The 72089-nt window shown below is 37.0% G+C and overlaps 1 protein-coding gene across 2 annotated transcripts; it reads right to left on the minus strand.

Annotated features, from left to right (window-relative positions):
* Positions 1–6905: 6905 nt before the first annotated feature.
* Positions 6906–56077, minus strand: JADE3 (jade family PHD finger 3; the record flags this gene model as incomplete). 2 transcript variants are annotated; one of them, XM_080910796.1, is made up of 11 exons in its annotated part: positions 6906–7816; positions 13459–13573; positions 14560–15030; positions 22270–22386; positions 25116–25283; positions 30299–30510; positions 34697–34887; positions 37440–37517; positions 42797–42954; positions 55128–55207; positions 56029–56077. In XM_080910796.1, 11 exons carry the CDS (start codon positions 56075–56077, stop codon positions 6906–6908), a joined length of 2550 nt encoding a protein of 849 aa, XP_080766922.1. The 2 variants fall into 2 exon arrangements, with proteins under 2 accessions (XP_080766922.1, XP_080766923.1); XM_080910797.1 differs by lacking the exon at positions 37440–37517.
* Positions 56078–72089: the final 16012 nt, after the last annotated feature.

Genomic DNA, 72089 nt, shown 5'->3' on the forward strand with positions numbered 1-72089 from the left:
AGACAGAAACAATTCTGTGTCAGAGTTTTGACTGTGGGATGGCAACCCCATCCCTCACTTGATGCCCTGTCTTTATGCTGGAGGTTTGCTCTACCAAGTTATCTCTCTGCCCACTTTAGGGCATTTCATTTTTTGATTCCTGAAAGTCTCTCAGCTTCCAGGTCTCCGGTACATTCTGGAGGGTCTTTCCACCTTTGACCTCCTGAGCTTGCTTGTTTCCATTCTTTCGGCTGGCCCTCATGGCTTCAGTCTTGTTCTCCCACCCAATAACAGATCATGTTCCCCTTCCCCCTCCCTGTCCCCTTTCCCATCCAGGTCCCTTCTTTCTCCCTCCTGTTATTAGGTATATAAACTTTTGGGATTGTTTATTCTCTTGATGAATCTGTCTTTGTAGAATATTAATATAGTGATTCCAGTCTTCTTTTGGTATATCCTTTTCTAGCCTTTTGTTCTTTTTGAAAAGCTGGGGTTTCAACCACACATCTTAGGCCAGCTTCCAATCTGGTATCCTGTGTTAGTTGTTACACTGGAGTGCCACTAGACTCAACCTCAAACCGTCTAACCCTCTGTTTTCTTGGATTTGTTTGTTTGTTGGGTTGGTTGGTTTTTTGAGACAGGGTTTCTCTGTGTAGCCCTGGCTGTCCTGGAACTTGCTTTGTAGACCATACTGGCCTCAAACTCAGAGATCTGCCTCTTAAGTGCTGGGATTAAAGGCAACTGCCACTACCATGTGGGTTATTCTTTTGTTTTTTAACTTGTTTTTGTCCTTACATTTTAAGATTTATAATAGGCATCATAGAGTCGTGTAAATTAATTCACTAGTTCTGCTCAAGTACCTGACCTTTCCAAGAACCCCCTCTCAGGGCACTCATTTTTTTGTAGGTTTTGCTGACTAGAGAATCATTTCTCTCTATGAGCTAGTCCTCTCTTCTCTCCTCTCACATCTGGATGAAGACTCATGGATTTATTTTTACTTTCCAAGGACACTGTTTCAGACAGTAGGAATATACAAACTTATGCCAACCTGACAAGCAGTGCCAGACTTGTAGGGTACTGGAGAAGTACTGAGTGCTACACTGGAAAAAGTTTGGAAGTCAGAAAAAACTATATTTCTATAGGGGAAGATCTTACTGGTGGAAAGAAAAACAGTCATGCTTTCCACTTCAAGAGAGCACTTTAGTTAAGAGCAAAAGAAGGGCTGATGTGTGGCTCAGTGGCACAGAGTACTTTTCTAGCATGCACAAGGCCCCTAAATCCAGTCCTTAGCACTTTAAAACCAAAGTAAAAGTACAGTACCAACTTCAGAGTATTCCATTCCAGACATGTCTATGGGGGATGAAGAGCACTTCTCTGAGAGGCTGGGGAATAAATGCCCAATGCATTGGTTTCCTACTTCTGATGCAACAATTTGTCACACATTTAGTGGGTATTTTTATTCTTCAGAAGTCTAAAATCATAGTGTAGGGGAAGGCTGGAAACTTCTAAGGAAAATGTGTTACCTGGCCTCTTTGTACTTTCTGAAGACTATTGGGTCAGGGCTCTTTCATTGTCACATATCCTGCTAGGAGCTTTCATCTTTTACCTTCCTACTTTGTATAAAGTACCTTGTGGTGGTATTGGATGGACCTGCCTAACAATACAAAATACTCTCCCTAGTTCAAGGATCTTAACTTTAATTCATTTTGAAGGCCACTTTAACCAATACAAGTATCACAGTAGGTTCAGAAAATTAGGGTGTGAGTGTACCAATAGTACTAATAGTTACTCAGCTATTAGAAACAATGACTTCATGAAAGTCATAGGCAAATGGATAGAACCAGAAAATATCCTGAGTTACCCAATCACAAAGACACACATGGTATGGACTCACTGATAAGTGGATATTAGCCGCAAAGCCCACAAACCATATTGAGCATAGGAAGGAAGACCAGGTTGTGGCTGCTTCAGTCCTGCATTGAGTGGGGAACAGGAGGTAGATGGAGGGAATGAGGGACCGGGGAGGGAGAAAGAAGGGGGAGGAAATAAGGGTGGCACATCAGGATCTGGAGACATGAGAGAGATAGAGGGTCAGGAAATTGAACAAAAATATGTAGTGGGGGGGATGAGGAACTGGGGATAGCCATGGGAGGGTTCCAGATACCAGGGAAACACGAGGCTCTCAGGGCCCAATGAAAATGACTTTAGCTGAAATGCACTGAGAAGGGGGAGATAGATCCTGTAGAGACCTCCTCTAGAAAATAGGCATGATCCCTGGTCGAGGGATGGGAATAGCCACCCATCTTAAAGTTTTTAACCCAGAAATGTTTCTATTCAAAGGAAGAACAGGGACAAAAAATGGAAGAGACTCAACACGGGTCCTGGGGAAGTCCGGCCAGCAACTGACCAATGCAGATGTGAGTCCTTGGAGCCAAACATCAGATGGAGCTCAGGGAACGTGGTGAGGGAGTTGGCGGAAGGACTGGAGGAGAGGAATTGCAACCCCATTGGAAGAACAACAGGCTGGCCTGACCACCCAGTTCTCCTAGAGTCTAGACCACTAAAGTGGCTATTCCTGGTTGTTAACTTGACTCTGTCAGGAATGAACCACAATCCAGAATTGGAAGGCTCAGATGTGATCCTGATCTTGAGGCTGGAAGATACAAGTTTCTGACCTGGATCTTGTCATGGAAATCTTGAGGCACTGTGGCTATTAATCCCAGGAGATCTGAGTTCAAGGTCATCCAGGACAAAGCAAGTCACAGATCCTGGTGTGGTGGTATACACCTTTTATCTGGGCCACACCTGCTGCTGGAGACCTACATAAGGACATTGGAAGAAGAATCTCTTGTCTGCCTACCTTGTGGGATTGAGCAACTGCTAGATCCTTGGACTTCCATTCACAACTGCTGCTGACCATTGTTGGGGAGTTGGACTACAGACTGTAAGTCACCAACAAATTTCCTTACTATGTAGAGACTACCCATACGTTCTGTGATTCTAGAGAACCTAATACAACCACCGACCAAGGAGTGTACCTGGAGGGATCCATGGCTCAACATACTTATGAAGCAGAGTATGGCCTTGCCTGACATCAACAGGAGGGGAGGACCCTGGTTCTGGGCTTGATACCCCAGCGTAAGGGGATGCTGGAGTGGTGGGGTGGGAGACTGTGGGTGGGTGAACACTCTCATACAAAGGGTAGGGGGGAGGGCAGATGTGGGATGGGGCTGGTGGAAAGGTTAACCAGGAAGAGGGACACCATAGGATGGGGGCATGGTGAAGGGGATAACCAGGAAGAGGGATATCATAATAAAGAACAGTTTAAGATGAGAAATTTCCACATGTGCTTTGGGAAAGTAGCTCCATTGCAGCTCACCCCTTCCCAAAATAACTCAGCAAAAGGCAATTCTGCAGATGTTCTCTGAGCTCCAACTTCTGGCTGTGATGAGCACAGTTTGAACTGTTCAAGGTTCATCTTTCCAGACTGTTTCTAAGCCACTTGCCACTTACTTATCCTAACTGAAATGGAAGGGAACTGTAGTAGTGAAGGGAGGGGAAGGATATTTGAAACTTGAAAAATGCTCACACCCCAATCAACCTCAACATGCTGATGTTATTCAGAAGCATATGACAAAGGCACTCACCTGTGACTATACACAAGGGGTTGTGTAATTCCCTGCCTGTCTCATTTCAAAGACAAAGTCTTTAGATCATTGGATCTCTTCGATTCTGACGGAAAGTCAAGTGAACCCCCAGAAGCCTCCTTCAATAGTGTTAAATCAAGTGTTACAAAGTGCTGCAGAGATAAGATGGCCCCAGGGTAGGATTTACCAACTGTTCTTTTAAAATCACCACACAATTGCTGCTTTCCACAGAACAGTCACAATAAGAATAATCAAATGTCATACAATAAATTGTCTTTGAAATAACAACACATCAAAATTAATGGGTGCTTGAATATGCTTTTGCTGTTGGGTACTTTTCTTCAGTTCTAAAGTCAGTAAGGGGCTTTGTAGCTCAGTGGGAGGGTGCTTATCTAGCATGATCAAAGTCCTGGTTTCTATCCTCAGTATGGCAAAATAGAAAAAAAAAAACCTGCAAGCATACTGAGTATTTTGATCCTTGGGGGGGGGGGGCGCACTTGAGACTGTACATCAGCTGGCTTGTTCTGTACATTTAAACATTTCTTTAACGCAGACAAAAGTTCACCTCCTACTGGAAACGTACACCAATAGCCTTTGCTGGCTCTAACAGGATATATTTGTAGTTTAAAGTCTTCAAAATCAATTACAAAAACAGTTACTTATTAACAAGCAAGTGAGGTGGGCACAGGCAGAAACAATCATTTTATCTATCTTTCACTACTGATTTACTTAATGACCTTTGACAACTGGAAAATGTTTACCACACACAAAGTCCTACCATGAGACCATGTACCTAATTACAAGATAGACTCCCAGAACTCTGTGTAGAATGAGTATTATAAACAATATCCTGGTGCATCCTGTTACTTTACATAGGATCCATGTCCCTGGCTATTTTAAATAATGATTCTAAAGTCTTTTCTTACTTGCCTGATGAAATAATAGAATTGACCTGAATTGTGAATGTGTGCTTTTTTTTGAGACGTCTTATTATGTAGCTCAGGCTGTCCTAGAAATTATTTTTCTGCTTTAGCTTCCTACTGGGTTACTAGACATGTGTTATCATACTCAGATGATCTGTGCTTCTAAACATTCAATTCTTCCAGAACCCCTCTTATTTTGCTTCATTTGTATGATTTTTTAACATACAGTAAATTCATCAATGTAAAAAAAATCACTATGCCAGAATAGAAAATTATCACACTGACAACGGTTAACAGTTTTCATAATTTAATGAAAAAGTTTTGATAAAAAGGTGACATTTGAAAAAAGGTTGAGTTCATCTTCAAAACTTGTATAAGACAAAAACATTAACAAAGATTAAGAGGTAATACTTCAAAGAACAAAATGTAGCAGATGCTTGGGGCATTTGGAATGTATACAACAGAAGGCTGGCTCATTTGTTTACCCAGGAAAGTTCTGTAAAAAAGAAAATTACTATTTTATCTCCCTGACTTGAATATTTTAGGCAATACTCTTCCAGTGGTCTTACATATGGAATTTGGCTAAAGTACTGTTTCCATGTTTGCTTCCCCCCACCCCCCAGAATTCAAAAGCATGAAAGGACACAGGCAACCTGCTGGCCTTTAAGGAATTTACAACTCAGCTCCAATATACTGTCATTACCCCGAAAGTCAAATTTTATATACTCTATGAGTATTCAAATAAGCACAGAAGCTGAAGGGATGAAGAAAGGAACTTCTCTTCCTCACTTTTTCAACTAAAACAAAATACGGGACACCTACTATTCATGTTATGGTGTGTTCACACATGTTCATAGGCACAAAAGGAATATTTTGAAGATGCAGCCAAAGGAGAGGCAAAATACACAAGTTTTCATAACAGGAGAAAACAAAACCCCAAAGAAGCCTTTAATGAAGCTCTAAGAATGAAAGTGAAGGAGAGGCAAACTGCAGAGTTTTCTAGCTCCATAGCATTGGCTAGAGGGCTACTGCCCTCTCACTGGCACCTACTGCAGCTGGCTTCTTTCACCAGCATAAAACTTCAGAAATTGAAAGTGGCCTCTTGTTTGAAAATTTTCTCTATATGTTCCCAAACTAGAAGAAAAGAGAATATTATTTTAAGGCTAAGAAGAAAAGGGAGCTGAGAATTACAGTCTGCCTCATATTTTTACAAACTGTTACTTTCTCCTTTTTCTTAAATGGGAAGCAGACTTGTTTTAACCTCTGCTTCAAAATTCTCTTTATCTAGAAGTGAATCAAGGCTGATTATTTGGTAATGTGGTATAAGCAAGTTCTGAAAAATGGCTCCCACTTTTATGCTTGGGAAATTGCCTTGGATTTAAAATTCATACAAAGCTAAATTATATCCATGTGTTAAACACATGCTTTCAAATTTCTGACAATAAAAATCTGTTTCAAAATTAAAGCAGGTAAGAATACTTTAGCCTCTGTGCATTACACTATATCTTAATTATTATTCCTCAATAAAAATTTTATAAACATTAAAGCAGGTATACAAAAACTGTCAGCCAAACTTTAGTCAAACTCATTTGAAAACAACACAAAAAACCCTGACCTGGTACAAATATACCAGAAAAGGTCACACTTTGGGAAATGTTCTGGACGTCTTCACAAATGCCTTGAGAAGCAGAGCATTTTCCTTGGAAGTAGTACTTCGGTACTTTTGTAAACACTATCCACAAGTTAGCTAGTTAGCTGGATAAGAGAGTTATGAGTGTGTCCCCAAGAAGCAGGTCTAGGAACAGGCACTGGACACTTAGAAGAACTGACTTTGTAAGATATGATACTGTGAAAGAAACTCAACCTTGCATGAAGCAAGGAAAACAGCAGTAAGTGTCAGTATCTGAGAATGTTGCTCTCCTGGTCTCTCTTGAAGAGGTTTTACAGATACCAGTGAAATTAGAAATTTTCTACAGATTTGAGCTTCAAGGAGTCACATATTATAGTTTCAAAAGATAAGTAGTTTTAGTGTCCTATCCTCTTGCAAATCCATTGACAGTGCAAGGATTTTTAATATGTAGATTAATCAGTGTGTTAATGTAATGGGAAAGCTGCCCCAAAGTACTCACTGAACACCCTGGGCCCAACTGTTCCCAGCAGCCTAAGACAAAGAAACCCCAGACAATCTGCAACTCTTGTAATGTGCTTATAAAAACTAGACCTGAAACACTTTCAAAAACTTTAAACCATCATTTTCCCTGCAATTCCCCCTAATATATACTAGAATCCTTTTGGTGTTTATATTCCCCCCAATATACGGGGCAAAGGCAAAGGCTGGGTTACCCTTAGGCGTTTCTGATCACCTTTGCATTGAGCTGTGTGAATGAGGGTGTGCCTTGGTTTTCCCATGGCACTCCCGAGCAGAATCTTGGGAAGGATTTTCCCCATCAGAATTCTCTCTCTTTACCCTTGATGTTTCTTTCTCCCCCTCCCCTTCTGCCTCTGAATCACTGGGCTCCAAGTCAGGGCAATAGCCATCAGTTTCCTGATAAGAAGCTCTTCCTGTCGACCGCCTGAGAAGCTGCCTACCCCACAACTGCTCCTTAGAACTCACATTCTTAGTTGGCTTAACACAGTATTGGAGGTCCTCCGTAGGCTTCACCCATGTATTGGTGGCCTCCTTAAAGGACCTGCTGAAGTGTTCCATGCTAGATTTTCTAACATTTCCCTGACTGGGCAAGTGGGAGCTGAGCATGGATTCCTGGTCATAGGACATCTCACCTGAATTAACTTTCTGGGTGATGTTACCAGACCAGTTGCCCTCCAGGCCATTGGAACCAGAAAGCCTGGAGTTAGGCTGACTCTTCCCATTACCAACAGAAGCCTGTTCATGGAGGGCAGCCTGAAGGGCCAGAGGCTTCCCTAATGATTGCCCTTGATAGAATTCTGCAGATGGAGCTCTCTGAGTAGGACTGGAACTCCTGGTTTCACTTCGAGAATGGCTTCGGCTAGCCAGCGAACAGTTACTTTTGCTTTCCAGCGGATATCTTGGATATATTTTCACATTCATATCCAGTGGCTCCTCGGGCATCTGGGGGCTCCTTTTACTGTGACCAGGGGAGCTGCTGCCAGGAGATGAGGGTTGGTGTTCAGTTTCTGTGGAGCTGTCTTGGCAATCTTCTGAGGTTGATTTAGGCATTTTTAACTTTAAGGTAATTCGTGGTGGTGGGTAAAACAGTGAGTTTTCTAGTGCAGTTGCCAAAGAAAAGTCTGAGGTAAAAAAAGAAAGATTTAGTTTAACAACTGAATTAATTATTAGCATATATGTGTATCACAAAGTGAGTTCACAAAGCTATTGTTCCAAATGTCTAGTGAGCACCTGTCTTTGATGAGCATGTATACCATGGTAAGCAGCTGAAATGAGCTGCAGTAGAAGATGAAGCCAGAGACCCACAGAAACACTACCCATGGCTCCCATCCTTTTCACCTTTGCTTTCCTAACCTACAAAACAAGATCAATAACCAGCGTGCTCTGCCATACATCCCTATCTTCATATCTTTCATTTTTTGTGTATGCGTGGGTGCAACTATACATGTGAAGGTTGATGCTACTTGTTTTCTTTAGTTGTTCTCTACCTTATTATTTTATTAAATGATTTTAAATATTTACATTCCAAATGTTGCTCCCGTCCTAGTCCCCTCTCCCAGAGTTCTTTTTTTCCAGATTATTAAAAGCATTTTAGTGAAATATATATGAATATATTTTTTCACAGTACTTGATTCTTTTAAAGGTTTGATAGTATGCATTGAAATCTTACTATTTACAAAGACCATGAAGTACATGTAAAACAAAACATAACATGTAAATAGTCAAAGTTTTTCTGGTGTGTATAGATTAAACATAATTATTTTTAAATTAAAAAAAATTGCCACAAGGCTATCTTCTTAGCTCTTGAGTTATTAATGATTTAAGGTCTAGGTGTGCTCCACTCTGAGTGGGTGCTATACACTTATTATTGTTTTTTTCTCTAAGAAGGACTGAGGCTTCTACTTTTTGGCCTTTTTTTTTTTTTCTCCCTGAGTTCTTGACCTCATCCCTCTCCACCTTATTTTTTTCTACCTTATTTTTTTTTGAGACAGGGCTTTTTACTGAACCCTGAGCTCAGTAATTGGTGAGACTAGCATACTTCTGGGATCCTCCTTTTTCAACCTAACCAGTTCTAGAATCACATAACAAGGGTGAGCTCCACACAGGCTTCTGAGTGCTGGGGATTGAACTCACTAACAGAGCTCTTCCCCTATACTTTTCCTTGCATTTCATTTCTGTAAAAAATGTTCACTCACAGTAATTTGAAATGAGTTCTTTGTGTGTTTGTGATTGGGCATATGCATAATGAGCAGGACTGAAGATGTGCCTTATCGATGTTTCTGATCTTATTCTATCATAGCTGGGTATTCCCAAACAATTCAAACAGAAGACCCAGGAACACAGTACAGGATTTTGTGGGGCAAAGGTAAATAGGTATTTTAACCTGGTATTAGAAGCAGTAAGTGGCTCCTTAATATTTTATGCCCTTAATCTCTAGCTTCGTGATTACAAATGATTATGGGGTGTAGGATAATTTTAATACTATTTCTGGACCAATGTATGGGCACAATAGTATGTGCGACGAGGTAGATAACAACTTTATGGAGTCATTTTTTTCCTTACATCTTATATAAATGGGACTTAAGAATCGAAGTCAGGCCATCTGGCTTTCAAAGCAAGTGCTGTTACCTGCTGAGTCATCTTGTTGGCCCTGGGCAAAGTTTGATAGTGGTAAGTGCCATCAGGAAAGAATCACAACATATAGGATTATCCAGGGAAGTATTGGTTATCTGAATGTCACCTTACAACTGGCCTTTGCCCATTATCATCTTATAACATATAACTTTTAAAAAATGAGATATAGAGAGGATGGCTTGCAGGTATCCTAAAAGGCAGCATGTATTCATTCCCTAAGGCTCCATTTTGAACAACTACAGTTCCCATGTCTGACAGGGCTTGCCATTTGTTGATGTTGTAAATTCTTATAATCAGAAGCTACTTGGCGAAGCCCAATCTCATTGGCACAAAGGGGCTTTTCCCTGTCACCCTTTGCTTCTTATTGCCTTGGTAGTCATGTTATAGGATAACCTTGTGGCTGAGTAGCTCTGTTACTTCTTACTATACCAGTCTACTGTGATGTAGTCAAAAAGCTTTTGACATCTATCTTATTATTTTATGGTTGGCTTTTAGCAGGTGCTTATTTTATACATTAAGAGCAACTCACCAGTTTCTCAGGTTCTCTCACTTATCTTTATATTAAAAGAAACACAGGAAGATGCCACTATATATGGCTGTCATAATTCTAGTCAAGCTTCCACTTTGGGTACTATAATTATCATCATCCATCTCCCTTACTGTGGTGGTATGAATATGCCTGTCCCATGGGGAGTGGTACTATATTAGGAGGAGTAGGTGTGGCTTTATTGGAGGAAGGGTGTCACTGTGGGAATGAGTTTTGATAGCTCCTAGTGCTCAAACTCTGCCCAGTGTGGAATCAGTCTCCTTCTAGCTGCCTGCAAAAGATGGTCTCCTCCTGGCTGCCTATGGACCAAGATGTAGAACTCTCAGCTCCTTCTCCAGCACCATGTCTGCCTGCACACTGCCATACCTCTAGCCATAATAATGGACTAAACCTCTGAAAGTATAAGCCACTCTCTAATTAAATGTTTTCCTTTGTAAGAGTTTCCTTGGTCATGATGTCTGTTTATAGCAGCAATACTCCAACTAAGACAGAAGTTGGTACCAGGAACTGGATATTGCTGAGATAGCCCTGACCATGCTTTTGCTTGGAGGAATGTGGATTTTTGGGACTTTGGATTTGGAAAGCAATGTAATGCTCTAAGTGGGACTTAACAAGCCATCCTAGTAGGAATATGGAAGACATTGGTGCCGAGGGTGATTTGAACTATTGGGGAATGGTTCAAGGGGTTTCAGAAGAGAATAATGTTAGTATGTGGCCTAGAGACTGTTTTATTATACTTTGGTAAAGAATATGGCTGCTTTTGTTCCCTTATCTGAAGAGTATGCATGCCTGAGGCTAAAATGAAGAGATTAGAATAATTGTATTAGCCAAGGAAATCTCAAAACATCATTTTGATGAAAAAGAGAAAGCTGAGAAAGAAAAAATACAAAATGTATGGTTAAAGTATTAAAGGGACACCAGGAAGTGGAATGGAACTGAATCCTGTATTCAAGGAAATAATCAGATTAAGGGAGTGGTGACCTCAGGGCAAGAGCCCACCTAAGCTTACTGTTTATGTTTGCAGACGAACAAGGGATAGTTATTTCTATGCATTATTATACCGAATTCCTGTTTTCATTTGAACACATTCAAATGTGTCAAATACTGTGGATGGACTGTGATGGCTATTCTCAGTTGTCATCTTGACTATATATGGAATGAACTCCAATCCAGATCTTATAAAGATCTTGTGAAAAGGTTTCTAAAAGAAGGCTTAGGCCCAGGTATAGTGGTACATACCTTTAATCCCAACATTCAGGATACAGAGCCATGCAGATCTCTTGAGTTTAAGATCAGTTTATAAGCAAGTTCTAGGATAGCCACACACACAGGCAGTAAAGGATGTAATAGAACAAGTGGGCAATGTTCTAGTTCTAGCAAGCATCAGGACTCATCAGCTTTGGCCATGTGGCTCTAGCTTTAGAGTCTAGAATAGAAGGGACTACTGGGACAATTGATGCTGGTCAGGTGGAGCTAAGAAATTAGTGGTAACTAAGAAGAGACCAGCATCACTGAAGTGAAAGCTCCTGAGAAGTGTTTTCTGAGAGCACAAAGAAGTTGTGTTCCAGAGAGAGCCAAGGTTGTACCTAGTGCTGCAGCTGGACTTGGTAATGTGTAAGAGTCACCCAGATGAAAAACTGGTTTGAAAGGGTCATGGAGAACAGCTGAGGCTTGGCTGTGAGAGGCCATGCAAAGCCATTGATAAAGGTACAGATATAGTTGTAATTGACAGTCCAGGACTGAAGGAGTCATGCTAAAAAGCTGAGGCTTGGCACCTTGAAGAGAAGCTATTGCTGAAGCCTAGCTGCAGCAGAAGACCCCAGCATATTGGAGATGCCAGTACCATGGGATGGCTACCATGAACTGCAGCAGCAGTACAGTAGAGTCAACCAGAGCCTAGAGTGCTATAAAGGGCAGAGCTGGAGAAATTACCCAAGCCTGTCGGAGGAGCCCAGAAGATCATGTGTGGTTCCTAGGTACTGTAACAAGAAGCTGTGAAGCTGAAGTTGCTTTGGAGATCCCAAAATGTTAGACATGCCAAAGCCATGGGATTCCTGCCTAGGAGAGCTGCTAACAGGGAGTAGAACCAGCCCAAGAGAATTGTGTTGCAGTCAACAAAGGTAAAAGAAGTTGGACATCGGACATGGAGATGCAGTTTAGAGTTTGTCCAGCTGATTTTTGGTCTTGCTTTGGTCCTCATAGTATTTCCTCACTACGTGACCTGCTTTTTGATATTGATCTTATAGGGGATCACTGTTAAGAGATTATATGAATCCCAGAAGAGACTCTGAACTCTGGACTTTTAAACATTGTTGAGACTGTGAGGACTTTTGTGTTTTTCATTATGCTATGGCTAGGTATGTCCTCATAGACTCATGTGTTTGAATGAACCTATGGGGGCCAAGGAGTGAAATGTGGTAGTTTGAATATGCTTGGCCAGTTGGAAGTGGTACTGTTAGGAGGTGTGGCCTTGTTGGAGGAAGGGCGTCACTGTAAGGGTGGGCTTTGAGATCTTTATGCTCAAGTTTCAGCCAGTGTGGAACTAGAGCTTCCTCCTGTCTGCCTGCAAAAGACAATCTCCTGCTACTGCCTTTGGATCAAGATGTAGAACTCTTGTCTCCTCCAGCACCATGTCTGTCTGGGCAATGCCTTGCTTTCCATCATGATGACAATAGACTGAACCTCTGAAACTGTTAAGCCTGCCCTAATTAAATATTTTCCCTTATAAGAGTTGTCTTGGTAATGGTGTTTCTTCATAGCAAAACAACCCAAACTAAGACTCACACCAAGTGGGTAGTATAGACTCTTATTGACTATTCTATCTTCTAGTTTATTTCTTAGTCCCTAGTACAGTGGTTCTCAATCTTCCTAATGCTGCACTCTTTAATAGAGTTCCTCATGTTGTAGTAATCCACACCATAACATTATTTTCATTGCTTTTTATAACTGTAATGTAGCTACTCTTATTAATCCTAATGTAAATATCTGTGTTTTCCGATGGTCTTAGGCAACCCCTGTGGAAGGGTCATTTGACCTTCTCCATGGGGTTACGGCCCACAGGTAGAGAACCACTGCCCTAGTAGCCTCTCAATAAAAGTGAATAAAGAAAAATATTATGAATATATCTCATTTAACTTCTGGCTGAGGAGTGTTTTAACAGATGACTTTTAAGAGTACCTGTTAGGAGTTAACCTTGGAATTAAATGGTTTCTGGAAACTGGGATTTGGTGCTAGCTTCTTGATTTTAACTAAATTTGATAATCACAAAATACTTCATGGCTGCACTCAATGGCATTAAATGTTTGTCTGGGATCTAGATTATCTGCCTCAAATTTACAACTCCTCTAATCCAATCCTGGAATTTCTTTTCCTTTCAAATTTGTTTTGGAGGGGGGCATGTTTTTTCCCTGGAATTTCTTACCTTTCCAGTTGACAGTAAAATAGGCTACACTGATTATCAGGATTAGATAGAAAATAATGAAACAATTTTTAAATGGTACAAGAGATATGATACTAAATTGTAAAAGCAGGATATAACCAGATTCTCTGTATTTTCTCAGACAACATTAAGTAACAGTTTACCTTCTGGTTCTTCATTAATAAGCTGGACTTGCAAACCAAAGATTTGTTCCTGCACTTTGGTATGTGATAATTTCAGCTTCTCTCGTCTGCTTATCATGTAGCACAGATTTCGGACCTGTAAAAAATACCCAGCAAATAAAGATTTTTGTCCTATTAAGCAATTTTACATTTTAAATTGTTCAGTCACACTGAAGACCACTGAATTCTGGTGGCTGTGGGAATGATGAGTGAAGACAAGACCCAAGGGCCACAAACCATGACCAAACCTCTGAAACCTACTCTCTAGTCTACATTGTAGTAGGATTAATATTAATGTACACAATCCAGGTGAGGATAATGGTATCATACTTTAGCTTTCCATTTCTATCCCTGAATATGAATGATAGCACTTGGCATCTGTACCATCAGGCCTGGCTCATTTCTGTAATTATACAATTACAAAACTCCCTAGGGTAAACATAGCACCAATCTTTTCTTTGAATTATTGTGGCACTTAATTTATCTGGTAAATATAACATGAGTTAAATTACCTTGTGAAGTGGTTATCAACCAGAGATGATTTTAACCCTTAGGAGGTTAAAATCTGGTAAACTTGGAAAACAACTCTGATTGTGAGAACTAAGTATGTAAGGGATGATACTGGCATCTAGTGGGTAGAGATCACTGATGTTGCTAAATATCCTATTTTGCCACTTACAATAAAGGGCAGTACTGCACAATAAATAACTATGCAGCTCAAGATATCAATAGTGCTAAGTTTGAGAAAGCCCCGAGACAGTACCTTTCTGGACAAAGTTCATTTTTTTTTGGCTTTAGTATCAGGAATATGTTAGTAAAATATAGCTAGGCCATTTTAGACTTGACAGTGAATAAAAAAGTTAATCAACTGAGAATAATAAACTCAAAGTTCAAAGCATGAATGTGTCAAAATCTAAGCAAAAAAAAAAAAAAATCTAAGCAAAATTCAACATCTGGGGCCACAGTGAACTCAAACAATAAGGAAGGACACAGAAGTTCACACTATAAATGGGTTGTCATTTTAAAACTGAAAGTGGTATCTCCTAGCTCTATACAGACATTGGTCAGAGCCAGTCGCCTTACCCTCTCTAGGTCCTGCCGCAGATGCATAAACATTCTCATCCGAGTGTGAATGCTTTCTTCTTTTGGCTGAACCAAGCCATTTCCTTCATCCTCTTTTGGGGGGATTAATGGCTTATTGAAGTTGCTTTTGCGCTTTAGTTTCCAGTAGTTATAGATAAAGTCGACAGTGAATGTAGATAGCTCCATCTCTTTGGCAACATCTTCTACCTTGACTAAGGTATAGAATTCTTCTTCTAGTTCACGAAGCTTCTGTGCCCGCAGGCTGGTTTTCTCGCTTTTTGCCTGGCTCTGCTCAGCAACTCTGTGGTGGTGGTACTCGGCATCCCCGAGTTTTGGCTTGTTTTGGCTATGCTTGAGGCAAAATGACTTGAACTTTACTTCATCTCCTTCATCTAGGATGGTCTTCATTTCCAAGCCGTGCTCAAAGGCACAGGTGACATGAAAGGCAGTGATACAGCTTTTCACAGAGCACTGAAGGAGAAAGAATGTGTCAATGCAGCAGACAGGAAGAAGATAGAGAGCTCTATATCCCTATATCCCAGATGTGAGCTTTAGCAAGCAAAGAAACAAAAGGGCGGCTTGACTATGAAAAAAAAATTTTTAAAAATGAAGCAAAAAGAAAAGGAGAAAAAATATTTTACAAGTAAGAAAACTTTTATAAGTTACCCAGGAAACTTGTTCATATAGAAAATAACAAAAACTGAAACAAACATATAAAATTCTCATTTTAAGGTTTCAATTCAAGCAGTAAGCATTCAGTTGCCTTTGTTTTGGAGAAGTCTCTGATTTATGTAAAATTATATGGTTTTTTCTCTGTGTCTTCCATGTCATCAATATATGCTTTTATTGTAGTACCTTTCACATACCACCTACTAACAACTGAACAATCCCTGGCCATCAAGCTTAAGACAGAAGCTATGTCAACTACCTATGTACCAGTATATCATCAATTCAGGCAACACTACTCAAAAAGCAGTTGCTTAGAACAAATGAAAGAAAAGGCATAGTTTAAACTGTTGCCATGTCACTCATGATTCTAAAAGCCACAGGAACTCTAATATCTAAACAACGTAAATTCCTGAAATTGTTCTTATACAGCCGAGCCACCCGTCAGATTAGACAACTAGTCATGGTTGTCTATTTAAATTAATTTAAATGTGGCCAAAATGCTGTTCCCCATTAGAACACTTGTGTTGCATGTGTGAGGCTCTAGGTTTCATTTCCTAAACAGCAAAAAGTTAATTAAAATTACATATAATGGGGACAAATGACTCAGCATGTAAGTGGGCCTGTCATCAAAATTGATGACAAATTTAATCATAGGACCTACATAGTAGAGTAGGAATAATTTAATCCATGACAGATATAATCTTGTGTTTAAGCTAAGTTATCATTTGTTATAGTTAAAATGTTACAGCTCTCCTTTTTAAAACGCAGGTGTACACATACATGTTAACACAAGAGATTTTATTTCTAAGAAATTAGGATGATACCAGATGTACTATAAAAAACCTAGATTTAGTTAAATATCTTTAATTATCTGAATTAAAAATTAAGAGTAAATTTTTTTTAAAGTGAAAAGGAAAATGGTGGGATTTTTTTATAGTTAAAGCAAGTACTAATTCTTTTGAAAGCCTGCCATTTGGAGGTTACTGTGCTTAGTATACACATGTTGGAGTCTTGACAATTAAACAGAGAATAAGCTTGGAAATGAATAAATGAACACAATATATATAGTAGGTCTTAGAAATTCAAGATACTCAATAGAAATGAAAACAAAACTTTTGTATGAGTTTCCATACCAGCATTTATTTTGTATGGTTGGCTTTTCTTACCACCAAAATGTATAAACCTCCAATTATAATACCACATTATTTAAAAAATATTTTATGTGAATGTGTCTACATGCTTACTATGTGTATGCATTACCCATAGTAGTCAAAAGAGATGTCAGATTACCTAGAGCTGGAGTTACAGAATTGTGAGCAGCCCTATGTGGTACTGGGAACTGAATCTGGGGCCTCTGCAAGAAACACATTTCCCCAGTTCCTAGAATAATCTTTTCTAAAACTAGATAGTTTTGTGGCAGTTTGTTAGGCATTACTAATCATCATCTATGCACTGATTTTTACTTTGTGCAGTTTATATTTCTGTACTCTGTAAGTTTGATCTGAGAGACACAGTTTTTAACACCCTACTGATTGTTGCTGGAGAGTGTCTTTTATTATCAGTTGTGTAATTATTTCATTTCTCTTGAATGTTTAAATTCTTTTCCCAAGAGAATTTTGTTAACCATTAAAGCAATAGGGGAGATTACATTTTTTTGAGACAAGTCTTTCTACATAACCTGGCTGTCCTGGAACTCAACATTTAGACCAGGCTGGCCTTAAACTTACAGGGAGACCTGCTTCCCTCTTCCTGAGTGCTAGGATCAAGCGGTGTGCCACCATTCCTTGTAGGAGAATTACACTTAACAAATTCAACAGGATAAAAGAATTTCAGAAATGGGCCACAATTCCAAGATTATGTAACACAACTTCACATTTATTTTTTTTTAAAGATTTATTACATATAAGTACACTGTAGCTGTCCTCAGACACACCAGAAGAGGGCATCAGATCTCATTACAGATGGTTGTGAGCCACCATGTGGCTGCTGGGAATTGAACTCAGGACCTCTGGAAAAGCAGAGCCATCTTAACTGCTGAGCCATCTCTCTACCACCTGACATTTATTATTAATTAAATTTCTAAAGTACCTGATTTAGACATATCCTACTTGCAATGAACTGGTTATCTACTCACATACAGGATAAAAGCTGACAATCTCATAAAACAAAACAAAACAAGCTCTCTTTAGCTTTAGGTTGTTCTTTTGGAAACCTTGATTATATTACATGGAAATATGTATCCTTAAAATTTCTACATATTTCATAAACCTTATGAAAATGAGGATGATGCTAAGCTCAAGATGCATTTCTGAGTATTTTTATTATCACTTGGCTAAAAAATTAGACAGATACTTAAAAACTAAAGAGTTAAAGGTATTTTTAGTAACCACTAATAAAATGTCAAAAACATATGTCAGGACAAAATCATAGAATGTAGAGAAATAAATTACCCAAAAAGACAAATATATGGATGGTAATTAGGGATGTCTCTTAGCAAACTTTGCCATAAAACCATCTAAGTTTTAGAAAAGGTTATTCTGTGGTATTTACAATTAGAGATCTGTACACTTTGGGGCTAAAAGGGAAAAGGTGAACCAGGTTTTGGAGCCAAACATTTATTTATTGCTATTATAAAATAAAGCTGTTATGAAAATTCATGTAGAAATTTTAATTTAGATTTATGTTTTCATTTTGTTTGAGTACTGTGTAACAAAGAATTAGCCTGGTCCAAAGAAAGGTTTGGCCCTTTGTCTCTAGTACCTGAGAAATGACAAGCAAGCCTTTGGACTGTTGTGCCTGATAAAAGTTGTCTTTATTTAGATAGTCTATGCTAACTATGTGACTATGGTAGAGGCTTTGGGTTACATAGTATCGCTGACTTCCAGAGGGACCCAAGAATAAGGTCAAGCAAATGGATAGTTAGCCATTTCTATGTGGCGAATCCCCAATATTACCTCTTGCCTCTAAGGCTCTGGTGAGTGGAAAGAGAAATACTAAATGCATGGCTCTAGGGGTAGTGTGGTGGGGGGCATAAGCTGTACATTTCCTTGGATAAGCTGTGGTGCTTAAGAAGGGAGTGGAGGACATGGTGGTCACTGGCCCTGTTCACTGTTATGACACACAAACCCAGTTTTTTTGCAGATTACTATGGAGACTGAAAGCAGAGTAGCCAGGGGAGTGCTTGGCTTTTGGGGCTGATACTTTGTGACTGGTACTTATCCATTAGGTAGGCCCAATCTAGGGGTATCAACTTATTTCTGCAGCTCCCTTCAAGTTATTATTAACTCCTAGGTGGGGTCTGGCAAGCAGAATGATGTGGACAACATATGCTGGATAGGGCCAGTCCTAAAGGAGCAGCAGCATATAGCACCAACTTGTACTGTGAAAAGAAAGGGATTAAGGTAGACCCAGTTACCCCTCTTTTCCAGAACTGGGGCATTCTAATATTAAGACTGGGAAAGAAAGCTGCATCAGTTATATGTCTGGTTTTTAAAAAACAAAACAACTAATTTGTCTTTTTAGTATAGTTTTCAGCTTTTCACAATATTTTTATTTTTATTCATATTCTCACCTTTATCTGATTTTATTTATATATTTATATCTGTATTTTAAAACTGCTTGCTCTTTTCCTTTCCCCAGCTTCATTCTTTCAATTATTTAACTTTATAGCTGCTTCCTTTTTTCCTTTCCCCTGTTCCTCCTTTATTTCATTTATTACTTTTATTCACTTTTTAGTTTAGGTTGGTCTTGATCTTCCAATTTTCCTGCCTCCCCCTCCCATGTGCTAGATTACAGGTGTATACTACTTTTATTAATTTTCTTTTGAGACAGGGTCTTACGATGCAAGAGCTTGTTGGTCTCTAACTTACTAGAACAGATTACATTTTAATTTTTAATTATGTATATATGTATGTCTATATGAGGCTATCTATATACATAGGAGTACAGTATCTGTGGAAGTCAGAAGGTGGCTCTGGATCTCCTGGAACTACAGCTGTGAGCAACCCAATATTCATATGGTGAACCTCTAGTCTTCTGGAAGAGCATTAACTACTATTAACTGCTGATCCATCTCTCTAGGCCTACCATTTTCTTTTCTACAGCTACTGGTGGTAGAGTAGTTTGATTTTTATTATATGTTTATATTTATTTGTTTTGATGTTATGATGATTAATCACCAATGTCAACTAACAGGATTTAGAATCGCTGTGAAAACATTTCTATTCTATGATTCTATGAGATTATTTCTAGAAAGATCTTTAAAAATATTTGTTATATTATATATAATATATAAATTATATATGTATGCACATTATCTGCCTTCACACATACTCAGAAGATGAAATCAGATTCCATTACCATGTGGTTGTTAGAAATTGAACTCTGGAACAGCAGCCAGTGCTCTTAACTGTGGAGCCATCTGTCCAGCCCCTCTAGAAAGATTTAACTGAGCAAGGAAGGCTGACTAAATTTGGGTAGCCTCATCCTCACTGGTTAGGGCCTCAGAATGAATTAAAAAGGAGAAATATAGGTGGGCACTCATCTTACTTTCTGTTTTCTGATTGAAGATACAATATAGCCTGCTGCCTTATTCTCCTAACATGCTTTCCCTACTAACAGGTAGACTGTATCTTTAAATTTTGAACTCAATTAAACTTTTACTTCCTCAAGTTGCTTTTTTTCAGGTATTTTGTTACAGGAATGCATAAAAAGTAACTAACGTATGTGTTGCTATTATAGCATTGTCTTCTTCTGATTGGTATTGTGGTTAGGCTCTCAGAAGACTGCTCACTAAAAAGACCTCAATACAAACCGAGAATCTACCCTAACAGACATACCAGGAAATATAAAAATCGGAAAGAAGCAAGGCAACATGAACAGACAGTATCTACCTGGGAAACCCAGGGCCTTATAAATGTGTCCTTAGCAACTGTGTGAATATATCCATTTGGTTGTCTCTAATCCTTAACAAATTTTTAACAAACAGATGGTGTCCAGTTTGGTTAAAATTTGGTCAGAGAATATGAACTGGTGGTACAATTGCCTCAGTCTTTCAACTTGTTAGAGCTTACAGATGCATGATATCATGCCCAGATTTGCAGCCATTCTTTTTCTAGATAGGGTTTCACTATGTAGACTTGGCCAAACCTCAAGATTTAGGTAGAATTCCTACATACATGCAAGCGCACACACACATTTATACACAAATCATATGTGTTCAAAATGAAATTTGTTGTTTACTCATCCAAATCTATTCTGTGTATAGGTTTTCCATTGGCATTCATCTAGAATCCCACCTCTTTGCTACTTTCTCAAGGCCACATTTAATGGATTACCATAATAAACTTTTAATTGCTTTTCTTATTTCTAACATTGCATCCTTAGTATATTCTGAATTAAGGCGTCACAGTGGGTTCTTCTTTGGTGATAGGATCTTACTATATAGTCTAAGCTGGCTCAGAACATATGATCTTCTTGCCTTTACCTCATGTGTGGTGGGGTTACAGACCTGTGCCATTTGGGTTTATTAGTTAACCAATTGCTACAGAAATTTAAAAACTTGTTGCTACAGAAATTTAAAAACTTGTATAATAGATTGCAATAATAAGTTTTCATATACTTATCTTCCAACTTCAATGAGTACATGGTGGATCTTGTTTACCTTTAACCCCTACAGTGCCCTGTCTTCTGTATTATTTTTTTCCATAGGGTGATTTCTAAAGTAATGTATTAGCCCACTCCTCCGATTTAAAAAAAAAAAAAAAAAAGAAAACAACTACCAATGGCTCCATTCGTGTGAGTGTGTGGTGTATGGACAGACACAATGGCTCTTTCCTAAACTTAGTGAAAAAAATAAAAGATATTATAATGGCTCTGGAAGGCTTTATGAGGAGATGACAAACTATGTGGCACTAACCAAATGTAGACACTCAACTGTTTCTACATTTTTTGATGGCTAGAAAACCAAAACTGGGGCCTTTAATATGTTAGTAAAAATTACATGAAATTCAAATTTTAAAGTGTATAAGCACTGGTATACAGGTGATTAGAACACAGCCACATTTAGTTGTTTAAATATTGTCTATGGTTGCCTTTGCAATGCAAAGCTAGTGTTGAGCACATGTGACAAAAAACTACATGGTCCACAAAGCCTAACAAACATATTTATCATCTTGTTATTTATAGAACAAATTTACCAGCCCTTGCCCTCCATTCTTTCTTGTTGACCAGGAACACTCCTACCTCATGGCCTTTTCAATGGCTGTTCCCTCTGTATGAAATACTTTTATTCTAAATATCTATATAGCTTTTGCTCTTGCACTGGAGTCTTTGTTCAAATGTCTCCTTCCACTTAAATGTTAGCTCATACTCCCTGCCTCACACTTCTCAACTTTCTACTGTCCTCTACATTTTTCTTTGCCACAGCACTTATCTTCTAACATTTTAGTTAACATATATTGTGTATTGTTTACTTTCACAAACTAAGAAATAAGCTCCATGGTTCAAAGTTCTTTGTTATTTCATTGGTAGACCCAAACCTTAGTATACAATTAAGCACGCACACCCTTGTTGAATAAATTAAATCCCTTATACTCAAGCTTGGGATAGAGATATATGTTCTACTATCTATGTAGTAGAACATATGCTTAGCATACTTGAGATCTTCAAATTATGCCCTAGCACCACAAAAAAACACAAAAGGCACAATGGTCTTAATAGTAAGATTTGTTGGTTTAACTGGCAGTCAGCATGCAAATTGATCCATTCTTGTGTTCTTGTACAAAGCTCTAGTGCAAGTGGATCAAGGACCTCCACATAAAACCAGGTACATTGAAACTATTAAAAGAGAAAGTGGAGAAGAGCTTAGAACACACAGGCAGAGGGGGAAATTTCCTGAACATGCTCTGTGGAGTGGCAGCATCCTGCACATGAATGGGGTAGCCTCTTAAGTGATTTCTGAGTTAACAGGACACTCTTACTAGGAGCATGAGTCAGGTTGGCTTGGTTTTAGTTCACTCCACCACTTCTCAGGGTACTTACCTGGATACAAGCCCCTGTCTTCAACTTGCACAGGTTACAAACTAAGGCCCATCGGCTAGGTGGAATGTGGGAGATTTTTGTGACAGGCTCCATTCTCTCGGGACAAGCGATACTGACCTACAAATAAAACATCATCATAAGGCAGAAGCACCATGGCATGTCGAAAGCACTTTTCACAAACTATAAAGGATGTTATATGAAACTGAGAACATTAAAATGATGAGGCAAGCCATATCTTCCAAGGTTAGTACAGAACTAAGAATAAACAAAAGATATTTCTTTCCACTGCTCAGTCCTTCATTTCTAGTAATGTAAGCAATTCATATCTATGATGAAAGTGCAGGAGTGTAGACTAGGTAGGTATGGTTACCTAAAAGAATCAAGATATATTCATCTTTACTTAGAAGAAAGCTATTTAGGAAAGGAAATAAAGTTCAGAAATTCTAGAATCTGTTAGAGATAGTATCATATGTCTTGCTATTTCAACTAAAGATAAAGAAAGGCAGTGACAGATCTTTATATTTGGTTTACAAAGCAGCATAATATTGTTGTAAAGTAACAGCAAATTTATGTAATGAAGGGACTGCAGCATGTACTTAGAAAGGATGAGGATGATACTTCTAAACCCCAAATCTTTAGGACTATGTAACTATTATCATCTTACCCTACTCTCTCAGCCAAAGTAGCTTCAAAGTGAAATTAAGTCTTTGGGAATGCTGAAAGGAAAAGGACACTTTAAAGATGGAAAAATTTCCATATGGAAATAAAGGGTCATGTAACTACTAGTAAAAATAAGTTGTTTCCTTTTAACAATGTTATGCATGTACAAATGTTGTGCCTGTGTGTATGTCTGTGTGCCACATGCATGCATGCAGTATCTACAAAGGCCAGAAGAAGGCATTAGATTCTCTGAAACTGGAGTAACAGATGGCTGTAAGTTACCATGTGGGTGCTAGGACTGGAACCTACGTCTAGTAGCCAGTGTTCTTAACCCCTGGAAAATCTTTCTAGCACAGAAACAAACAGGTTTTAAAAAGCAATAACTATCAAAAAGGTATAATTCATTTACTACAAGTTCTGTCCAGATCACTAAAGAGAGATCTTTAATAAGCCAAAATATACTGGAAATCAAGAATTGAGAAGCCCTTAAGAGAATGTTAATTAAACATGAAGATTTTACTTATTTTTGTTTACTTTTTGAGATAGGGTCTATGTAGAACAGGATGGCCCTTTACTCATGATCTTCTTAGTCCAGTCTTCTGAGTGCTGGGATTATAGGTGATTTACTTTTGTGTATGTGGTGGTTGGGATTAAGCCCAGGCTTTGTACATGTTAAGCAAATAATGTCTGAGTTATGTTCTGTGGTTCTTGTTTTTTGTCTGTTTGAGATAAGGTCCCACTATGACTTAAGCTAGCCTTGAGATTGCTATGTGGCACAGGCTAGCTTGAACTTTTGATTATCCTGCCTTTTCATCCAAAGATGCCTGGTTTCAACCTTTTTTAATTTTAATTTTTTGATACTGGAGCGCTGCCTTCTTCATAATAGACAAATACTCCACCTCAAACTATTGGTTTGTTTGTTTGTTTACAGAATCTAGCTACGTAGGCTGGTTTTGAGCTCACTACACATCTCTAAGATGGCTTCCAGATCTCAGTCCTCCTGCCTCAGCCTCCCAATCATAGGGATTAGAGGAATGTCAGTTTAGAAGCCATGTTTTAATTGAACAAAAGCCACTAGGGAAATATCTGCAACTAAAGGATAGGTTGATAACAAGGAATAAATTCTGAATAAAATCTTTAGGTAAGCGTTGAGTTTAAGTACTCAAGAGTTTATAAAGTGAAGGACAACTAGGTATAGTGGTACTTAATAACAGAATTTGGGAGGCAGAGGCAGGTGGATTTTTGGGAGTTCCAGGGCAGCTAGTCAGTAATAGAGTAAAATCTGTCTTTAAAAAAGAAAAAAAAAATTAGTTGAGGAAAACCACCACAGCCAGCAACAGTGATTACTTACTTTATTTTTTAACAGCCTAAAATTAAGAGACCCAAAGCAGAATAAATAAATAAATAAATAAATATCCATATAATGATGAAGTATTAAGCAATGTAAATTAATGAACTACTGATACATACTACAACATAGAGTTTTAGCCAGGTAACAAATACTTACTCTAAAATTTCCATATATATGAAGCTTAAAAACAGATAAAATTTATCCATAGTGATAGGAATTAAAATGGCTTACTCTCAGGAATTAGGGACCCTTCCAGAATGTTATTTATATATTTCTGTGGTATTTCAAGTCTTATTCTGATTTGTGGCTACAGGTATTTTAAGTTAAACTTTACTTGTAAAAGTGTTTTTTCTCTTACCCTTATCTTTTTAAAAAAGTAGTTTATTTTAAAAATAATTTTTAAATATTTATTTTAAAATTATGCATATAAACGTATGGGTGTGTGCATGTATGTGTATAGATAGGTGCCTCTGGAGGCCAGAGACCATCAATTTCCTGGGAGACAGAGTTACAGGTAGTTAGTTGTGAGCTGTTTGACATGGTGCAGGGAACTAAACTTGGATCTTGTGTAATAGCTACGAATAGCTAAGCTACCTCCAGCCCCACACCCTGATCTTTTATGCCTCTCCTCTCATACAATTTTATCAAATACCACTGAAAATAATCACCCACAAATACAGAAGTCTGGGCTAACAGGTACAGTTGGTATCCAAGAAGACCGAAGGTAGCACAGAAATCTCTGAAATGCATTTTCATTTCCAGTCTGAGTCTGTCTAAACATCACAGGAAGGAGGGTAGCCTGGAGTAAATAGGCCCAGATTGGATGGTTACTCACTTCTGGAATCCACAGGGCACAGCTGACATGAGCCCATTTAGTCCCTGTCCTGGTGGTCTTCATGGCTCCACCTTTCTTAGGACATAAAACACACTGAGGATAAATGCCCACAACACAGGAGCGGCACAGCCAACTGCCTTCTGGAATCTTGAGGATGCCGTAGCAAGCCTGTAGGTAGGCACACACAGAGAGGAACAAATTCATATACAGGATTTAGTAATTTTTGAATGCTAAAAACCAAGCTTATAGCATTATCTAAACTAAGATTAGCATGCATTCCTATAAGAAATAACTTTAACAATGACAGAAAAGAACTAGGAGGTAATACACATCAAGATTAGTCCAACAACTATCTGAGAGTTGGATTACAGATATTTTAAAAGGTTATTGAAATAATCCTTTTCCTGTATTTTAAACTGTCTTCAGTGTTTATATAACAGGTCATTCAAGCAATAATGGAATAATTTCAACACATGTACTACTGTGATAAAAAGTGAAATAAGCTAATGTTTATAAAGAGCCTAGTAGTACCTGGTGGCTAAAAATATTCAGCAAATTATAGAAATTATTTGCTTGGGGGTTGAACAAAAGGAAGACTTGTGAATTGAATTACAATAATCTATAATGAGTTCTAGGAGCCGTTTCAATTCTTCATTGAATGATACTGGAAAATAAATGATAACTCAGAGATGGAAGATTACTTAGGAATTATTCTAGACTTCCTCCATCTTCAGTTTTGTTTAAGTTTGTATAAGTTTTCATCTCCTTATACCTTTCTTCTTACTCCCATCAGAGTTAAACACATGAGATCTAATTTGTATAGGAAGGGCTTCTTGGTTTTCTACATAACTGTCCACTTTAGTTCTCATGTCCATGTGTCTTGCTATATGTGTTAATGAGAACACATTATTAGTAATTTGACTCAAGAACCTAAACTAGACTTCCACCTAGGCTAAACTTCAACTAGGCTGCTCTCATATCAGCAGGGCATCATTTTATAAAGTTCCTATTTTTGAAACCCTCTTTCTCTAAGATCTAAAATGTTGCAAGGTAATGAATGATAAAACAATTTGGGAAGGCAGGAATGGGTGTGTGGGAGGGGGAGCATTCTCATAGAAGCAGGGGGATGAAGGATGGGATAGGGGGATTCCAGAGGGGAAACTGGGAAAGGGGATAACATTTGAAATGTAAATAAATAAAATATCCAACAAAAACCAAACAAAGTAAATTCCTTCTCAAATTAGAGCCAGTTTAAGGTTAGTGCTTGGTTCTAATAATGCTGTTGCTCATTCTACAGAGCACAAAATAATTTACAGAGGGAGCCCCTTTATAGAAATAGTTGTCATAAGATCATAAAAGCTTTTATGCCATAGGGATATAACTTTGTATGGATCATAAATGATGAAGGTTGGGACTTCTGTTGAGAAAATAGCATGGATGTGTAAGACATTTTAAGCATAATTTCAGGATGCCAGACTTAGTGTTGTGTCAACAATATTCATGACTGATACAAAAACTATGAGTATGTACAATTAGCCAAATTCAATCCAATATCAATCTAAGTATTCAATATCTGTACAAAGAAGTTAACTACAGATATACACACTAAAAGGATTTGGGATGATTTTAACTTTCACATAGTTTTAAAGAAAAAAAAAAGGTGTATAAGGTTAAAATTTAAAGTCTAGTGATACAAACTTCTAAAGTACGATGTATAGTGGTCACTGAAGAACAATGAACACGATGTGGTGTAGTAAAAAGGTATTATATTTAATTATATTTAATCAATCCAGATGCCGATGTCACTATTCTTTCAGAGAGCAAACAAATATTCTAAATTATTATTTAAATGACTTTACAGTCAACAGAGGGAGCTCTAACCTAAGTAGTTATTTATGATCTAAATTACATATACTATATAAGAATTTCAATATTTTATTCATGTTTCCCAGATTTTTTTTAATGAGACAGATATGTACATCCCAGATTGGTCCTTCAAACTCACAAATTTCCTGCCTCAAGTGTACTGCCACGCCCAGCTTAGAAGAGACTCTTTTAATGAAATTTCATATTGTAACAGTTTGCAAGGCCCAGTCAAATGCTACTGCCAATGTGTGAGAGGGTCATCATTTATAGTGACCTGGTATATTTCTTTTAAAAAATGCCATAATTTGGGGGTAGGGATTATTATGTTAATGTTAGGTCAAAGAACCTGAAAATAATTCTTTAATATTTTCCCCTAATTGTAGAAGACAAACATAGAAAATATATAAAGATGACTTCTGTCTTATTTATTTTAAACCTACCATAGATTCAACCATCATTTAAAACCTCTTTAATAAGAAACATTAAGAAGTTCAAAACTATTCATTTCTTAGGAAAGTTATTATATAAGCCCAATGGGACCATGGACAATATCATGTTAGTATTTCTACAAAAATATGAGTATTTGAATAAAATAAGTAAATAAACAACCTCATATTAGCTAAGTTCTGACATTGTTTCCAAATCAATTCTGGTTCAGAATTTCTGATAAAAGGAAAATCATCAGAAATTTTTAATTTTGGAATTAACTGTATGAAAGGACTTATGGGTGTGTATTATTTGATACTTTACATTCATAGTTAAGTCATAAAAGATTTTTGTTTCTACTGAAAACATATTACAATGCCAATAATCAATACAATGAAGACAAAATTTCCAAATTCACTATTTTAAAGATATAGCTAAATGAAGAAAAATGAGAAATTGGTATGGTGGTTTGAATGTATCAAATGTGCAGGTTGGTCTTTATGTGGGTCCCTGAACAATTGTAGTGGGGGCCATCTTTGACTGGAACTCTTGCCTTTGGATCCCTTTCCCCTAGTTGGGATGCCTTGTCTAGCCTCAGTGCAAGAGGATGCACTTAGTCCTGCTGGGATTTGATATGCCAGGTTGTATTGGTATGGTGGGGGGGGGGGCTGCAGGAGAAGGGACAGGACTAGGGAAATAAAAGTGGGAGGGTGGGACTGGGAGGAGGGAAGGGAGGGGTTTAAATAATTAAATAAATAAATACATTGAATAAATAAATAAATGAATAAAAATAAAGGATAAAAGGATTAGAAGGTGTTGGCCTTGTTGGAGGAAGCATGTCACTGGGGTGGGATTTAAGGTTTCAAAAGCCCATGTTAAGCCTGTGTGTGTGTGTGTGTGTGTGTGTGTGTGTGTGTGTGTGTGTGTGTGTATCTGTCTGTCTGTCTACAGATCAGGATACCACTCAGCTACTGTTCAAATGCCTGCCTGCAATGCCACCATGCTCCTTGACATAATGGTAATAAGAATAAACCTTTGAAATTGCGAGCAATCAATGCTTTCTTTCATAAGACACGTGAATATGGTGTCTCTTCACAACAATAGAACAATGATTAAGGTAACTGGTGGAAAATTTTTTGAGTTCTTCCTACAATAGAAAAGGTTAAGGTTAAGGTTAGGTGGCCCAGAAAAGTCTTAACTCTTGGTTGTTTTCAATCTCTTATGTTATGCAGGCTCATTCTATTAGCTTTGATCAAAACAATCTTTGTAGAATATAAATACCCTTTTAAAGTTGATGGAATAAATCAGAAGTTTATTAGTTTGTCAAAAGACCCTTCACATGTATGCCTATTTTCCTTTCCTTCCTTGCTTTTCCTCCTCTACTCCTCCATTCTTAAATATTCAGAGATGCATGCTTCTAACATATTTTGCCCACTTTTGACTATTGCCATTAACATAGTCTAAACAGACCTTTCTGGATATACTGACATCAGTTTTCAGTCATTAAGATTCAGCCTGAGTGTTACTTGCTGAAAGTTGTTTTTGACCTTTATCTCTTTCACGAATTACCACAGCAGCAAGGATTTATAATCTATAAACGTTCCTGGACACTACAGTAAACTGACAGTTTCTTTTTAGTCATTACACCATCTACCTGGGGGAGAATCAGAAAACATATCTGGCTCTTCATTACTGTGTCATCACCACAATGCTGCACAGCCCTGGCTCATAGATGGTGTTTAGTGTGTGTACAGTATTTGTTAAATAAATTAATAATATGAATAAAATATACAACATATTCAGACAGGTAGGAGAAATCAAGAACAAACATGAACTACAGCTTGGAGAATATGTACATTTTGACAATGTGTGGTAGAAGACAAGATTGTGTATGGGTGCGCTCACATGTACATGGGTGCTTGTAGATGTGTGTAGAGGTTCAAGTCAATACTAAATATCTTCCTCAATGATTCCCTACCTTGTTTATTGAATCAGGGTCTCTCAATGGACATGAAGCTTGATTTAGCTAGGCTGGGTGGCCAGCAAGTACCAGGAAACCTGTCTCTGCCTCTGCAGAGCTGGGATTACAGACGTGTGGTCTCGCTTTCAGTTCTCTACATGTATTCTGTGAACTCAAGTTTTCGTGCTTTCATCAACTGAACCATCTCTAGCTCTCAGAAGAGATTTTTAAATTTAGACATGGATATAAAATGGAGACAGGATAGTATCACCAATATTCACCACTATACATCAAGTGACCTTGTTTTACCAGAGTATAGAACATAGATATGGACAAGAGTTGAAATGAGTGCTGATATCACTAACACTATTATTATTAATATAACATTATTAATCATTAATTAATTAAATGATTGATATTAATATGTGGTAGAAAGAATGTCAAATAATTTGGGTAAAGTTACTTAGCCGTTGCTTACATTGTTTGTGAAACTAAGTCATTAAGACAGTCCTTTAGAGTCCCAGATTCCTGTGGTCTCTAAAGGTAGGGTTGACCTAGGTTTCTGGGAATAGTATATAGGGAGGGCCCTGTGAAGTGACACAAGACCTAAGTTTAGCTTCTTGGGGATAGGTGAAGCAGCTTAGGGATTATAAGAAGTAGTGTTTTTAGAGAGAGTACTAAAGAAAGCAGAGCCTAATTTTTATTTTTTCATCTTTAAATGTAAGACATTTACATATGGGTGTTAGAAATAATAATTAAGGACTTTCAAAAAATCTGACTGTTGATCAGGTATGGGCACTTGAGCTAAGCCTGATGATCTGAGTTTAATCCCTGAATCCCAACATTAGAAGAAACAATGCCTAAGCATTGTCTTCTGACTTCAACACTAATGTTGACCTTGTATGAGGGGGTGTTCTCCATTTGCACTAACCTGATGCACACAGACGTTACACTTATCACAGAATACCATATCATTCCCTTCTTCACTGTCTGGAGACCGGCACACATCACAAATCACATCTTCATCATATTCTATTCCTAGCCCTTCCACTGTCTCAATAGCATGGTTCATATTTTCATGGCAGTGGCGTTCCAGAACTTCTATTATCTTTTCCATAAGAGTCTCATCAATCGGGCTATAACCTGCACAGAAAAATAAATATAAAATTGACAAAATAAATCCTTGTTCATCTCCTGTTAAAACCCTAATCTATTTTCTTTTATTCCTACTACTACAAGACTTTTATGAAAAGTTGTAACTTTGAACACTTTAATTTGTAGCATATTGAATCTCTTATTTCTTTGAACACAAGTAACAGATATTACTAGTAAATTAACTTTACTAAGAACACCTAATAATTATACCAGGATTTTTTCATACAATATACTAACTAATAAAAACATTCTAGGTAAATATGTATATAGGATTATATATATGAAATACTGTTTTTAAAACCTGATTTAAAAAAAAAACACCCAAAACCATTTTTCAAGGACAAGTAGTACTAGAAACCTATTAGCATTCACAAAGATTTTAATGTAATTCTGAAATCACTCCTTTTTATTCCTTTTTCTTTTGTTTACTTTTTTCCTTCGCCATCCATACTTAAACCAACTGAAAAATTCAAATGGTTGATGTTGGTAAAACTCAATTCTCCAATAATTTCTGGGACAGTGTGTATAATTTTCAAAATTAGTTATCATAAATAACTTTCAAATCTGTATAAACTACCTTTTAATTTTTCTATATACTTATGAAACAAAACATTTTCTCAGACTTATTTTTCAGCCAAGACATGATTTTATATGTGTATATATACATATATACATTCATATAGAAATGAACTTAGCTATACATACATGTATGTATAATATGACACACACATAGATAAATAGGAACAAATAATATAGTGTCTAGGCTGGGTAGGTACCCAAAGAACTCTGTATTCTATATAGAGATATTTGCAATACATGTTCTTTTATTGCTGTATTATTGGCAATAACAAATCTGCCTACACAAATCCACAACTGATGAATGGATTATAATATAGTACATATAAACAACTTTATCAAGCCACAAAAAACTGGATGAAACTGGAAAAAATTAAGTGGGATAACTTGGTCTCAGAAAGATAAGTAACATATTCTCACTCACATTTGGAACTTAAGAGTCTAGTTTTAATATATTTATATTTATGTGAGAGTGATTATGTATAGAGGCCAGGAAATTAGAAAGAGACCTGTAAAAGGAGAAAAAAAAAGAGGTGAGGCCTTAAGAGAGAGGTGTGGGATAGGTAAAAGAATGCATGTGATTTGCAAACAGAAGGGGAAATACTGAAAAAGAAAGGATTTAAGCAGGGATAGGAAGTGGGGAGATGAGGGATAAGTATGTGTGAAATTATAATAAATAAAGTAGCTACCTTGCAAGCTAATTTTAAAATGCAGTTATAGTGTCTAGTTATGAGAATTTGGATTCAAATTCCAACTTTATCTCATATTAGCTCTGTAAACCTTGTTGTCTTATCTATAAAATAATGCCAAATTATTACCTTGTGAGGATGAGATATTTGCTTATTGTTTAGTATGGTATCCAGTATGTAGTCAGCATATACAGTTAAAATTCTTTAATTTGAGCAAAAACGCTTAATTTAATCTTACTTTTTAAAGTTTATTTTAAGCTCTAAACTGTGTAACCACAATACCATTCATTCTAAGGAAAAACTCGACACAAGGCAAACCTCCTTTAAAAAAAAAAAAAAAAAAAAACTCTTCTAGGGAGGCTAGAGAGATGCTTCAGTGGTGTAGAGCAGTTGTTCTTCCAGAAGAAACAGGTCCAAGCCCCGGCACCTACATGGTGGCACTCAATGATTCACAACTCCAGTTCTAAGGAATTTGATGACTTTTTCTGACCATCACAGACACCAGGCATATATGTAGTACATAAATAATGGATGGTTTTATGTATTATCTTGACACAGCTACAGTCATTAAAGAGAGGAATCAAGCCTGTTAGCAGTATTTCTCTGTGGCCTCTTCCTCAGCTCTCTTTTAGGTTCCAGACTTGTTTGAGTTCCTGTCCTGACTTCCTTCATGGATGAACAGTGAATAAATTCTTTCCTCCCCAACTAGCTTTTGGTCATGGTGTTTCATCACAGCAATAGAAAACATAACTAAGATAGAGACAAAATTCTCATATACATGAAATAAAATGAATATATCTAAAAACTTTGAAGTTTAAAGAAGCAAATAACTTTTATTTTTGAAAAATTGAGGTAATATATTCACATAACTTGCTTCCCTTTTTCCCTCCAAATCTCATATACCCCTTCACATTCTCCTTTAAATTCATGATCTCTTTTGTTTCACTAATTATTGTTCCACTCATATGTGTACACACACACACGAAACTTACTCAGTCTGTATAATGAAACTTGTATGCATGCTTTCCCAGCTAATCATTTGTTATTGGATAACTAGTAATGGTACTCTTCCCTGGAGATGTCTATTTCTCTTGCTCTCAGCATTCCTTAGCTGCTTGTACATCGTATAGGGTTGAACATGGCACAAAAGCTGTAAGTATACAGTAGTGGTATGCATGCCATGTAGGTAAGCAATAGTTCTCTATTTGGACTTAAGACTTAACAAGAGGGAAACTATAAATGGTACTAGAAATTTAGCTAGTTATTCAGTACAAGCAAATTATGGATATTGAAGGAGAACCTACAACCAGTATTTTACTAAACCAGCACAATCTCTAATTACATTTTAAACATTTGTCATTATACCCACAAATAAGTGTCGTCTCCACACTTCATTAAGGGAACTTATCTTTGAAACAGAGACCACTACAGAAAACCATAAGTAATCAAAATGTAGAGTTGTGGAGCCCAGCCTCAATAGATATATATCAACAAAATATGTCCCAGAGGAAGCATGATTGTAGGAACCAGAAGACCAGAAAGTTTGCTGTGAGCCTGTGTCTCCTAGTGATGTGAGAAGCAACACCCATGAAATCTCACCAATATGACTGCCTAAAGATGAGCTGAACAAGGATGACACAGACAAATATGCTAAAGTAGACAGGGCATGAGGCCTCACCCCTATACACATAAACCACCTCTCTTCTAAGATTAAATGAAACGTGGTGCCCTGGGTGGGATCCCACACCAGAAAAAGATCAGTAGGGAAAAAATGGAAAGCCCAATAAAGTATGGAATATCATTTAATAGTGATGGTACCTGTGCTGGTTTCTTCATCCTGGTAAATACATCATGGCAAAGACATATTAGGGAAACAGAATATTATCTGAGGCAAATATTTGTATTTTCTGTACTGTACTTAATATCCATTTTTTTCTGTAAATCAAACTGTTCCATAATAAGTGAAGTTCTCATCCAAAGAGTATTAATTGCAAAACATTAAACTTATGTAATCAAAGGAAGCATTATGAAGACTGGGTTATCTATGAATTCTATACCAAAATACTATGCAAAACCACACACTAAGGTACTTTCATTAGGTTGTCATATTCTGTCTTTGCCCCTCATTTATTGCCTTCTTTGTGATTTACACTCTTAATTGGCCACCCTCAACTCCTCTTAGAGGGCAAATAAAGGGAAAACACAACATACTAACTTTTTAAGAGCCAAAACTAAGATTTAGTTTTTGGCAGAATAACTGCCATCACCATGCCAAAGAACATTTAATATAATTTTAGCTTTTTTAATATGTATTCATATATTAGCTTTAACATAGAAAACATAAAATTGAGTTTAAAACTAAGAACTGCTTTGGAGTTATTTTTTCCATTTAATTCTGTTCAACAAAATTAGAAGCCTTCTATTAAAGGATGATCAGAGTAATTTGTCACTTGTAGTGGGTGCTGTTAAATGCTATAGTTAGACTTTTTCTTCAATACCTGGAAGACACACCTCAACCTTTGGCCCTACTCATTAATAAAAGGCTTTTTAGGACTAATCCAAGATCAGGTTTCAGTATCCTTTTCATCAGAAGTCTAATCAACCATCACCACACTAACATTTAACATTATGAAACAACTTACTACATGAATTTTATATGTACTATTACTATTACACTGAATTAAGAAAAGGTCATTTAAATTTTATTATTCTACTTTAATATAGTTTAAAATGAATATAGATAAAATACTACTGTATTTTATGCATTTGAATAAATGCCTCATTTGATCAAAAATAGTAAGTGAAAGGGTGGATAAGAAAGCAAGACGAAAGTAAGTTTTGTAGTGTTTTAACAACTTAAAAAGAACCCATTGGGGAAGTCAAAGCACAACTTATAAGAAATAGCTTACCCATTTCTCCAAGGTCTTCATTGAGATCCTGAAGCCAGAAGATGTCCATATCATCTAGGTCATAGCGGCATGTCGATGCTGCTAGCTCCAGGGTATTGATATAGCCAGGTTCTGCAGACTCTGGGCTAGAGCAGCGAATATATTTCCGGGGCCGGACAAAAAGAATCTCCTTTACTTTTTCAGATATAATCCTAGAAAAGCAATAGAAAACATTGGCAACAATCAACAAAAGGTCAGATTTCGGGTGCTGACAGGATAAGCCAAATGACTTGGTCATCCTGAAAAGCATGCACTGCTTTGCGATATCTGGCAGATCCCTTTCGAGAAGCAAATGATTCTGCAAATTCAATTTCATCATCTGCTGTGAACTTATTGAATGGTAATGATATGCTTCATTTACCTCCACATATCTGAGACCCTACTATCATTTATTCTAAGAAATGTTAATGTGTTATATGTTCTTAGTCCAATAGTCACCAAGTATATTTAGAAGGAAAAAAATCTGGTAGTAAGTATTATCTTCACAAATGTAGCATTAATTTACCTCAGCAAAACCCATGGTTTTCCTCCACAGATAGAACACTAGATAGTAGTGCAGAGCACAGGTTTTATATATACACAAGCATGATTTTGTTTTTGCCATTCATTTGTAAAGTGGTCTTAATTTAGATAAGGTTCAGTTTTGTTGCAAAAAAGTAGAGAAAACAATAAGAAATTATTAAAATAATATCAAACTGGTAAGATTATTATGCCTATATGAAATAAAGTATTTAGTATATTATATGATAAAATCAGGTTTTGGTAACATTAGCAATTGCTGTATTCTTAATTATTTTCATTATGCAAATGAGTTAAAATGAGAGATCATAGACTTTCACAAAACTCAAGGCATTTCCCAACATATATGAGAGCAGCCAGAGATCTGAGCCAGGGCAACATGATGGAATGAAAAATTCCTATTGTTGCATCAACTTTTACAGTGAGCTTGAGCAAATCCATAGCGCTCTTGATATTCAAGAACCCAAGGCAAGAAAACCAACCAAAGGAAAAAAATGAAAAAAATTCATGCCCACAACTTATTCTTTGATAGTTTAAATAACAGATGAGGCATCAGAAAAATAAAACCAGGAGGAAATCTGAATTATTATTTCCTGGCAATTTTAAAGAACAGGGTCACTGGGTGGGGGAGAAAAAGGGGGAGAGGGAAAGAGAGAGGAGAGAGAGAGAGAGAGAGAGAGAGAGAGAGAGAGAGAGAGAGAGATTATTATAAAATAATGAAAACCATTTCCCTAGAAGGATTTGAGAGTTAATTTCATTATAGAGTCATTATACATGTAGAAGGGTTATCAAGCATATCAATACATGTAATATATAGATGCAATATATAGTTGATCATGTATGTGTAGAGAGTAGATATTTTCTTCTAAGCATTCTTCCCAAAGCCCAAGATTCCAAATAATTAATTTATTTTGAATAGTTAGTAACTATATATTTGTAAATCTAAATTTTTATATAATATGGAAATTTGAAGCCAAAAATAGTAAATATCTGACGAAAATGCAGAAACCTTAAGCATTAATTGAAGCTAAAATTTTGGGAACTGTATTCAAAGGCCTGTTTCCAACTTAAAAGGATAAAACATATGCTCTCCAGAGACTTTAAGATCAAATATAATGCACTTCTTTGGTGCATGGCCTTACCAGGCAATTATAGAATGTTTAATTTTTTTCCCATAATATGTCTTTTTCTAAAAAAAGACTTTATAGCTAATGATTCATTTAAAGTACTTTAAATTAGCTTTTAAAAATCTTTATATTGAATATTTATGTATTTACATTTCAAACAAGGGAAAATGTACATTATAAAATTTCTTGAATGAAGCTTATGTTTAAAAAAAGCTTCTGGAAGAACACAAAGGAGAATATATTTATAACATCAGAGTAGGCAAAGGTATTTTAAATGAAACACAAATGTCACCAAATACAAAAGGAAAAGACTGAAAAAACACATACTAAAACTCGGTTATTAAAAGAGAGGAAAAAAAGCAATTCATGGAGTAGGTATTTGCAACTAAAGGTAGGCAACAAAGGGCTTACATGTATATTAAAATCTAACAAGTCAATTTGGAAAAGAAAAATAATCCAATTAAAAATTAGGGGAAAGATTTAAACACTTTACAAATAAGGCTACTTTGTGGCAAATAAAGAATTTAAAAGCTCTCAATCTCATTAGTTATCACAGATATTGCAATCACAATCGCTGTTATCTATTAAAATGGCTAATATTTAAAAGACTGACACCAAACTAATCTATGAAGGTTTAAATGATGGGAAGAAGCTGAAGCAAACAGACCCATTATAATGCTGCTACCTTGTGCATAAACATAAGCTACTTTGGCAGTAGATGGCACAATTATAAGGTATCCAATATAAAAATATAGATGGCCTTGACCTAACAAATCTACTCCTAGGTATATACTTAATAAAACTCACAGACACGAAAAATAAGTAAAAAGGTTTAGTTTCTGCAATTGCTGGAAACAACCTTAATGCCTATTGAGGGTGAATGGATAAATAAACTGACATATTCACACAATGAAATATGATGCATGAGTGAAAACTTAATGAACTACTACATGCAACGGCATGGATGAACAAGCATAATGATGAACAATCCAGTCTCAAATGAATACATACTATAGGATTCTATCTATATGAAGTTCGAAAACTGGCAAAACTGTTACCTACGGTGAGGGAGGTCAGTTACTGGCAGGGAGCAGAAGAAAGGCTTCTGGGGTGTTGGTAATGCTCTATTTCTTGATCTGAGTGGCAGTTAAATGAATATGTTTAATTCATGAAAATTCATTCAGGTATACAATTATGCATTCTATATTTTCTGAGTGTACATATTTCAGTGCAAAGTTTATCATAATGATAATTAGAATGGTGATATCATCTCAGTCATCTTTCATTAAATATAGTGAGCAAAAGTCTGAATCTGAGAACTGAAACAGTAACACCAAATGCAAGAAAACACATGGGTAAAAGGTCAAATTAATGTAAGTTTACAAGAAGTTGCTGAACTTATAACAGAGAAAATCTGTAAAAATGTTACTTTGGATATTTGAGACAGGGTCTTACTATATAATCCTTGCTATCCTGGAATTTTCTATGCTGTTCATGATCATCTCCTACTCACAGAGATCCTCCTGCCTCTGCTTCCTGAATACTGGAATACCATGCCTAGAGGACAGCCTCCCAAGGGCTGGGATGACAGATGTGTTAGCAGCTCCAGCTTAGGACTTTTTAGAAACAGCTTCATTTACACACACACACACACACACACACACACACACACACAGAGAGAGAGAGAGAGAGAGAGAGAGAGAGAGAGAGAGAGAGAGAGAGAGAGAGAGATGCACACATGCACTCTAAAACATTTGGTTATCAAAAGGCACACTTAAGAGTGTCTTTTGTTTTAAGTGTGTATGTGACTGCTACAGCTTTAGAGCAGTGGTTCTCAACCTTTCTGCTGAGACCATTTAATACAGTTTCATATGTGGTGAGTACCAAACATACAATTATTTAGTTGCTACTTCATAACTGTAATTTTGCTACTGTTATAAATTCTAAGTATCTGATATGTGATGGCTAAGGGAGTCTGGACCCACAGGTTAAAAACCACTGCTTTAGAGGAAAGCCTGGGATACTCCTATGATTTTCTTTGGCAGCCACACAAATCAGTCAATGTTCACAAACCTAGAGATCTAAGTAATTCTAGCAGGACAAGGTAAGCCTAGATTTCAATTTAGACCCTTTAGTATAACTGAATGTTCCAGTAGCTTTCTAAGATGACTGGCTTTTGTTAAAGGACCCACAACCATAGATCTATGGAAAGATTTATTTACTTGTTCTTCAGACATGTAGGACAAAATGGCTGGAATGCTACTAAGTCATGTCCAAGTGGACACTGTTGTGTCACTGAGGAGTCACTGAAAATGAAACAACTACTACTATTTTTTTCTGACCTAAAGCCTCTCAAAGCATCTTAGTGACAGTGACCACTCAGGGACTTTTGAATTGGTCTAGATATTTGAAAGGTAGAGAGATTATGTTTCCTAGTGACTGCATAGAACTATTTGTAAACAATAGAAACTATGTAAATATCAAACTATCATACATTTTTTAAAAAATCTGAAATAAGTATCTTAAAATCAACTATTAAGTAAATCTCTTATAAAACTGCCTTTTTTTTCCTTTTAAAATACAGTCTCAACTTGGTAAACTCACCATGAAGCCCTGGCTATCCTTGAACTCATGTTGATTCTTCTGTATTTGCTTTCTCAGTGCTGGACTATAGGAGTGAACCACAACCCCTGACTGCATAAATGCATGTTTAGGCATAGTCTTCACAAATGCCCCTTGTTAATCTTGTTACTTTGTGATGACATTTTCTTACAAAGTCTCTATGACTTAGTGGATGAGACAGTTCCACTTCCATGACATAATAACATTTTCCAAATTTCACATATTCTCTTATAATGTGACTCTGGTCTTCAAGTTCTGAAGATTATTTCTTCTCCTCCCTTTCAATAGAAAGTAGCATATGATAGTTTGAACCAGCAGAGGAAATATGAGCACTGCAAGCTGGGTCATAAAAAGGAGTGCAGCCTTGATCTGGCTGTCAGGAAGGTACAGGGCTACTTCAGAGTTTTTTGCCTGAAATCTATAAGAAATATGACTGTGCTGAGACTGTTAGATTATGAAGGAGTCAAGCCCAATGTAATTGTCATGTCATGTCAGTCTAAGGACACAGGCACATTTGTGAGGAGGCCTTTAAAATGTTTCTAATCCCTATTTCCAGCTACTGTGTGGTATTCAAACTTAAAGTCCAAATGCTCTGAGCTTGGGGGCAATTTACTATAAACACTGACACTTATAATGGAAAAAGGAACACTAGGGACCATCTTTAAACTTCAAATAGCATAAGTATGTATGAAAATGCTCTATACATTGCATATCTTACTCAATTTCCATAATCAAAATCAAGAGTGGTAGATTCTGTAGCCTAAAATGGAAAAAGATGTGGAAAGTTATGAGGTAGAGGGAAGTGGCCTAGGAGGTCTAGATGCCCAAAGACTGCAGTGAAGTTAAAAGGCAGGCTTGTGTAGCCATGCATCATTGAGGGGCATTTTCCTTTCAAATTAATACATAAAATCTGCATGTATTTTGTATGTAGAGTCAGGATTTCCTGCATATAGATATTAAATATGGGTTATAGGACAATAAACAGTAAAAGATAATCCCAAGGATGTCTCAAAAAAACTTATTTCTTAGAATATTTACTGTTGAACCATTCCATGTGTATGTCTATGTTGGTACTGAGAATTGAATTCAAGGGCTGAATCCTTGGCAAGGATTTTACCACTACTGCCCTGGCCCCCTTGGAGTATTCTTGATGAGTCGTTTATTATTGAAACCTATATTTCTGGGATATTATAAAACCTTATTTAAACTTTTATTTTTGGCTGGCTTCCTAGAAAACAATTATGGTTGGTCATCAGAGTTGGGGTAGAAGACACTGTCTTGTTATTGCCAAGAAGCTGTAGTTTACCACTTACTCTATATGACAGGGATTTTCTGTTACTTATGGGGTGTGACTTGAAGTTGTGGCTCCCACTAGACCTTCACCAATACCCCTAATTGAGATTAGTAAGAATGACCAAATGGCCTTGATTAACACAGTCAGGGAAGAAGGAATCATTACTATCAGGTAAAGATGAGAATATTGTCTTCTGCTACAACCCTAGACAGGTTGATTACCCCTGAAGAGTTAAAATAAAGTCTAGGCTCCTTACTGTATACAAATGTGCTAGAGAAGAGGGTAGAATAATAGCACAAAGTATATTTCATGAATTGGCTATCGATGAACAAACTGAAAGATTTCTGACTTGATAGGGTATCTCTTTCCCAGTCACTAGGAAGCCTCTTAGTTTTTTTTTTTTTTTTTTAAATCATTGCTGCCTCGTACTTCTTGGTTGTCACCTTCTCCAGAATCTGGGAGAAAAAGAAAATTCAGGAAACAAACAGTTGTGTTGTTTCTTCTCAACTGAGGAATACTGGATGCCTGAGAAGCACCTAAAGAAATGTTCAACATCCCTATTCATCAGGCAAAAAGCAAATCAAAACAACCCTGAGATTCCACCTCACACCAGTCAGAATGGCTAAGATCAAAATCTCAGGTGACAGCAGATGCTGGTGAGGATACGGAGAAAGAGGAACACTTCTCCACTGTTGGTGGGCTTGCAAGCTGGTAGAACCACTCTGGAAATCAGTCTGGTGGTTCCTCAGAAAATTTGACATGGTACTAGCTGAAGACCCAGCTATTCCACTCCTGGGCATATACCTAAAAGATGCTGCAATATATAACAAGGACACATGCTCCACCATGTTTACAGCAGCCTTATTTATAATAGCCAGAAGCTGAAAAGGACCAAGATGTCCTTCAACAGAGGAATGGATGCAGAAATTGTGGTACTTTTACACAATAGAGCACTACTCAGCTATTAGAAACAATGACTTCATGAAATTCCTAGGCAAATGTTTGGACCTAGAGAGTATCTTCCTGAGTGAGATAACCCAGTAACAAAAGAACACACTTGGTATGCACTCACTGATACTCAGATACTAGCCCCAAAAGCTCTGAATAGCCAAGAAGCAATTCACAGATCTTATGAAGCTCAAAATAGAAAGAAGATCAGAATGTCCTTCTTAGAAGGGAGAACAAAACACTCACAGGAAGAAATAAAGGGACAAATAGAGGAGCAGGGATTGAAGAAAAGATCAGAGACTGCCTCATCTGGGGAATCATCCCATATGCAGCCACTAAACCCAAGCACCTTTGCTGATGCCAAGAAGTGCTTACTGGCAGGAACCAGATATGGATGCCTCATTAGAGGTTCTGCCAGAGTCATACAGTTATAGCTAAGCATGCTTGCAGCTAACCATCAGACTGAACACAGGGACCCCAATGAAGGAGCCAGAGAAAGGACTGAAGGAGCTGAAAGGGTTTTTAACCCCATGGGAAGAACAACGTTATCAAGTAACCAAACCTTCCACAGCTCCTAGGGACTAAAACACCAACCATTGAGCTCACATGGAGAGACCCATGGCCCCAGTTGCATGTGTAGCAGATGATAACATTGTCTGACATCAATGGGAGGAGAGGCCTTTGGTCCAGTGAAGGCTTGTTTTCCTAGTGTAGGTGAATGCCAAGTCACTGAAGTGAAGAGGGTGATTGGGAGAGGGAGCACCTTCTTGGAAGCAAGTGGAGGGGGGGATGAGTGTGGGGAAGGGGGAAGGGGATAACTTTTGAAATGTAAATACAGAGAATATCCAATAAAATAATTTTTTAAAAGTGGTAGAAATAAAAGTACTGTAAGATCTATACTTTCTAATAGTAGCCAACAGGTTCTACCAGCTCTTTATCTGGGCTGTATCTTCTATTTATTCATTCTTACATTCATTCAAACTTATATTGAGCATCTTACTTCATTTCAGACTTGGGTAAAGCACTGGTAACAACACCAAAACCAGTAGGACAAAATGGCTTCTAAAGCCAGCACTACTCTTGAAGAGCTTAATATTTCCTCTAAGATAAAAACTATTTTTCCACAAAAAAAAAATCAATTTCTTTCTACCTTAACAAGGTCATGTAGTTTGTGTTTTAGAAGCTATATCTTTTAGTCACTTATTAGTACCATCACTAATGAGGCTCCAGTTATACTGAAGAAATTTCCTAAGAGAAAGTTATCTCTTTAAAAACTAATAAATGCTACTGATGGCTGAGTCAGATATAGAAACGCTGGGGTCTAAGACCTTTTCCTAAATATAGATTGTACTTCAAAAAATTTCATCTTATGAATCTTTTAGATAAACGAGCTGGAATGTATTCATCAATCATTACATGGTATATTTGTGAGTTAAATTAACTTCATGTGTTAGAAATGTATAGTCAGTCACTCTTAAGTTTCTCCCCAAGAAATACAAAGAAAACCAAGAGAGATTTTTCCCTAAGTCAAAGTTGTAAATATGTCAATACCTGAGAGAAGGTATTGGAACAGAGTCTGGATTGGCTGGTACTTGGACTCCTTTTTCCCATTCTTCCTTCCATGTATCAGTAAAGAGGTAATAGCTGTCAGGATTAACATGGTGAGAATCAGGAATTTTCATGGCACTGATGAGGTCCTTTCGGAATACCTGGGAAGATACAATGCATATACTTTGAAATCACTTTGAAACTGATACCATTTAATGTTCTTTTTTAAAAAGATCATTCCTTCTCACCATGTATTTCCAATACAAACATTTCCTAATTTCTAAATGAGTGGGTCAATTTATGTTTGGGAAGATTTGACACAAGAAGAGAAAATCCAGATCTTCTGGATAATAAAGGGTAGGAGTCCTTCAATAATAATAATAATAATAATAATAATAATAATAATAATAATAATAATAATGATATAGCTATTGTTGTTGGCACCTTGAATTTAAATAAGCAATATAGTTTATTCCAAAGGAACTTTTTCTTTTTAAGTAAAAGAAACAACCCTCCACTCAAAGAAACAAATATCTGCTGATAATTTAGGATTATACTTAGGCATTTCCTCATTTAAAATTTTTTTCTCATTTATTTAATCTCTCTGATAATTTAAGATGTTTAAACATTCCCCCCTGTAGTAATAAGAGATTCAGCCCTTGGCTTCATACCTGCCAGGTAAATGTTCTGCCACTGAGCTAAATATCCATGCTCCCATTCTGTTGTTTGGTATTTTATAAAGCAGGGTTTAAGACTTTATGTAGCCCAGCCTGGTCTCAAAGTTACAGCAATTCTGTCTCAACTGCCGAGTGTTACAGACATGAATTATCATGCAGAGCCTTTCAGCTGTATCATATTTAAAATTACACTCATTATGCTATATTTGCTATGTTTCTTTCTCCACCAGATGTGTATTTTTTACTCACATGCACACATGAGGGCATTTTGTTCTACTTATCTTTATACTCAGAACTTTATCTTAGCAAGCTGATCAGTATTTTTCACTATCAATCAATTACTCAAGAATAAAAAGAGTAAGTATAGTGTGGCAGGTAAAAGACTCCTGGTGAAGATATCTTTCAGAGAACTCTAGTTGAGAAGTTCAAATGTTGGAGGTCAGGCAATGATTAATGTATACAATTACAGTTTGGACTCATGTAAATTAGTCAGGAAGTACAATTTAAGTATTTATGAAGCCAACTTGCAATTCTGCCTTATCACCAAAAGAACAAAAAGGTGTAACACAAATCCTTAAGCTAACATGGCAATGATTTTGATAATGAATGTCCAGTTAACATCTAAGCAAGAAAGAATCATTTTTACATGAAAGCATACATACAATGTTTTATATGAAAAATCATACCACTATAGGACTAGGATAAATATACCCAGATTTCTAGGAGATTAAGGGAAGAGAGGCTATCAAGCAAATTTTAAGTCTTTGATGGTTATCAAGTCTCTTAAAGAAGAATGTCCAAGTCCTATGTAAAATGAAAGTGGAAGTATGATCCGATAAAAGTACAGAATACCCAGGATACAATCCACAGAACTCAAGGTTAACAAGAGGAAGGGCCCAAGCAAAGATGCCTCAATCCCACTTGGGAGAGAAAAGAAAGCAATGGGGGGGGAGGGAGGGAGGGACCTGTGTGGGAGAGGGGACAAGGAAGGGAAAGGGGGAACATGATCAGGTATTGGGGGAGGGGGACAGGACTGAAACCCTGAGGCCCAGCAGAAAGAATGGAAATAGACGGGAGGTAGGAAGTAAGGAGATCCTCTAGACAGTTTAGTTGTATTTTTTCACGTACATGCTTTGATTCTCCCCTTGAGTTATAGGCCAAGCCTTGTTTAGCCCAGGATAAGATGTATTTAGTAATTTCTTCTCATGTATAAACCACAATCATAACTAACATGTTGGCCAGAATGGAATCCTGGTTTAAACATTCTTTATTCTCCACTGAATGATCTCTACCAATATTCTCAATTAGACAACAAAACTCCCTTTCTGAGTGCTCCCTGCAAACTACTCCAGTTTGAATGTTTGAACTTTTGTTTCTATAAAGTTTAATTTTAAGATGTTAGAGGTGAATTTATGATTTTGAACTACATAAAGAAACCAACCCAAGCGTGCGTGCGCATATGCGCGCGCGCACACACACACACACACACACACACACACACACACACACACACACACACACACTACAATGTACCAGAGACTTGGGAGGTGAGAGACTCTCAGGACCTTAGAGGGACCTTAGATGAAATGCCCAACAGAGGGGAGAGAAAACTTGTAGATTCCACCTCTAGTAGAAAGACAGGCATCAAGTGGAGGGATGGGGTTGCCATTCCACAGTCAAACCCTCTGACCCAGAATTGTTCCTGTCTGAAAAAACTGCAGGGACAAAAATGGAGAAGAGACTGAGGGAAAGGAGGTCCGAGTGATAGGCCCAAATAGAAATCCAGTTCAGGGGGAGGCACCAAGGCCTGACACTATAACTGACACTATGGTGTACTAACAGACAGGAGCCTAGCATGGCTGGCCTCTGAGAAGCCAAACAAGCAGCTGAACAAATCACCCAACCAATGGACAGAAGTCAGGGACCCCCATGGTTGAATTAGGAAAAGGCAAAAGAAGCTGAGGAGGAGGGCAAACCTATAGAAAGACCAGCAGTTTCAACTAACCTGTACCCCTGGGATCTCTCAGACACTGGACCACCAACCAGGCAGCATGCACCAGCTGATATGAGGCCCCCAACATATACATAGCAGGGAACTGCCTGATCTGGCCTCAGTGACACCTTGGAGATGGGGATAGGGGTAAGGTATGGGATGGGAAAAAGTTGGAGGGCAGACCAGGAGAGGGATAACAACTGTAAAAAAAAGATTAAATAAAAAGAAAGAAAGAAAGTAGAAGTACATAGTATAATCCAATAAAGTAAAGAATTCTCAGGGGCTAAAGTCAAGTTTAAATTGAGGTCATTTTTTACAGAGTATAAGGTCAAAATATCACATAATTAAATGGTGCCATATAAATGAGGAAGAGCTCACCCCATTTCCTAAGTTGTAAAGACAAATAAAAATGTCTTGTTAGTTTCACTTAGGAAAAATTTTTTAGGGCACAACATGGAAAAAGTCTGTGTTAAACACAAAGGCTGTCAGGTGGCAACAAAATGATCTTACTGAGAATCCTGGCAAATTAAAATTAACTGGGTAATGCACAGGGTTTCAGCTAAAGCTACAAGAAGAAAAAAATTGATGATTTGCTACATATAAATGATTTACTTTATGTAAGTAGATAAGAGGTCACAGACATATCTGTTTACCATGTTTTGCATATTACTCAGTGTTCTGATTAGGAAAAGAGAATAAATCATCGTTTTGCTAAACACTACAATCCATTTTTATAAATTACTAGAGTGCCTCTAATGAGCCAGTGGTTAAGTAGCAGTGACAGTTTATAATAACTATTGTCTTTGGGGAATGGTAGCAATATAAACCATATCTTAGATCTGGAGAAGAAAACTACAGCTAAATATTTGACCATAGCTCCAAGTGACATTCTTTTTTTAAAAAGGTATGAGTATTTGCCTCCATAAATGTATATGCACCACATGCCTGGAGCCCACAGAGAAGTAAAGGGTATCTGATCCCTTGAAACTCTGAATTACAGGTTGTTGAGAGCTGCTATGTACATGCTGGGAACTGAACCCAGTTCCTCTACAAGAACAGTAAAAGTGCTCTCTAGCCTTTTTATAAAATATATCAAGTGATTACAAAGTCTAAAAAGGCCATAACATCAAGTGACATTGTATAAGCAATGTGTTCCTACTTTACAAATCTGCTTATGGAAATATGTTCTATATGGTTTTATAAGAAGCCCACAAAATAAAAAACAGAAGGAACACTACCCAATTCATTCTATAAAGCCATAATTACGCACATCCCTAAATCACACAAAGACCCTACAAAGAAAGAAAACTTCAGACCAATCTCTCTCATGAATACTGATGCAAAAATACTCAAAAAAATTCTTGCAAACTGAATCCAAGAACACATCAAAACAATCATTCACCATGATCAAGTAGGCTTCATCCCAGTGATGCAGGTATGGTTCAATATACAGAAATCCATCATATAAACAAACTCAAAAATAACATAAATGAACTAATTATCTCTTTATTACCGTAGAAAAATAAAATTATATATAAACTAAAAAAGAGGTCCAGACAGGAATATGCAAAAAAAAAAAAAAAAAAAAAAAAGAAAAAAGGAAAAAACATATATGCTGTTCTTTCAGTGCCATGCTAATTATTTCAGGGCTCACATTTTACATAAGTATGGACAAAATTCTGAAAAAAAATATTGCTGTACAATTTGTAGAAAGTAAAAACCTGTCAAAAGTGCTTGTAAGCTAAGAGCATGGCAGATGGTTGGTTCACCATACTGAAATTTTTTTGGACTTCAAGTTTCAATGTTTTCTTAATTAAATTTTTTTGTTTAGTTTCATTCATCAAAATCAAAGGCAAATAAATTAACTTGGCCTAGTGTTGTAGAGAACTCTGCATAGCTACCAGGAAAAAGAAAGTCCATTAGTTTGCAATGTGTGATGGTTAATACTGTCAATTTGACAGGATCTAAAAACAGGTAGTAGACAAACTTCAGGGAATGTTTATGACAGTTTCTAGATTGGCTTAGTTGAGGTAGATAGCACCACTCCTTGAATGAGTCCTGAACTGAATATAAAGAAAAGACCAGGCTGAGCAGAAGTATTCCTCTTTTTCGGTTTCCTGGCTGCCAATGTAATGTAACCACAGCCTCAAGATGATGCTATCATGACATCCAGGCCATGATAGCCTCAAACTGTGACCCAACATAAACCCTTACTTAAACTGCTTATTGTCAGGTATTACCGGGGCTAGGGGACTGTATGTAGCTCTTTTTTATATATTTTTCATACAATATATTTTGATCATGTTTTACCCCTTTAAAAGTCTTCTCAGGTCCTCCTCATCTCCCTGTTAACCCAGCTTTATGTATTTGTTCTTGTTCTCCCCCTCCCCCCATCTGTGTGTGTGTGTGTGTGTGTGTGTGTGTCTGTGTGTGTGTTTGTGTGTGTATGTGTCTGTCTCTGTCTCTCTCTGTCCTTAAAAAGAACACAAAAACAAAACACAAAATAAATAAAAAATAAGACAAAAATGCCCAAACAAAAAAGCAATATAGAGAATTATTGAAAACTGAATACAGGCTAAGACTCACAAAAAGCATGCGCAAGTATATTTCTAGACAGCTGACCAAAAGATTCCTTTTACTCAACTACTCTAACAGCTCACTGACTAAAAGGCAGTTCATTCTAAGTTTACACCAGCTATAAATAAATGAAGGAATTGCTTCATATGTACAGGAAGCCTGTCTTTTAATTTCCAAATTTTCCATCTATCCTAATTTGATGTCTTATCTTCATTTTCAGCTTCACTAAATTTAGAATAACTTAGAGGATTTATTTTTGGGAAATCTGTGAGAGTGGTATAAGAAGCTTAACTGAAGAGGGAAGACCCACCATTAATGTGGGCAGCACTATCCCACAGGCGGTGAACCCTAACTGAATAAAAGGAAAAAAATGAGATGGGGCATTGAGATAGCTTTAATGGAGCAAAGCATCTGTTATGCTTGCCTGATAACCTGAGTTTGATTTTTAGAAGTCATGGTAGGAGAGAATCAAATCCTCAAAGCTTTCCTCTAACTTCTATATTCACACCATAGAATACATGTGCCCACAATTGTGCATATGCATGCACACAGACATACACAAATGATGATGGTGATAAATGTAAAAGTTAAAAAAGAAAAGCCAATCTCCATGTCTTCTCTGGCTTAGCATAATGTACTCACAAGGTTTAAGCCAAAATAAATTTCAGTTTCTGAAGTTTTTCTTTCAAGTACTTTTCACAACAAGGAAAGTAAAATAAAACTCTGGTACCAGGAGTGGTTATGTTGCTATGATAAACCTATGTGGCTCATGGGCCTTTTAAACTGGATTTCAGGGATAATGTGAAAGAGTTTAGAGCTATGAACTAGAGAAACCCTGGAATATTGTAACCAAAAATTAATGAGCATTTTGGTGGGAATCTAGAAAACCAAAAAAAAAAAAAAAAAAAAAAAAAAAAAAAAAAGCCAAGAGAAATAAAAGCACAGTGGAGGTTTACTTCAAGAGATTTCAAAAGAGAACAAGGACCCTACTGAAAACTTGAGCTAAAGGTTACTCTTATTACATTCTGGCAAAGAGTCTGGCTGTATTCTTTCCATATCCTAAAAACACAAGTTAGGCTAAATTTAAAAATGATGGAATAAGTTGTTTGGTGGAGGAAATTTAAGGGCAACATAATAAATATATCTAGGCAATGTTATGGTTACTGCTCATTGATCTTAGTCCTAAACTGTTAATAGAGACCTATTAAAAATATCCAGTTTGATGAGAAAAACATTAACAGCTTTCAAGTCATACACAAGGTGGATAAGGAGAAATGTACTTTTAAAAAGAAACCTCAAATTTGAATTGGGACTGCAGGAAAGGTAAGACTCTGTCATCAAAGGTTCCAATGATAAAAATGCAAATTCAATTGTAAGAGAGAAAATGCCACTATGGTGTGGGTTCTTAGTTCAAAAGCAAGTTCTATGAAATGTTTTTCCAGTTTCAGCAGCCACCTAGTGTTGTAGATGGGGCCAGAATACATCTTGATCTGACAGTAGAATTGGCAGCATCAACCACATGATGAGGGTTTTGTAGTCATGAAAAATGCAAGAACGAAGTTGTTAAAGAGGTTTTCGAAGCTGCTGAGGCTAGGGAGCATGTAGAATCAAGGAGTACCTGAGAAGTCACTTAGAAAATATAACAGAGGCCCAAATTGCAATGCAGACCTTGGGATGTTAGAAATGTAAAGAACATCAGCTGAGGATAGATAGCTACAGATATAAAGTGGAGCTATCCTAATAGATAAATTATAAGTGCTATGGGCAGAAGCACTGGAGGGGCAGGGATGCCCAAGTCCATTGGAGGCTACATTATCACAAGTTCCAGATGTTGGAAGCTACATGGTTTGGTGTTGTCCTGATGTTAAACCCAGTCTTGCTTTGGGCCAATCTTTTTTTGGTATATCTCAAGCCCATCCATTTAGATTGAAAATGATTTTGTACATATGCAAAATTTAAGATTGAAGGGATCATAGATGCTTAAACTAAGGTAGTGTCATAGTACACTGAAAGTGAACAGTTTTGCTTGTCTTAGTTAAGACTGTACTTTAGACAAGGTAGCTCAGTCTCTCCTTACCTATTCAATATAGTACTAGAACTACTAGCCAGAGCAATTAGACAACAAAAAGAAGTCAAAGGAATACAAATTAGAAAGGAAGATGTCCAAATATCACAATTTGTAGATGATATGATAGTATACGTAAGTGACTCCAAAAATTCCACCAGAGAACTCCTACAGCTGATAAACAACTCCAGAAAAGTGGCTGGATACAAATGGGACCTCATAAAATTGCAAAGCTTCTGTAAGGCAAAGGACATGGTCATTAGGACAAAACAGCAACCAACAGAATAGGAAAAGATCTTTGACAATCCTACATCTGATAGAGGGCTAGTATCCAATATATACAAAGAACTCAAGAAGTTAGACTCTAGAGAATCAAATAATCCTATTTAAAATGGGGTACAGAGCTAAACAAAGAATTCTCAATTGAGGAATACCAAATGGTTAGGAAACACCTAAAGCAAAGTTCAATATCTTTAGTCATCAGAGAAATGCAAATCAAAACAACCTCAGAATCCACCTCATACCAGTCAGAATGGCTAAGATCAAAATATCAGGTGACAGCAGATGCTGGAAAGGATGTGGAGAAAGAGGAACACTCCTCCATTGTTGATGTGATTGTAAACTGGTACAACCACTCTGGAAATCATTCTTTCAGGTTCCTCAGAAAATTGGACATAGTACTACCTGAGGACCCAGTTATACACTCCTGGGCATATACCCAAAAGATGCTCTAAAATGCAACAAAGACACATACTCCACTATATTCATAGAAGCCTTATTTATAATAGCCCAAAACTGTAAAGAACCCAGATGTCCTTCAACAGAGGGATGGATACAAAAACTGTGGTACATTTACACAATGGAGTACTACTCAGCTATTAGAAACAATGACCACACAAAATTCTTAGGCAAATGGATGGATCTAGAAAATATCCTGAGTGATGTAACCCAATCACAAAAATACTGTGGTATCAATCACTGATAAGTGGATATTAGCCCCAAAGCTTGAAATACCCAAGATACAATTTACAGACCACATGAAGCTCAAGAAGAAGGAAGACCAAAGTGAGGATGCTTCAGTCCTTCTTAGAAGGAGGAACAAAAATATTCTCAGAAGGAAATAAGGAGACAAAGGTTAGAGCAGAGACTGAAAGAAAGGCCATCTAGAGTCTGCCTCATCTGGGGATCCAGCCCCTATAGAGATACCAGACCTAGACAATACTGTTGGATGCCAAGAAGTGCATGCTGACAGGAGCCTGATATAGCTGTCTCCTGAGAGGGTCTGCCAGATCATGACAAATACAGAGGCAGATGCTCACAGCCAATCATTGAACTGAGAAACTGGGTCCTTAATGGAGGAGTTAGAGAAAGAATTGAAGGAGTTGAAGGGACTTTTAGCCCCATAAGAACAATACCAACCAACCAGAGCTCCCAGGGACTAAACCCAAAGAGCACACATGGATAAACCCATGGCTCCAGATGCATGTGTAGCAGAGAATGGCCTTGTTGGGCATCACTGGGAGAAGCCCTTGGTTCTACCAAGGCTCAATGCCCCAGTGTAGGGGAATGTCAGGGAGGAAGGTTGGTAGAAGGTGGGTGGGTCTGTGAACACCCTCATAGAAGCAGGGGGAGTGGGGATGGGATTAGGGGGTATGGAGGGGAAACCGAGAAAGGGTGTACATTTGAAATGTAAATAAAATATATGCAAAAATATCTCAACAAAGAAAGGGTAAGAAATAAAAGATTCAGAGTGGAATAATAAAATACTTAAAATAAAAACTCTTGGGTCAAGCTCATCTAGAGAATGGGATTAATAAAAGAATAGACCAGGGCTGAAGATATGGCTTGGTGGTTCGATGCCTGCTTAAAAAAACACATCCAAAAATAACCAGTGAATAACAGAAATTATAGCATCTGAGATTTTGTGAAACAAATGAGATGTTAAAGAATCTGTGCAAAAGTAACACTCATGAAATTGTTAAATCACAAAGATTCAATAAGATGGAACTTAACAAATATTAAAAAAATAATAACAGTTTTCCCCAAACTTGGCAGAAGATATAAATGTGAGATTCAGGATCTCAAACAGAATAAATATTTTTAAAAATTCATAGAGTTAAAGACACTGTTCCATAGTTAAGAGCACTTGCTGTTCTTGCAGAAGACCAAACTTTGTTTTCCAGCACTGGGGGTACATAATTATAACTACAGTCCCATGGGATCTGATACATTAGATTTACATTTCCATGGCACAACCAATCACCAAAATAAACTCTACCTTGGGCTATAAAGCAAACCTCATCAAATATAAAACACACAGACACATACACAAAAACACGCACACATACATACATATTACTGACAAAAAGTACTGTAATTGGTGTGTCAACAGACTCACCAAATAAAATACAAACTTAAAATTAAATATGAAAATAGGTTGTAGCTAAAATGATATTTAAAGGGAAATTTATAGTACTAAAATTTATTTATTACAAAAAAAGTCTTGAAAATTTAGCTCAGTGGTAGACTCAAAGAATTGGGTTTGATCTTCATAACCACAACTAAAAAGGAAGAAAAATATCTATCTCATTAATAACTGAAACAAGAGCTCAGTTGTAGAGCACTTGCCTAATAGCTAGATATTCATGTCAAAAATCTAGACCAACAAAACAAACCTGAAGAAAATACTATAAATAAGAATTAAAATTGATGGAATTGAAAAGAAAAATACAGATGATTTTATTGATATAATAGAATCATTTAAAAACACAAAAATTATGCAGGATAATAACTTTAAGCATAAAGTAGGATGGGGATGTAGATTAAAAATATGGTGCTTGCATAGTATGCACAAGGCCCTCTAGGTTCAGTTCCTAACGCTTCAAAACAAAGCCTTAAATATAAATTAAATATATAAGCTCATATTTAAATAATGTATATAATTAAAATCTGTTTTCATTTACTCATTCAGTACACATGTATGTGTGTAGGCATGTATGTACCACACCTCAAGTATTATGTCAGAGGACAATTTGCTGGAGTTGTTTTTCTCCTTCTTTTTACCTACCATGTGGGTTCTGGAGACAGAATTCACGTTGTCAGATTTGGCAGCAAGTGCCTTTACCCTGAGCCATCTGACCAGACACACACCCAGACACAAACACACACACACACACACACACACACACATGTCACACTTACTATAGACTCCTGACCCACAGAAACTGAGATAATACATGTATACTGATTTAAGCCATTAATCTTATTATTTGCAATGAAGAAATATATATTTAAGATATTAGACATATATCTGCACAAAATACTATCAAATATATTTGTTAACTAACTCTTTCCTTCAGAAATTGAATCCTTGCCTAACATCCTCCCCATGTTTTAGTATGCCTGTCTTAGTGAACAGCACAAGAAAAAGGAAAAAAAGAGGCAATACTGGAGTTACACTGGAGAAACATCATGTTCATCAAATGATAACCCCTCCTTGAAATAATGTAATAAGAAAGGATCTTCATTCTGTTATACATTCTCCCAAACCTTAATTATAAGACCCAGAAAAACCCATACTGGAGAAACATCTATTGAACACTCAACAGTACTCTTTAAAATTTTTTAAATTTATTTTTATTTTATATGTATGAGTGTCTTATCTCTGTGTGTGGTTGGGGTGTGATATATGTGTGCCCATTGCCTGAGGAGGTCAGAAGGTGTTAAGATGTCCTGGAAGTAGAATATAGACTGTACCGAGTTGCCATGTGGATCCTGAGAATCAAACCTAGACCTTCTGGAAAAAATGCCAGTGTTCTTAACTGCTGAGGTATCTTTCCAGTCCCCAACACTCCTGTTTTTGTACATTATATCTCCTAACTCTTTTCTGTATGGCAGACATTTATAAAAATACTCTGATATTCTACCAAGTCCACAAAGATATCTGACCAAGTGACCTCTGAGAAAGGAAGAAATGCTGTCTAGTGGATACACTTGAATTTCAAGTAATTCCCATCGGTTATTCCATTTCTGTTAGAATGCATGGAACTTAAGACTTCCTTCTAACCATAAACTATGGCAAATGTTTTAGATGATAAAGCTATGTGGGTTCTTTTTCTGTTTGTTTTTAGAAACATTGATGTCACATTATGTCATATAAAATTTATTTCAGCATATGGGAGACAAAGATTCTCTTTCCTGCCCCTGAGAAAGTAGCCCTGTTGTGAGAGAAGGCCAGATGGCAGGAAACTATAAAATCCTTAAGAACCGAGTGCTGTCAAAAGACTACAGGAAAACAAGGATCTTGAGTCTTTCAGCTTCAAGGAAAGGAATTTTGCCCATAACTTAAAAGTGAATTCTTTTCTAATCCCCAGTGAGAAACATCCCAGTGAGCACAGTTGTTGCAGCCCTGAAAGACTATGAACACAGAATCTAGTCAGACTCAATATAGATTCCTGACCACAGAAACAGATAATAAGATGTATACTGTTTTAAGCCACTAGTCTTGTTATTATTTGCAATGCAGAAACAGATAACTACTTAAAGAATTTTACTTATAGTAAAAATAATGATGCATATGGTCAATTTCTAATAATTTAATTTCCACTGAGGAAAGTATTTATGACCTGCTAAATTCAAGTACAATCCACAACCTTTTAACCTATCCATTTATTGCACTATCTCCTACCCTCTAACGTTAACTCTTTCCTACATTAGGCTATAAGATCTTGGGATCTTTCAGAGATCCCAAGTCTAGGTTTCTTGATTTCTTAGCTAGAGGAGGACTACGGTAAAGCTGAAAACTTATTCTTCAAATAAAATCAGTGTAAAAGTTACTATTTTTATAAAGGAGAAAGAAAAAATATTTTTTTGGAAAATAAATATGATAAGTAAATGATCCTATCTATACTGGCTCACTGGTATATATTTCACTTGGCACATTTACAAATTCTGGGTATTGTTAACACGTTGGCAGGAGGCAGATACTAGTGTTTAAGTGTAAAATTGAATATCTGATCTCACCTCAGCAGACTTCTTGTGTTCCTTAGGATTTTTTGACTTCTTTCTATACATTGAGCTAGAAGTAAAGGAAGTGGAAGGACCTGCAAAAGATAATTAGAAAAAAATACTGAAATGTATCATCCAATACTTTAAATGTCAACTAACTAGATATATGAAAGATATGACAGAAGACCACAAGATCTCACACTACTGAAAAAATTATTCAATGGTATCCAGAGTCTCAATAGATTTTAACATTTATTAGTTAATAAATGTTATTATTTGATTATGAAAGCTTTAACAGTGGCTGTGAAGATTCAACTTGGCATAATCACGTCTCATAATATTTTGGAATAACTGAATTTGTCTTCTTCCTGGAGAAAAAACTACCAAAAAAGGAAGAAAGAAAGAAAGAAAGGAAGGAAGAAAGAAAGGAAGGAAGGAAGGAAAGAAGGAAGGAAGGAAGGAAGGAAGGAAGGAAGCCAGCTAGCCATCCTAGAAATACTAAGAATGTGGAATAAATAACCTGTCAGCATTTCCCTAAAGGCTATTGTAAGGCTTTAAACAAACTAATGATTGACCCTTAACCAAACATTTACCACCTTAGTTATAATCAAAATCAGGATCTACAGTTTATATTTTCAATACTTTTTTATTTCTTTCTAGAGAAGTTCTCTTAAAGCATTGGTAGATCTAGCTTTTGTTATAAGTAAATTTAAAGTGAAAAATCCAAGTGCTATATAACATATAAAATCTATTCTACTTAATTTATAAATTTCTAATGAAATTCAAAGAATAAAAATGAATTCTGACCTTTCCTTCTCAGAAATACTTTAACTGTTGGGGGAAACATAAAACACGTTATTCTCAAGTCAAAGAAAAGATCTTCAAGGGCCACAGATGCATAGCTAGTTGTACTCACATTCATCTGAACTCTCACTGCTGCTGACAGGTCTTTGACGTTTCATCATGGTGCATCCTGGGAAAGAGAACAATGATCAATATATACTTGTCTTAAAAGTCAGTTAACAGTGTCCCACATTGAGAAACTGACACCAAAGAACTGCTATGAATTTAAAACCAACCAAGATCATAATAGTGAGACCATCAACAAACTACAACAAAGTACTAAAAGCAAACAAAATATAAAAAGAAAAAAACAATGTTCCCTAGACCCTGGAGTAGCAGCAATAGGCAAATTTTTAAAAGTGAATGGTTTCTATCAAATATACTCTCATATGACCTAGAGTAATGGGAAGGGAATACTATTAAATCCTATAATACAAAGCATAACCAAGGTTTGGTAAGGCCGTGATATCAGTCCAAATCACAGATCTTGAGTGATACACTGCTGGCCAGAATCAAATAATGGGATCTGCTGGGTTATCTACAGTCAGAAACACCAATAAGTACATGAAAAGAAACAGCAGTCATGAAGACATAGCTGTTAAGGGCCTAGCCTAAAAGGCATAAAACACAGATAGCTAAAAAGAAGGTGGCTGAAGAAAGAGAATGACCACAAAGCCTTTCTTCCTACCCCTTTTCCTGTTCCCATTTCCCAAATAAGAAGCCTAATCTAAAATATCTCAATGTACACATAAGTTTTCTTTTTAAAGTTCCAATATTGTGAAGCGTTGGAATATATCTTCTACTGCTTCCCATATTGCCAAGAATAAATTAAAAGAAAGAATTATACAGACTGAACACTAAGAACATGAATAATATATCATCTGGAAGAGACGAAGGGCTCTTTGTTGCCATCAACTTTTTCTAAATTTAGTGTAAAATGTAGTACTCATATAACAAAAGGATGCTTTATTTAAGCATTATGATGGTGGTGATGATGGTGGTTAAAAACTGGACTAGACTGTAATGAGTGATCCTATTTGTTCCAGCAGAATAAAACCGTACAGTCCACATATGTGGTCTTTACAGATACATCTGTCATGAGCCATCACATCATGAAATGCAAACTACTGAGTACTTGTTTACTAGATGAGACAGGAAATTTTCACCATTTGATTTTTATTTCAAAAGAAAACTGCTTTTTTTATAGGATGAGAAGGGACAGTTCTTATCAGCTTAGGATTTCTGAGCTCTTTAGAATCTAGTCCCAATAAAATTTCATCGATAAAAGAAAAAAATCTTAGCAAAATTACATTAAACAGAAAAGTAGATTTTCAATCATTATTTTCTTAAAACTCAAATACTTTCTTTTGACATAGGCATGGGTATGATATAAGAACCAAATATAAAAATACTTAAAAACATAGAAAATTTTATATTATGTAATGACTATATATAAAATTCTCAATAAATGCAACTTATTATTTTCAAGACTCCATGAATCAAATTTCCATTAAGCATTCTATAAAATTTGATATTCCCCTCCAAAGCTTTGCTATAGTAAAATAAAACTTTTACTTAATATAAAATAGTAATAATAAAAGAATCCATCACCTTTCTGGTAACACACAACTAGAGTTAAGTAACACACAAACATTTAAAAAAGTGTGAAACATCTGGCTTTAGATGGTAGCTATAGTGCTATTGAACAAAGGGCAACAAATTAAAAATGGGTGATAGTGAGGAAGGCAAGAGGATTTTCCCCAAAGTGTGGGAGGCAAGCCTAAGACTGGACCAAACCTGCATGTTTTGTGTAGGAAGAAGATAGGTCGATTGATCCTTTTACACATATGCCAATAAAATCAAAGGTATCAACCAGGGAGAAGATATACTAGTGTATTATTTGGAGAATCCCAAAAAGTACATTCCTGGAACAAAAGCCATCTTCACTAGGATTAAAAAATAAATAAAAAAAAATCAGACCTAATAACTTATCTTTTTTATTAATTTACTTATTTTATAAAATATTATTATGGTTCACAAAATCTGTTACATAATAATATATAATGAATATACAATTTTTTCTTTTTCTTTTTTCTTTTTTAGGAAGGACTGAGGCTTATCTTTAAAAGACTACACTAATGAGTAATTCCACTGGCTAATTTATTACAAAATAAATGTCTTGTGGCTTTTAATATATACAAAATTTAATTTACATACTAGACTTCAGATCATGAATGATTAGCAATGTTTATTGTTAGATAGTCTTGATTTAAGTAAAATGAATTTGTAGTAAAACAGATATGATCTTTCTAAATATAACAACTTTAGTTGGCATAAATATTGTCACTGCTCTCACTTTCTCAAAATAGGGCTAGACTTAATTAGCAACATTCAACTTTTCACTAAGATGGAATGTTACCTCAAAACCTACCAAAAGGTTTCATACTTAGATTTATATAATTTGCATTTGATTATGTTTAAACACTGGGAAAATTCTCTTGCTGTTTCAGAATCAATCAGAAGTTACAAATCTTTCAGTTTGTGTTCTCTGAACTGTTACAGACAATGGTTAAACTTCAGGAAGTAACAGTTTATTCTTGACAATGCCAATTTAATTAGAATTCCCTATGTCTAAGGATGCAGACTTTCACAGATGAGAGGCATTTTAGTGTGGTTTATGTATAGTTTTAATACTTCTTTATAACTGATCTATAATTATACCTTTAAAACCCAGCAACTTATACTCTTACTTTTAAATTCTTTATTATCTAAGACTAAGTGGCAATTCAGAATTTTCTGAAATACCCATTCAGAAATGTACAAAATTGGAACGCGCGCACCCGTGCGCGCGCACACACACACACACACACACACACACACACACACACATGATTGGTAGTAGCAATCTTTGCAAACTTATTAGATGGAAATATTGAAATAAAGGAGAGTCTGTAAGTTGTTGACAGTAAGAAGCTAAATAAAATGATCACAGATCATGAAAAGACAAACAAAACCTAAACACTTAAAGTCACAAAAGAAGCATTAAAAACATAAAGTGGAACAGACCTTCATAAGTAAGGAATAACATTCTTTTATGTTCCACAACATAAAATAAGTTATAGTAGGTACTACCAGGGTTTTACATATAAAGACTGAAGGTACTGACTTCAAGCTACTTACAATCTACCAAGGAAATAGAAGTCCAAGTCCATGATCACTATTGAGTAACCATGAGCAACAAGAAGTACAAGACCATCTGTTAAAAAAAGTTTTGCAGAGTTCTCTACTTCTGGCCTGATTGTATACAGAGTTTCATGGATCCATTCATTAATAAAATTGGCAAAGTTATTTCAGTTGAAACCATAATAGCCAACCATTAGAAACCTCTAGAAATAACCACAAGGATACATAGCAAAGGAAGGAACATCTATTAAAACTCAGGAGGCAAATTAAGTAAATGATAGTCTATGGCATCAGTCTCTCTGTCTCTCTAGCACAGACCTCATGCCAGATTGGTACAGCTGAGAAGATAGGGTTTCCTTTTCCCCAACACTAGTTGGAAGTCTTTCTTTCTGGGAGGAGCAGGATCATTAGCACTGTTTATTCTGTCACCAGCTAATTGCTATGGAGGCTAAGTTTCAAGTGACTTTGCCTGAGAGGTGGTATGCAGTGGATTCCTTTCTTCTACCTAGCTCTCAATTATGGAGTAGGAACAATGCCTTGAGTGTGGTGCCATTAAAAATACTGAGTCCTTGGTTGTCTTGATTGCAGCTTGAGGAGGTGGATATTCTACAGGAAGGGCAAGCCCAAGAGATCTAGGGCTGCCACTTAGAAGGACAAGGTTGCTCCAGCCAATGTATTAGAGCTGTAACTCACAGTTTATTCCTAGCTAGGGAGAGAGGCAAGCTGCAGTATGGTGGATAATACTTAATTTTAAAGTCAGTATGACAAGTTCACGCCTACTGAAGGAAACAAGAGACTCTTGGAATCAGAAGAAATTTCTACAGTGCTGGGATTACATCCATGGCCCTGTACATGCTATTCAACTACTCTACCAGTTAGGTACAATTATCCCACCCATAAAGAAATCTTAAACACCGATATCAAGAACTACCTCTTCAAAGAAGTGCTAATTTGTTTTATTATTGTTGTTGTTGTTGTTAATAATAATCATTCCATTTGTTTACATCTCAAATGATATCCCACTTCCAGGTTACCCCTCTACAAACCTCCTTTTCACATCCACCTTCTTCCCCTTTCCCTCCATGAGGATATTTCCCTACCCACCCACCCTCTCCTGCCTCACTGCTCCAGCATCCCCCTATGCTCGGGTATCAAACCTCCACAGGACCAAGGGCCTCCCCTCCCACTGATGTCAGCCAAGGTCATCCTCTGCTACCTATGTATCTGAAACCATGGATCCCTCCCTGTACACTCTTTGGTTGGTGGTCTAAGTCCCTGGGAGCACTGGATGGTCCGGCCAGTTGACAATGTTCTTCCTATGTGGTTTCAATCCTCTCTGTTCCTCCAGTCCTTCCACCAGCTCCCCTACTGGGGTCCTCTAGTTCAGCCTGATGGTTGGCTCCAAGCATCCACATCTGCATTGGGAGGACCTTACAAGGAACAGTCACACCAGGTTCCTGTTAGCAAGCCCCCCTTGGCAAGAGCAATAGTGTTGGGGTTTGATGTTTGCAGACAGGATGGATTCCCCAAGTGGCGCGTTTTCCAGATGGCTCTTTCTTCAATCACTGCTACACTTTTTGTCCCCGTCTTTCCTTTGGTCAGGAACATTTCTGGGTTAAAAACTTTGAGATGGGTGGATGGCCCCACCCCTTGATCAGGGTCCATTCCTAACTACTGGAGGCGGTCTCTACAGGTTCTATCTCCCTTTCTCTTCAGCTAAAGTCATCCCCTTTGGGTCTGGGGAGCCTCTCACTTCCCTGATGTCCCCAGTTCCTCACCCCCCACTAAAGAGCACTAATTTGATCTGATCTGTTTATGTAGCAATTTATGCTACTGAAAACACCAGAACATATGTGTGTGTGTGTGTGTGTGTGTGTGTGTGTGTGTGTATGCAGGCATCAATATAACTAAAAGCATACACACATACACATACAGGCTCATCTGTGTATGTGTGTGCGTGTGTATGTATGTATGTATGTATGTTAGCAGCAGCAACAACAACAACACAAAATTGAACATGGTTAGGTAGGAAGAGACAACTAAAAGAATCCTTGTCAAAAACATCATCAACATGACTATAAGCCTATTTAAAGCTATACATCTTAGAAACAACAATGGAAGACATTGGATCCTCTGGAACTAGTGTTACATATAGTTTCAGACCATTATGTATGTAGGTGCTGGGAATGGAACCTGGGTACTCTACAAGAGTATCAAGTGTTCTTAATTGCTGTGCAATCTCTTTTCCGTCACCAGCTTTTTTTTTCTCTTAAAGACACTGTCTGAATATGTAGCTCTAGCTGCCCTCAAACTTGTGAAGCTGATGCCTCTACCTCCCTAGTGATGAGATTATAAACGATACCATATTCTGTTATTACATTTTTATTTTTCTTACTCATTTATTGCTTTTCAACTTTGGGTTACATAGTTAAATGGTTGAAAAATAAAATAAAAATAATTTGTAACACATAAAATTTTGTTGAATTGCCTTTTTAGGGTTCATAAAATTTTTATTGGAATACAGCCACACCATTTATTAATTGTTGTATAAAAAACACTGTAAAACTTAGAGGCTACCACTTTCTCACCTCATGAATTCTGTGGGTAAAAAAAATAAATAAAAAGAGACTAAGGATTGCTTTTTCTATATGTTAGACTTACGTATAGGAATCTCAATTGAAAGATTCAAACAGATAGAATCATCTATCTGAGGCTTCTTTATTCATCTGGTACCTTTGACCAAACTAAATGTACTTAAGGTGAAACTATCACATGGGCACTTACATGAGGCCTTTCTGACCTAGGAAGTATATCAGTCTGACTTTCTCACTGCTGTGAGCAAAGCATGAAAGGAAAGAATCAGGAGTTAAAGCCAACCCAAGCTACATAGTGAGATCCTGCTTCAACACAAGAAACAAACCTAGAAAGTGAAACTTGCCTCAGTTCTCTATAATTTCTTATGTTTTTGGAGGAGGGGTGAGACAGGGTCTCATATAGCTAAACTTGTCCTCAAACTCTTGATCACATTCACAAGTTCTGTAAACACAGTTATGGGCTACCATGCCTAGCTCTACCTTTTTTTAATCAGTGTCTTTTCAGGGTGATTGTATAGCCCTTTGATTTTAGACTGCCTTCTGACTTTGTAAGAAAAATAGAACACATGTAAGTAGAAAGCCTAGGCCTCAGGAAGCCTTGCTGCTTCTCATTTTTATTGACTTTCCTAGACACTATATATCTGCAAGGACTAGCTACTATCAGTTGAATGAATGACATACACTCTAGAGTCCTTATCCTTTATCCTTGTCTCAACTGTCAGACGGCCAAACTTAGAAGCTCTTCTAACTAGTAATATAACATAACTGATAGAAATCAGAAAGAAGTTATTAATGACGCCTACTATTACTAAATTAATTTAGCTATGAGCTAAACCTACAAAATACAGTGTTACTAGGATCCAATAAGGAAGATGATATAACTGATATTATGATCATAGAATGGTTCAACAGTTGTTCAAAATAAGAAACCTTAAGAGCAGCCTCACAAATATAAAATATTATTCTATCATAAGTTTCTCGTCTTACTAAATGCCAAGGAAGTCATAAGATATTTTTCTAGAGATAATGAACCTGAAACAAACAGTTAACTAGAATATCACAGTTAACATTACAATTTCTCATCTCAAGAGTTTTAAGCTCCTTCATGAGAACTCAGCATTGCTATTAGAATCCCTTTCTTTTATAGTTACAATCACCTTATTTCCATCAGTGTTATCCTTCGATATACTCCAGTAAAGACAAGGTAGATATTAACTCAAAAGATTAATTATGTACATGTAACTTTGAAATATTTCTTTGTTTTCAAAACAAATATACCAAAAGCTCATATATCCCATTACAAGCTAGTTTCTGAGAAAGCCTCTATAGTAGCAAATGTTTATTACAGCAATATATTTTCTCTAAATATATAAATCACCTTTTGGTTCAGATTTCCCTTCTGTTCCTTTGACATGTTGTTTCTTCAAATAAAGTGTCAACAGAAACATATTTTTCCTTTAAGAATGAATTTACATTTTGGAAGCAATCAATCTGACCCTGCTGGGGTCAGAGGGGGGTGTTGGGTTCCCTGAAACTGGAGTTACAAATGGTTGGTTGTAAGCCACCATGTGGATCCTGGGAACTGAACCCAGGTTCTCTGCAAGGGCAAGTACTCTTAACCATTAAAGCCATAAAACCATCTCTCCAGCTCCATGGTGCTTTCTTGAATGAATGCATTGGTGTACATTCCTCTCCTGGACCACTCTCTGTCCTTACCATCTCTTTTTCTACTCCCATATAGTGCCCCAAACTATAAGTGACTCTGGCACTTGCTGAGTGAAGTAAATTCTTCCTTTGGTAGTTTAGTGACGATGAAAGGAATTTTAAAGTAGGCTTCTAAAAACATTCTGAGGGGGGAGAGTAAATAGGTAACTTGTAACACACATTTAAAGGGTGAAATTATGGGATGCTTTACAGTCATACTTAAGAAGGACTGCTGACTCAAACACTGGACAGAAATCAATACTACTATACTACATTCTACCTGGATGGTGGATCACACTGTGTCTATAAAATATGATGGAGAATGGCACTGCATTTTAGACAGCAGGGCTTTGGGTTCTGAATTTTAAAAGTTCTCCCCACTCCCAAACATCTGTTGATCAAATAGTAGTTAGACAACATATGGGCATATCATCAATTATGTCAAAGAATGAATATTTTAGAGCTAGGTTGTTTTCTGGTTACTTGAGAGAGGAAAGGAATTTATTTCAGTGTATACTTCCAGGCAACATTAGGGAGAGAAGTCAGGGCAGAAACTCAAGACAAAAACCTGGACATAGGACTTGATACAGAGACCAAGCAGAAGTGTTGCTTACAGGCTTGTTTCTCAAGGGTTTCTCACCCTGCTTTGTTATACACTCTAGAAACCACAGACCCAATGCTGGTATCACCCGTAATATGCAGAGCCCTCCTACATCAAGTACTAAGAAAATTGCCACAGGCTTGCCCATAGGATAAATCTGGTGAGCTCATTTTCTCATCTGAGATTCCTCCTTCCCAAATGACTCTAGCCTTCATTAATTGAGATAAAACTAGCCAGTGCAGCACGGTAGCTGGTAATCCCAGAACTTGGGAGGCAAAAATGTACACAAGTTTGACGTCAACCTGGGCTATACAGTAAGATTCCATCTCAATAAGGAAAAAAAAAACTAAAAGAGAGAGAAAGAGATTTCTTTCTGGTGAGACTAAATCCAACACAATAATATATTATGAACACTGATATGGTGAAATGTCAGATTACTATTACTAAAAGTCAAAATGTTTCAGTATCAGCAAATTCATATGGTTCAATAAAACATTTCAAGATTTTGTTCACATACAAAACCCAAGTGTTCTTCCTTTGCTTTTCATCTACAAAGTCCATTCTCATGTAGATAACTTAAATTCCTATGAACTTTTAAGGACAAAAAATACACAAAGACTTTCTGAAAAGTATACTTATTCTAAATTTCAAACCCCTAGTTACCTTAGAATTATATTCCACTTATAGACTCTAAGTAATTGCTCCATGGGTCCCAGACAGAAATCAGGTCTGTCTTTCCACCTACACCTCAAATTTCTAGTGCAGATCTGAGCTCCATCTTCCCGTGTTCTACCTGCACACTGCACATAGGCCATCATACCAAGGATCCCTGATGGCATTTAGTGGAAGGAAAGGTTTGGTGACAAAATGGTGCTGTATCAGTGTGGGTTTAAGAGAAAACCTGCTAGATCATCTAGGTTCTTTTAATATTTGTTAGTTGGTTTTTGTGTATGCTGTTGTTTGTGCATGAGTGTGTTTGTTTTGATTTTCCTTTTCTTGCCTCAGAGTGGCATGCAGATAGCTGTCATCTCTGAGTCTCTTGACAGAGGAGGGGAACCTACTGGACACATGTATATATGGCTGGAGTAGTGAAGCTATTTAATGTCATCTTCCTGGATAGCCACAAACCCTCTGAAGAGTAACAGGTCTTTCAACTAGATGGCATACCCTCAGGTCACAGTCAACACCACATGCTCAAACAGATTCAATTTTAATCAATAAAAAAATCTAATAAAACAAACTCCCCTAACAAAATTTCCTGATTTGTGGACATTTACTCTTTCTAAAATACAGATCTAATTATAACACTTGATGTAACCCTTTCATTGCTCACTGGTGCTCACAACCACTTTCTAAGACTGGTGTAGTCAAATAGAGAGCATGATAGTTTATTCCCAACAATGAATATCCAGGGAATGAGTCAGTGTCGCCACCAGAGAATACCTTTTTCTGCTCTGGTTCTTTTGGTGGTTAGTGTCTACCTGTGATGCTAGTGCTTGAAAGGCAGAGACGGGAGGACTGTGATTTCAAGGCTAATATGGATTATATACTTATGAACCAGCCTGTACTATATAGACATATCCTGCAAAAACAAAACAAAACAAAAAGAACCCAACTATGTTTTTTAAAGGATGTTGGAAAAGGTACCAGTTACCACCTTCAGATTCTGTGATTCACTAGAAAGACTCACAGAGTTCAATATAACTCAGGGATATAATTGATTTTCTATAGTGAAACAATACAAAATACTATCATCATAGAGAAAGGGTACATGTGAAGGCCAGGAGAGACCAGGCAACAAGAGTCCAAGTGTCTTCTCCAACTATAGATACAGGACACAATTTGCAGAACAGCATGTTATGACACCAGATGTTGCCTACTACAGAAACTCACTAAAGATTCAGTTGGTAACATTTTATACTGGGGATATACTTGAGTTAATCACGGAGTTGCCTTCTGACTGGCATATATAAAAATTCCAAACTCAAGAAAAGAAAATATGCATTCAGCATAAATCACATGCCTGTATCAACAATTCAGGTACAATAGGCTACCCTTATTAATTCCAGGATTGGCAGAATACTCCTGAAAATCAAGTTTCCAGACAAAAAGTCCAGGGCCAACCCTGTAAACAGGCTCTTTCAAAATATAGCCTAATGATAACATTTTTTTTTCTTTTGTGAAGATGCCAATCATTAGCCTATCTGGGTACTCAGATTTCCTTCTCAGACTTAAAAGAGGTAAACAACCAGAGAGGATGAAGGGGGGCTGTGATCAGAATGTAAAGTGAATAATAATTAATTTTTAAGAAAACTAGTAAGCAAAACTGTGTGACAGTACTCTGATCGGCAGACTAGAGAAACAACAACAGAGAAACACGTGCCCTCCCAAGGCATGGTGGCACAGGCCCTAAATCCCTGCACTTAGGAGGTAGAAGCAAAAGCATTATTTTAAATCCAAGGCAGCCTGAGCTATATAATACCCTGGGGTTTCAGGGTCAAGGAAAGGAAAGATGAACTGCCTACTCTTCCTGACAGCAAGACAACAACAACTACTTTCTGGGAGAGGCAGAGGCAGGTTTGGACTTCTAAAAGATATTGTATGATGCTTATATTTAAATCCTAAGTGTGTGAGCTTGGCTAGTGTGGTGGTTTGAATATAGTTGGTCCATGAGAAGTGGTACTATTAGGATATGTGGCCCTGTTGGAATATGTGTGTCCTAGTTTGAGGAAGTGCATCACCATGTGGGTGGGCTTTGAGGTCTTATGCTCAAGCTCCACTCAGTGCTAAGACTCTCTTCTCCTGGCTGCCTGGGGGAAGACAATTCCCTCCTGGCTGCCTCTGGATCAAATGTAGAACTCTTGACTCTTCCATTACCTTGTCTGCCTACAAGCTGTCATGTTTCCTGTCACAGTGATAATGGGCTGAACTTCTGAAACTGTAAGCCAGCCCCAATAAAATGTTTTACTTATAAGAGTTGCTGTGGGCTGGAGAGATGGCTCAGTGGTTAAGCACTGGCTGTTCTTCCAGAAGTCCTGAGTTCAATTCCCAGCAACCACATGGTAGCTTACAACGATCTGTAATGGGATCTGATATCCACTTCTGGTGTGTTTGAAGATAACTGTGGCATACTCAAAATGAGTAAACAAATCTCTCTGAAAAATCAACTTTCAAAGAGTTGACCAAACTAAGTTTTATCATGGGAAGTTAGCTACTCTCAAGGGCTGTGCTATTCATCACTTGTATTTCTTGACTAAACTTTGTATGGCTTCTGAACCTTTCTCAGATGTGGTTTTTTTTAACCCTACCTTTGCCCCATCAGTCTCTGTGATCCAATGACCTTGCCTCTTTTCCATGCTTACAGCATGCTTTTTTCTTTCCCCATAGCTTTGTATATATTATCCTATCCTCTTACTCTGGACAGCCCATCTTTATTCCACCTTACTAAAAGTCATTCTTAACTGGTATCAGGTTTCAATTCAAGTAACATTTCCCAGGGGCAGCCTTCTCTCAATTGCCTTAGAGTGGCTCAGAAACATTGCCATTTGTTTTTCAGAGCCAGTAATTTCTCTTTCTATCACTGTGAGCACATTAGAGTCTATCTTTTAACAGGCCTATACTTTAATAAAGACATTGTGATGGTCTGCTTATACTTGGCCCAGGGAGTGGCACTAGTAGAAGGTGTGGCCTTGTTGGAGAAAAGTGGGCTTGAAGACACTCAGGGGCTGGGCTTGAAGACACTCCTCCTAGCTGCCTGAGGATGTTCAGTCTGTTCCTGGCTTCCTTTGGATGAAGATGTAGAACTACCAGCTCCTCCTGCACCATGCCTGCCTGGACACTGCCATGCTCTTGACTTAATGATAATGGACTGAACCTCTGAACCTGCAAGCCAGCCCCAATTAAATGTTATTTATAAGACTTCCTTGGTCATGGTGTCTGTTCACAGCAATAAAACCCTAACTAAGACAGACTATATCTGTGTCATTCATGCTAATAACTCTATAGCCTAATAAGAACTCATTACATAATGAGTACTCAGTAACTGTATGAACGACTAATAAGGACCTATTTAAGTTCATGTGATTGGAATTTGAGTAACTGCCCTTTTCCCCCAAACACATATATATATTTAAAACATAGGGCCCAAGCTAGACCAACAAGTTATCTTAGAACTTCTTTGTTGGCAGTGCTGAGGGTGGAACCTAGGACCTTCCATATGCATGGTAGGCAAGTACTCTATCAATGAGCTGCCCCTCTAGCTATAACCTAGGGTTTGAAGTAATGGAAAAGAGGCACTGTGTCTGATACAGATAGTTTGACTAAAGGAAAATGAAAATCAGAGCAATTAAAATCAACAGTAGAAAATTTGGGGCTACTCTGGGTACTGGATATAACCACTTCTAAAAGCAGCAACAACCTGTGGCCTGTTCATTCAATAGTAGACTCATTGCTTCTTAGGCTAATTAATTTAAGTTAGAGTTTGACATGTGTACCTAAAAGTCCAGTTACAAAAACTGTTAGTACTAGAAAATATAGTTGGTACAAAGAACAAGAGAAAGACTATTAGCAAATCTAATTTGTGATGATTCTAGCTACTAGCCCACAGAGTCCTTGACAGCTCCTCCAATGAACAGCCTAAGTTCTGGTATATGTCAAAAAAGAGCTAGGTGTGATGGCACATAATTATAAATCCAGGATTTGGTAAGTAGGTACAGAGGATCACAAGTTCAAGCCAAGCCTGGGGTAATGAGCTCTAGACCTTCCTGAATACAATAATATCCCGTCACAAAACAAGGAGAAAGAGAATAAGAGAAAAAAAAGGAAAAAGAAGAGTTACTTTATCTGGGAAGTATAGCAGGTATCCAGGCTGGTTATTAGTACCTTAAAAATTAATGTGTCAGTAGAAACTAAAACAAAATCTTTATCTCAAATATGCTAGTGAAAGTGTAGTCATTAGCAGCCAGTTGGGAATCTGAAAATATTAACACTCTGAACTTACTTGTAGACTTACTTTTGTTCTAGTCATTCAATTTGTTTACTGAGAAATTATAGATATATAAAGTGGCAGCTTTATATACCTCTAATATGATTTTTTTCCTGTTGAGAAGTTGAAAGATCAAGACTACAGACAGCTAAGATGAAAGGAATATGTGGGATATGGAGTTTTGCTCTAGTCCTGCCTTAGTTAGAACTCTGATCAATGACCCATAGTTATTAACCCTAGGAAGAATAATATAAAACAGGAGAAAGGAGAGAACTCGAAAGCTAATATTATAAGTATAAAGAGTATAGGACATATGATGAAAGTGACTATTTTAAATGCTCAGCCCCCCTTTTTTACAAGATAATTTTATAACAACAATTTTGTAGGTCAAACATTATGGCTTAGGCGGGGCAAACATAAGACTATCTGGTCAACAGAACTCATACAGCTGATAAACAACTTCAGAAAAGTAGCTGGATATAAAATTAACTTGAATCAGTAACCCTCCTTTTTACAAATGATAAACAGGGAAGAAAGAGTTAGGGAAACAACACCCTTCACAATAGCTACCAATAATATAAAATATCTCAGTCTAACTCTAATCAAACAAGTTGAAACATCTGTATAAGAATTTCAATACTCTGAAGAAATCAAACAAGACCCTAGAAATGGAAAAATCTCCCATGCTCATGGAGTATTAACATAATAAAAATGGCCATCTAACAAAAAGCAATCTACAGATCCAATGCAATCCCCATCAAAATTCCAACACAGTTCTCTAGACATGGAAAAAGCAATTCTTAACTTCATATGGAAAAAAAAAAACAGCATCACTAACACAACCCTGAACTTCTCGAGGAATCACCATCCTGGACCTCAAATTGTACTATAGAGCAATAGTGATAAAAACCCTGTGATACTGGTACAAAAACAGACAGGTTGATCAATGGAATAAAATTGAAGACCTAGAAATAAACCCAGACACCTATGTTCACTTGAATTTGACCAAGAAACCAAAAGCAAACAATGGGTAAAAGAAAGCATCTTTAACAAATAATGCTGGTCTAACTGGCAGTCTGAATGTAGAAGAATGCAAATAGTCTATATCTATCACTTTGCACAAAGCTAAAGTCTAAGTGATCAAGGACCTCCACATAAAACCAGATACATGGAATCTAATCGAAGAGAAAGTGGGGGAAGAGCCTCAAACACAAAGGCATGGGGGAAATTTCCTAAACAGAACACCAATGGCTCAGGCTCTAAGATCAAGAATTGATTAATGGAACCTCATGAAACTGAAAAGCTTTTGTAAGGTAAAGGATATTGTTAATAGGACAAAACAGCAACCTGCAGATTGGGAAAAGATCCTCACTAACCCTTCATCTGACAGAGGGCCAATATCCAAAATATATAAAGAACTCAAGAAGTTAAGACTACAAAAAACAAACAACCAAAAACAAATTTAACCCAATTTTTAAAAATGGGGTTCAGAGCTAAACAGAGGATTCCAAAGAGAAAAATACTGAATGGCCGAGAAACACTTAAAGAAATGTTCAACATCCTTAGTCATCAGGGAAATGCAAATCAAAATGACTCTTAGATTCCAAGTTACACCAATAAGAATTGCTAAGATAAAAAAAATCAAAGGACAAAATATACTTCTATTGCTGGTAGGATTGCAAATTTACACAACCATTCTGGAAACCAACATGGTGGTTTCTCAGAAAATTGGACATAGCTCTACTTGAAGACCCAGCTATATATAACACTCCTGGTCATATACCCAAAATAGAAGCTTTATTAATAATACTCAGAAGCTGGAAGAAACCCAGACAACCCTCAATCAAAGAATGGATACAGAAAATGTGGTTAATTTACACAGTGGAATACTATTCAGCTATTAATAAAAACAAGGACATCATGAAGTTGGAAGGAAATGGATGGAACTAGAAAATGTCATCCTGACATGCATGTTATGTACTCCCTGATAAGTGGATATTGGCCCAAAAGTACAGAATACCCATGATGCACCTCACAGACCCAAAGAAGTTAAACAAGAAGGAAGGCCCAAGTGAAGATGCTTCAATCTCACTTAGAAGGGGAAACAAAAAAAGTCATGGGAGGCAGAGAGAGGGAGGAACCTGGCTGGGAGAGAGAAGAGAGGAATAGGGGGCAGATTCAGGTATGGGGAGAGACAAGAGAGAGGCCCAGAGGGCCAGGAGAATTAATGGAAATATGCAGCTGCCATGGATGGGGAGGTGAAGGGAATAACTAGGAAGTCCCAGAGTCTCCTCCCCCAATTAAACCAGTTTGATGGGCTAGTAATATAGCTTATAAATAAGCTGATTATACAATTTATGAAGAGTAAGAACTAAAGTAGTCATTTTAAAAAAAGAATTAGAGGCATCAGCTGGGTGTGGGTGGTACACACCCAGCATGAAGGAGGTAGAGGCAGGGAGAATCTATTAATTAAAGGCCAGCCTGGTCTACATGGCTAGTTCTAGGCCAGCCAGGACTACATAGTCACAAAGCTCAAAACAAAACAAAAATAAATGGGAGGAACCACTCATTATCTAAATATATGACTCACTACACAGCTACAATAATCAAGATGGGGGTATTAGCAAAGTAATTAAAACAGATAAATGTAAAGAAATCCCAGAGACTGTCCGACATAAACAGAGGCCACTAATTTTCCACAAGGAGAAAATAGCAATTCAAAGACATCTATTTGCAGAAGAGAGACTTTCACCTAAGCCTAACATTATATAAAATACAAAACAGAGCTAAATGGAAAACTAAAATTTTAGAATATAGGACAGAATCCTCATAATACAGAATTTAAGAGGGGTTATAATATTTGAGTGTGACAAAAATGCCTTTTTGAAGTGATAAATGGCAAATTGGATTTTGCTGAAATTAAAAATCTTAGCTAAGTATGGTATTGTGTGGTTATAATTCCAGACCATGAGTGTAAGGCAGGATTGTAACTATATAAGATTAATGTAGAGTACACAGCAAAATGTTGTTTTACCCCCACTCTCACCACTAAATTAAAATCATGCTTA

Source organism: Micromys minutus, assembly GCF_963924665.1.
Source record: "Micromys minutus genome assembly, chromosome: X".
NCBI classification, from domain to species: Eukaryota; Metazoa; Chordata; class Mammalia; order Rodentia; family Muridae; genus Micromys; species Micromys minutus.